Source organism: Crinia signifera, chromosome 8 (genome assembly GCF_055691185.1).
Source record: "Crinia signifera chromosome 8, ASM5569118v1, whole genome shotgun sequence".
Lineage (NCBI taxonomy): Eukaryota > Metazoa > Chordata > Amphibia > Anura > Myobatrachidae > Crinia > Crinia signifera.
In genome coordinates, this window is record NC_139224.1 from 156,100,520 (window position 1) to 156,161,467 (window position 60,948).

A 60,948-nucleotide genomic window follows, 5' to 3' on the forward strand; every position below is an offset into this window, starting at 1 on the left:
TGCATCGGGTGTTTCTACCAGAGGCAAAGGCCAGGGATCTGGCTGCCTTGGTACAGGAGATCCTCGGGTCTCAGAGCACATCAGTATGGAGGTGCCTCAAACTGCTGGGGAAGGTGGTGGCGTCTTTCGAGACGTTACAGTTCGCCAGGTTCCACTCTCGAGTGTTCCAGTGGAACATTTTGACAGACTTGTCAGGGAATACTCAGACCATGATGTCAGAACAAACAGTGTTGTTTTTCAGAAACTCGATCCCTCCTTAAATGATGGATGGAGGTGGATTCCCTTCAGTGGGGTCGGTCCCTGCAGTCCTGGAGCTGGCTGGTAGTCACTACCGACGCCAGTCTTAGAGGCTGGGGGGCAGTAGTCGTGGACCTGCGTCTGCAAGGCTTGTGGTCTTCAGAGGAGTCTGCCTTACCGATCAACAAGTGGAACTGAGGGCTGTGTGGAAGATGTTTTCTCTGGCGGGAGAAAGATTACAAGAGCTCCCTTTAAGGATTCAGACCGACAACGCCACAGCTGTGGTGTATCTGAACCACCAGGGAGGCACACGCAGCAATCTGGCTATGTGGGAGGTGTCCCGAATCTTCTTGTGGGCGGAACAGAATGTTCCAGCATTATCAGCAATATTCATAACAGGAGGGGAGAATATAGAGGCTGACTTCCTAAGCAGGGAGGAGCTGATGGAAGGGAAATGGAACCTGAACCCACAAGTATTCCACCAGATTACACTGAGGTGGGGAACCCTGGATGGGGACCTGATGGCATCCAGATTCAACCATCAGGTACCCAGGTTTTATGCCAGGACATGGGATCCACTGGCAGAAGCAGTGGAGGCCATGACTATCCCCTGGGAGGGGAATCCTCTTTATGTTTTTCCGCCAGTTCAGAGGCTGGCAAGAGTGTTGAAAAAGATACAGGCCCTGACAATTCCAGTAATTTTAGTGGCCCAGATTGGCCAAGGAGGTCCTGGTACTAGAGGCTTCAGAAATTCTCTGTGGACTCATGGCGTCTACCTCTGAGGTCAGACTGTCTAAAACAAGGACCGTTTAACCATCTGGATTCAGCTCGATTAATTTTGACGGCCTGGCTGTTGAAACCGCCATTTGGAGGAATATAGGATTCTCAGAGGCGGTGTTAACACAATGATTAAAGCCAGAGAGTCAGTGTCTTCTGTAAATTATTATAGGGTCTGGAAGACCTATATTCGATGGTGTGAAAGGCAGAAGTCACACACATCACGTTTTAAATTGGCAAAATTGTTGGAATTTTTGCAGGATGGCTTTTCCTCCAGGTTAAGCCTTCAGTCACTCAAGGTACAGATCTCGGCCTTGTCTATTTACTTCCAGAGAAGGATTGCTTTAATACAGGAAGTACAGACCTTCCTGCAGGGGGTGTCCCGATGGAAACCTCCCTACAAACAACCAGTAGCACCATGGGATTTATCTCTGGTTTTGGAATGCCTTCAGAAGGCACCTTTTGAACCATTAAGGTCAGCTGACCTTAAATTCCTTACATGGAAACTGGTATTTTTGTTGGCAGTGGCGTCAGCAAAAAGAGTATCGGAGTGGGGGGCATTGTCATGCAAGTCTCCCTTCCTTATATGTCATGATGATAGGGCTGTTCTTCGGACAGTACCCCAATTTTTACCGAAAGTAGTCTCTGCTTTTTCATCTAAATCAGGAGAGAGTTCTGCCTGTGTTTCAACCCCAGAGGGTTCAAGGAAAAGGGACAAATTGAGGAATTTGGATGTTGTGCGCGCCTTGCGCGTTTATGTGGACAGAGTTAAGAGTGTCAGAGACTGACACCTTGTTAGTTTTGTATGACATACACATACGCTTCTAAGCAGACCATTGCTAGGTGATTGCGCTCTGTTATAGAGTTTGCATATACTAAATTTGGTAGGCCTGTGCCAGCCAGGATTAATGCGCATACCACCAGATCAGTCGCCACCTCTTGGGCGGTTCGACAGGGGGCAACAGCTGAGCAGGTTTGCAGGGCCGCCACTTGGTCATCTGTTCATACTTTTGCCAAATTCGATAGCTTCCATGAGTTCGCGTCGGTGGACGCATCATTCGGGTGAGCAGTAATGAGAGCTGCAGACCTGAGCGTACCCACCCAAAGGACCGGCTCTGGAACGTCCTAATGTGAAGCTGTGTCACCAGGACCATTGAAAGAGAAAAAGGTATTTTTGTAAGAACTTACCGTTCGAATCCCTTTCTCTGATATGGTCCTGGTGACACAGCGATCCCTCCCTTACGCTCAGTAACTATGCCAGTGTTCATGATGTTTCATGTTATAATTGGTCGAAAAGTTAAATTTAAAATTGTGCATATAATATGTGCAGGCGTTGTACTGAGTTAATGTATTCCAGTGGCTTTGAAAGATTGAACTGAGGAATCTGGGATGCAGTAGGGGAGGAGCCTACCCTCCAAAAGCTTTAGGATAGGTGCCTGGCTCCTGCGAACCCTCCTACATCCCAATGTGAAGCTGTGTCACCAGGACCATATCAGAGAAAGGGATTCGAATGGTAAGTTCTTACAAAAATCCCTTTGAGCTTTGTGCAGTTTGGAAGACTCTTCAGCAGGCCGAGGATGGTTTGAAAGGCCTTCCAATCCGAGTACAGTCGGACAATGCCATGGCTGTGGCTTACCTGAATCATCAGGGCGGGACTCGCAGCAGGATGGCAATGCAGGAAGTCTCACGGATCCTTACCTGGGCAGAAAACAACACTCCGGTTCTGTCTGCTGTCTTCATTCCGGGGATCCGGAATGTAGAGGCGGATTTCTTCAGCAGGGAGGATCTTCTGTAGGGGGAATGGTGCTTGCATCCGGAGGTATTCCAGGAAATTGTGAGTCACTGGGGGCTCCCAGAGGTGGACCTAATGGCATCCAGGAACAACTGTCAGGTTCCGAAGTTCTGTTCCAGGACCAGGGACCCAACCGCCTGGCAGTTTCACCTGGTATATATCTTCCCTCCATTCCCAATGATACCGAGGGTGTTGAAACGAGTGAGGTCTCAGCAGGTGCAAGCTATTCTGATAGCACCAAAATGGCCCAAGAGGTCGTGGTACTCGGACATTCTGAGGTTATCAGTGGAGTCTTGGCCTCTTCCTCTTCGTCAGGACCTGCTGAGACAAGGGTCGTTTCTTCACCAGGACCATGCTCGGCTCAGTTTGACGGCCTGGCTTATGAGACCACCTTATTGAAAAAGAAGGGTCTCTCTGATGCGGTGATTCAGACTATGCTTAGGGCTCGTAAGCCAGTCTCAGCTGCAAATTATCACAGAGTATGGAAGATTTACATCAGGTGGTGTAAGCGTCACACCTCCAGATTCAAGGTATCCAGATTATTGGAGTTCCTACAGTATGGTTTCTCATCGGACTGGGTTTACAGTCTCTAAAAGTACAGCTTTCTGCTTTATCCATCTTCTTCCAGAAAAGGATAGCTTTTCTGCCTGAGGTTCAGCCGTGGGACTTATCCTTGGTTCTGTCCGTACTTCAGAGTCCTCCTTTTGAACCATTAATGTCAGCTGACCTTAAATATGTGTCTTGGAAACTTACGTTTTTGTTATCCATTGCTTTCGGAGTTAGGAGCGTTGTCCTGTAAATCTCCGGATTTAATTTTTCATGAGGATAGGGCTGTGCTTCGAACAGTACCTACGTTTTTGCCGAAAGTAGTTTCCTCCTTTCATCTGAACCAGGAGATTGTGCTCCCGGTATTTTCCCCTTCTGAAGGGGCCAAAAATAGGGCCAAATTAAGAAAGTTGGACGTAGTTCGCAACTTGCGAATTTATGTGGACAGGATAAAAGATATCCGAAAAACAGATCTGTTGTTGGTTCCCTATGATGTGCATAAGAGAGGTTAGTCTGCTTCTAAGCAGACCATTGCAAAGTGGCTTAGGTCAGTGTTTGCCTTTGCTTATACCAAGGTGGGTAGACCGGTTCCTTCTCGGATTAATGCACATACCACCAGGTCAGTAGCTTCCTCTTGGGCTGTGCGTCATGGGGCTACAGCGGAGCAGTTGTGCAGGGCTGCCACTTGGTCCTCTGTTCACACCTTTACCAAATTTTACAGGTTTCATGAGTACGCGTTGGAGGACGCTTCATTTGGACGGGCAGTAATGAGAACTGGCGGTCTGAGCGTACCCTCCCATAATACCGGCTCGTGAACGTCCCAAGGTGGAGCTGTGTCACCGGCCTGGACGAAAGAGAAAAGGGGATTTTTGTAAGAACTTACCGTTTAAACCCCTTTCTCTGAGTCCAGTCCGGTGACACAGCGATCCCTCCCCTACGCTCAGTAAGTCATGCCGTGCAAGTGTGTCATGTTATGGTAAGATGATTGTGCATATAAGATGTCGGGCATTGTACTGAGTTGTGTATCCTAGTGTGCTTTTTAAGATGAACTGAAGCATGATGGGATGCAGAAGGGGAGGAGCCTGCAGCCAGAGGAAAATGTTCAGCTATAGGTGCCTTGGCTCCTGCGGACCCTCCTACATCTCAAGGTGGAGCTGTGTCACCGGACTGGACTCAGAGAAAGGGGTTTGAATGGTAAGTTCTTACAAAAAAAACCTTTTCGTTATTAAAAATAATTATTGAAGAATCGTAACAAATGATTTTACTGTAATTTGATTAAGTAGCTTTTGCCTAATCCCCGTTCAGTACATTCTTCTATATGTTGTCCCTTTCTGGGTTAGCTGTGCCTGTAGGTATTACCTGATATGGAAGTTTTACCCCACCCAGGTGGAGATATATCAAGCTTTGGAGAGAGGGAATGTGGAAATGTTGTCCAAATCCACCAATCCGCTTCTGTCAATTCTACTAAAGTCTATGAAATGCCTGAAGCTGATTGGTTATTTTGGGAAACTTCTCCACTTCATCTCTCTACAATGCTTGGTAAATCTCCCTTCCTGAGTTGAGAATTTGGGGGGAATTCAGTCTTGCACTTTATGACTGCAAGATCTCACTCAAAAGTGTTCACGATCCCATAGGGTAGAGAGCAGTTTTGGGTGAACAGGAGGGCTAAATGGGATGGCAATTGGCTTTCCCCTATGAGACCTCTAATTTCTGAGTGTCTGAAACTCACTTTCATTTCTCTCTTCTGCTACCAGCGATGGCGTCATCTGATCTGAGACAGGAGCTGAACTGTTCCATCTGCCTGAACATTTATACAGATCCGGTCACCCTGAGATGTGGACACAGCTTCTGCTGGGCCTGTGTTGATCGTCTGCTGGATACACAGGAGGGGACTACAGTATTTACCTGTCCAGAATGCAGAGCAGAGTATCTGGATCGTCCTGCACTAGAGATAAACAGAAAGCTCTGCAATATTGCAGAATGTGTACGCTCTATTCTAGAGGAGGGAACTGGGATGTTCTGCACTTATTGTGTCCACTCTCAAGTACCTGTTCTTAAAATCTGTCTGAAATGTGAAGCTGCTCTCTGTGATATACATTGGAGGACACACAACAAGTCAGCAGAACATGTCTTGGTTGATCCCACCACTTCCTTGGAGAAGAGAACATGTTCCCTCCATAAAGAGATCTTGAAGTATTTCTGCACTGAGGACAATGTCTGTATCTGTGTGTCCTGCAGTTTGGCCGGAGAGCATCGGGGACACGTGGTGGAGATGCTGGGTGAGGCCTTTAAGAAGAAGAAGGAGAAACTGAGAAATGTTCTGCAGAAATTGACAAGAAAAAGAGATGAGACTGAGAAAAGTATTCAGAGTCTGCAGAAACGCAGGAGAAAAAATCCGAAAAAAGCAGCTGGCTTAACAGAGACAGTCACTGCCCTGTTTAGAGACCTCAAGAGACAGCTGGATGACCTAGAGAAGAGAGTGCTGAATGAGATCTCTAGGCAGGAAGAGAGTGTTTCACTCTCAGTCTCCGATCTGATTCAGCAGCTGGAAATGAAGAAGGATGAGATTGCCAGGAAGATGTGTCAGATTGAGGAGCTGGGTAACATGTCTGATCCAATGACTATCTTACAGGAACCAGACACAGGTGACTTGTCTGATACAGAGGAGCCATGTTGTATGACTGATCCAATGTCTATTGGCCAAAAACAGGTGAAGGAGGAGGGAGATACTGAGAAGAATGAAGAGGCGGTCATCGAGAAGTTGAATAGAGAGGAAAGTGGAAGACCTAATGAGCATGCCAATAAAGTAGGGGACCTGGATGTGGGTCTTATATCAATGAAATTACTAATATTATCTGATATAATAACAGGAATAAATGTATGTTTCTATGTGCAGGCATCAGAAGACCTATCACTGGATGCAAACACAGCGGGTAATAATATAGTTATCTCAGAAGACATGAAAACTGTATTCACGTCTTCAATAGAACAGAATCAGCCAGAGACACCAGAGAGATTCTGGGATTATCCTCAGGTGTTAAGCACCAGGGGATTCTCCTCAGGGCGACATTATTGGGATGTGGACGTCGGTAACGCAGACACCTGGCGTGTGGGGATGTGTTATCCCAGTGCAGACAGGAGAGGGGAGCAGTCAAAAATTGGATGGAATAACAAGTCTTGGTGCTTGGATAGGACTTCTGATAAGGCGCATTCAGTGATACATGACAGTAAGACGATCCCGTTACCTGCCAGTGCTTCCTATGAGAGAGTGAGGATTTATTTGGATTATGAGGCAGGACAGATGTCCTTTTTTTCTATGACCTTTTATTCTGTGACTGACATGATCAGACACTTACACACCTACACTGCCACCTTCACTGAGCCCCTACATGCTGTATTAGGTGTATGGGAAAGGGATTCTGTACAGAAATATGAGAGGAGACTGGAGCTGGTGGGAGGGGAATCTGATTGGTCGCATTACATAATATGATGCAGTGGATACAGAAGTATATATGTATATACAGACAGTGAGTCTGGTGCAGGGAATTGGTGTATAATTGTGTGGGCACTGCAAGTTGTGTATTCAGTGTTACAGTAGTTGTGTGTCCTGTCCAATGTTATCTGTTCTATTACTGACAGGGCAAATATGTATCAGTCATACAGTCATGTGTATCAAACAGCATAATATTTATATGTAACTAAAGTAATGAGTATTCTTCAGTTATTTATTAGTGATGTAACTAATAAAGGTTCCGGAATGTTTCTGGTATCTTGCATTATTGGACTGTAGAATATAGGCTGCATTGGATGGGACTTTACCATCCTTGCTGCCATGTGCCTGCATCATCGGGGGCGGAACTGCAGGTGGGGAAGGTGTGTTGTGCAGAGCGATAAAGCTGTCTAACATTTGTGGGCTGCATGCAAAACCAGCCAGTATTTACCCTGCACAGAACAAATATAAATGTTCTTGCTCCCCCTGCAGGACAATATGGTTTCTTTCAGACACAAAGTTACTTTATGTTTTTGCTTTCTGTACACCCCTTTCACATCGCACCTCGGACCCTGGTAATTACTGGGTTGATGACGTGACGACTCGGGTCGAGGTGTGGCGCTAGAGCTTACTACCCAGGTCATCCTTTTTATAATGGGCGGACCTGAGTTTAACGTGAAAGCATCGGCCCGGGTTGGTTCTGGTATGGACCCGACATCAAGATCCCAGGTCCGACCCAGCATTGCCATGTGAAAGGGGTATCACAAACATGAATCAGGCCCTTACTGTCATATGGTGGCTGGAGAGATGCAGGGGAAGCAGTATACACACAGGAGATATAGGCCCTTATTCTGATCGGTGCGGCCGGAGCCGAATATGCGGCCAGGACCGTGCGTCCTAAACCCCGCCTTTCGTACGGATCGCTCACTCCGTCCGAATGCGGTAATCCGCTGACCGCACGGAGCACGAGTGTATTTCTTACGGATACACCTCCTCCATCTCTTGGAACCTCCCCCATCATTCGATGGTCGCAGAACATCGAATGCAGGACCGAGTGATCCGCCAGCTCCCGTAACCTCAGACCACACGGGCATTTCTCCGTGCAAAAGCAGGGATCTGGGCGGGCAGCTGACATCCGGCAATGTCATATGTCCGCCCCCTACACGTGCGTCACGGCCGCATTACCATACGGACGCCCAGCGTTTTCATGGGAACGCCCATGAAACGCGGGGTGTAAACATATGGTAATGAGCCCAAACAACCCTTCACGCCCCTCTCCACCCCCTGTTCGTAGTGTACACATTTCATGCGGAATTTGGCCGTGCGTCCCGCTCGCACATGCGCAGAGACACCTCTGCACATGCGCAGACACAAAACATCGGCGGCACGAACGCACGCGGACATTACCGCACCATGATTGGGAGGTCGACACAAGTATTAGTTCGACGTGAGCTTTTCATTGCTTTTTGAGCTGGTAGGCGATATTTCATGCCTACCCAGTGGTGTAGCGAGGTGCCACGGCGCCTGGAGCAAGGGCATGTTCCCCCCCCCCCCCCCCATTTGTAGTAGGTGAGGCTCCTGCTCCGTGAAAAGTGGGCATGGCCCAACATTATACCACACACGTAATGCCCAATGCACATCTTAGCAAACTTTGTAATTCCAATTACACATAAGCCACAGCCATACTAACACACTATTGGGGACATATGTATATCTGGCACTATTGCGGTTATATGTGTATCTAGTGCTGCACAATTGGGGGCATATGTGTATCACACCCCCATTTTCATTGGCCACACCCCATGTGACATGGGGCTACACCCATTTTTTGGTCGCACACAGTACCACTGAGTATTTTTTTAGACTTGCACCACTGGCTGGGGGGCATTGTTCATCTGGCACTTCATCCACGACCCCCATAGAGGGAGAAAAGAATAGGTGCTACCGTGCCCGCAAGGTGGCGAGCGCTCACCATGCTGTCTGAGTATGGGCAGTCGGGTTCCCGACTGTCGGAGTCCCATACCACACCCATTTGCAAAGTGATTTGTCACTCCATAACACTCGTGGTCTTGTTGACGCCAGCTCCCTGCAACACAAGACTCCTTACCACTTCACCATCCTCAGTTCAAAGACTGCTTGTCTCATATCCCCACTGGCCCTCCCTATCACTAATTGTTCTTGTATGTTTTACGTCACCCAATATTATAAAATAAAATATTTGATTTTTTACATCACTGTTTCAGCCACTACATGTTTTTTTTTTTTTTTGGTAAACAATTTTTTTATTTGAAAATACAAAATAAACAAAATATACATTTTACAATACTGATGTGTATACTGTAAACATCGTGTATATTCAAGAAATAACAACATTAAATATGTCTCTATAAGGCTCCGTGTATCCATTTTACTCGTATTCATTATTTCACCTGCCTCTGATGTTTTTGTGTACTTTTCTTCTGACTAATCCTAATGGCATTATTAATTGCAGGTAGACTTATTCTAGATTAAAATAAACTCAAAGGATAACGAGCCTGCTATTATTTCTATTACAAAGTACATGTCTGAAAGTCTATTTTACATCGTCTCTTCCACTATATCTCGCCGGGCCCATGTTGTTAATTCAAGGTCACTAAGTTGCGGCAGGAAGAATATATTTCTACGATTAATTATTATAATGGCGGATGCCAATGACTATATTTCTACCTTTAACATCAATCAACATTTAGCTCTTATTTTTATACATATACTCATCTATATAAACAACAGGGGGTAAAAAGGGGGGGGAGGGAAGAGTTAGGGGGGGGGGAATCCTTCCAAAATCAATTTTCAGGTTTCGTACCTCAGTGTCTTACAATTTATCACTTTCCCTTTTTTTTTTTTTTTTTTTTCTCTATTCTCCTGCTATTCGCCGTAGGAGATACCAGGAGGTAGATTCAAAGAGTTTCTGTATGCGTTCCTGTATAGTCTGATCTAAACTCCTAATATATAGCTCCCATTTCTTATAAAACCGAGGGGCACCCTTTTCTAAGTCTGATAAAGTGCTCTGTCTTTCATAAAACAATATATTGAGGATAGCTTTTTTTAATTCTAATATAGAGGGGGCTCTTCCATGGATCCAATGTAGTAGTATTAATTTTTTTGCTAGAGTTAATATAATCGTAAGGATTGGTATTATCTGCGTTTTTTTAGGGCCTAATTCCCATGTGTGGTATTGCAAGAACAGACAAGCCAGTGGATTTTTCTGTAGTTTCAGAGTATACGTTCGGTTAACAAAATCCACCAGTTTATCCCAAAAATTTCTGACCTTACGGCACTCCCAAAAGTTATGATAATACGTGGCTTTTGTTTTTTGACACTTATAGCATTCCCCCGTGTCCTCAGAGATAAAATGGGCTCTTTGGACTGGGGCAATATATGCTCTATTGATGAATTTGATATGTGTTTCCTGTAAGGAAATGGATTGTAGATATTTCATCGTATATGAGAGTTCGTTGAACAACTTGGGAGGAGCCGCAAGATCAGGAATATCTATTAGCCACTTTTCATGTAATTGCTTATGGTGGCGTTCCACATCAGCTGTGATCAATAAGGAATAAAGGTAACGTATCTTATATCCCATCACGAATTCTGGTCTAAGTAGTGTGTCTATGGGGTCAGCAATTTCTCTTTTATCCATGGGGTGTACCTGAGTTTGAACAAAGTGTCTGGTTTGCAAGTACATGTAAAATTGCCTGTTTTGGATGCCATATTTTTCTGATAGCTTTGCAAATGGCATTAGTGAGCCGCCTGGATCAAAGAGTTTACGGATATTGGTAATTCCTTTATCTCTCCAACCCTTAAACTCCATATTGTCCACGCCGGGGACGAACAACGGGTTTCCCCATAGCGAGGTGTAGGAGGAGGAAGTAGGGTTTCTATGCAGTATCTTATTTATTTTCTTCCACGATCTGTACGTGTCCCCAAACAATACTGACTCCCTGATCTGCCTGGGAATCATTCTGACCGGAGCATGAAGAAGTGCTGCCGGAGAATATGGTTGAAATAACTGTTCTTCCAGAGTGGGGATCGTATATTCAGCCCTGCCCACAAACCAATCTGTTATGTATCTGAAATGTGATGCTAGTGAGAAGGCCTGTATGTCTGGCATAGCAAGACCACCGTCTTGCTTTGTAAGGCGAAGACGGTCAAAAGGGATGCGAGGCTTTTTGCCCGCCCAGGTGAATTTAATAAATAGCGTCTTAAACTTTTGGAGATCTGGTTTTTTCAACTGGAGGGGCAACATCTGTAGTAGGTAGGAAAGTTTAGGGAAGGCTACTGACTTTATTACTGTTATTCTACCCGCGAGTGATAGAGGGAGTGTCATCCAACCCATTAGCTGTTTTTCTACTGTTAAATATGTGTGGGGAAAGTTAGCTGTGTAAAGGTCTTCTAGTTTGTTAGGAATCTGGACTCCTAAATACTTTAGAGTAGGGTGGCATATCGTAAATTGTGAGGTGAATGAGGGGGAGGAGAAAAAATCTTGGGAGGAGTGGAAGGGTAGTAGGCGAGATTTGTCATAGTTTACTTTAAATCCTGAAAACTGAGAGAAATGTAATATTATGTCTTGTATTGCAGGGATGGAAGTATTGGGGTCAGATATAAACAATAAGATGTCATCTGCGAAGAGGCTTATCTTGACCTCCGATGTATGTATCATTATACCTCGAAAGTCTTGGGATGTCCTCAGGGCCACTGCCAGGGGTTCTATCGCCAGAGCAAAAAGCAATGGCGAGAGGGGGCATCCTTGTCTTGTCCCTCTTGATATGGAGAGGGAGGCTGATAAGTAATTATTGGTTAATATTTGGGAAGTAGAGTTATTATATAATAATTGGATTGTACGGATGAAGTCGGTCGGGAGTCCAAATCGTCTCATGGTATTAAATAGGTGGTCCCAATCAACTAGGTCAAACGCCTTTTCCGCGTCCAACGAAAGCAGGGCGTGTGGACTCGTGGTCCCAACCGACTCCACCCACTGCATTGCTGTGAGGGCCTTCCGCACATTAAGTACTGCGTGGCGTCCCCACACAAATCCTGTTTGGTCAGGGTGGACCAGTGAAGGTAGTTTAAGTTTGAGTCTATCTGCTAAGAGCTTTGTGAATATTTTATAGTCGGTGTTTAGAAGGGAAATAGGCCTATAGGAGCTCGGGAGGAGAGGGTCTCGACCTGGTTTGTGTATGATTTTTAGGATAGCTGAGTTGAAGTATAGTGGAGGGGGCGCACCCCGTAGTATTGTATTATAAAGAGAGCATAGGGGCTTGACTAGTTTAGGGGCTAAAAGCTTGTAGTATTCATTGGTTAGTCCATCGGGGCCTGGAGATTTTCCTGACTTAAGGGCTTTAATGGTGGCTAGTACTTCTTCTTCTGTTATTGGGGCTGTCAGTGTGTGTGCGGAGTCTACACTTAGTGTCGGATGTGTTAAAGTGTCCCAAAATTTTTCTTTTTCCTGTAGGTCTGTTTGGGGCTGGGAGTATAGTTTTCCATAAAAGGAATGCAAAGTTTCTGCTATTTGTGCACCAGAGTGTACTACTGTGCCATCTGTTTTCTTAAGTGCTTGTATAGTGGTAGGAGGGTGTTGGCCTCGCAATAGGTTTGACATAAGTCTACTCGCTCTATTGCCATGTTTGTGGAATCTGGCCTGGGAGAGAAATGTGAGTTTAGACTCCATTTTAGACAGTAAAATATCGAAGAGAGATTTTTGCTCCTCATATTGAGCTTTGTTTGTCCTTGTGGGGTATTTTTGGAATATCTGGTATGACTCAGTTAACTTAGCTTGAGATTCTAAATATAGCTTCTGGGATTCCTTTTTATGTTTGGAGGTGTATGATATTATTGAGCCTCTGAGGACCGGCTTAGAAGCCTGCCAGAATAGGAGTGGAGTGTCTTCTTCTGCCTGTGTGTTAGAATGTTTGTAATCCATCCAGGTTGCCTCAAGCATATTACGGAAATTTTCTGAATCAATTAGTTGAGATGGGAAGCGCCATTGTCGTACAGGGCCTCTATCGATGTATGTCGCGAGCGCCACCCAGCTGATCCCATGGTCTGATAATGTTATAGGTTCCAGTGCTGAGTCCTGGACCCTTGGGAATAGGGTCGAAGACATCAGCACATAATCTATCCTGGATAGGGAGCCATGTGCCGCCGAGAGACATGTGTACTCCCGATCAACCGGGTGACACGCCCTCCACACATCTACTAGATGTAATTGGGTTAACAGATACTGGATACCGTATTTGGATACTTGGCGTCTAGTGGGTATAGTGGTATTCCTGTCAAGTATGTCAGAACTCGTCAAATTAAAATCTCCTGCTAGGACTATTTGCTGGTGTGCATAGGGTAGTAATCTTTTTACCATATCTATGTTAAACTGGCTCTGGTTGGTGTTAGGGGCGTAGATATTGGCAAGAATATATCGAGTGGAATGTATGGTCACATCAGTTATTGTGTATCTACCCTCTGGATCGGACCGAGAAGAATGAATCTCAGTCGGTATTGATTTCTTTATTAAGGTGACCACTCCCCTAGCCTTGGAATTATAAGGAGCCGACGACAGTACCTGCCATCCTAAGGTATTCAATTTAAGTATCTCCTTTGGGACTAAATGTGTTTCTTGTAAGAACGCTATCTCAGTCCCCACTCTGGAAAGGTACAGCAGGATCTTTTTCCTTTTAGCGGGGGAGTGGAAGCCCCCCACATTAAGTGTTCCAAGTTTCAGGGACGTCATTATTTAGTCAGGGGACAAGGTAACTCACAGATTCGCGGACGGTTGACCAGGATAAGCATATGGGGACGGCCTCTGGACATCTGTGGTCGACAGGGTGTAGCTGAAGTGTATCTGAGAGAACGAAACCATGTTAGATATCTTTTGGGATTTTGGGGGAAAAACATGAGGGAAGGAGGGGGGACATACAACATAATCCACAAAAACAGTAGCAGTAATACAAACCAGGTGCTTCTGGTGCACCTAACCTTCTTATTTTCCATTATCAACTTCCGGTTGGTAACGAATGAGGTGAGTATAGGCCTGTGCCTAAGGGGCTGAACCAGCAGACCCTGGCTCCCTCAGCCTTACCAAGCGGGTATTAACAGACACCTTAGTGGTGTGAACTTATGGGCTACCAACTTATAATACCTTCCTGCTTAAAGCAGCAAGGAGCAGAGATTATCATAAATTATAATCTTAACCTCGCTGGTCCTCTCTACTTAGTATAGTCATTCTGGGTTCTCCCAGCTTGGAGTTCCCATAAAGTGTGAAGTAGCCAAGTGCCATACCAGGGGACCAAAAGTTAGGAGAGTTTTCTTCAATACTGGTTACTTTCCCCAGTATAGACTCCTGGCGGGTATAGCAGGGAGGAAGAGGGGGGAAGGGGGGGGGGGGAGAGGTGAGAGTGATTCTTCATCTGTTAGGATAAGTATAGTTTTTGAGTCTTTGATTGGAATGCCCTTTCTGATAGGAGTCTCATTTTTGGGCTCTTTTCCAGTGGTTATACCGGGGAGAAATATCTAAGAAGCATCAAGGTGGGTGGGTGGGTGGGAGGGAGTATTAGGTTCGATATTTGCAGGGGGTAGCTGTGGCAGGAGGACTCAGTCACTCTTGTTGATCTTGGGTGAAGAGGGGTTGTGAGACTAGTGATGCTGATGTCTCTTTGGATGTTTCTTCTGCAAGGAAGGCCTCACAATCTGATGGTGAAGAGAAGTCTTTGAAGGTGGATCCTATAAATATGCGGAGGCGTGCCGGGTAGAGTAAAGCAAACTTCCTGTTATTCTTGGCGAGACGGGAGCAGAGAGGAGTGAACTCCTTTCGTGCTCTTGCTACTTCTGCAGAGTAGTCTTGGAAGAGTATAAGTTTGGAGCCATTCCAGGATATGTCTCGTTTCCTTCTCGAAGCCGACCACAGCGCCTCCTTGTGGATGTAATTAAGACAACGAAAGATAACTGGTCTGGGGCGTGCATCCGTTGAAGGTCGCTGGGGGCCTATTCTGTGGGCACGTTCAATTATCATTCCCGTGCATTCCCCAGTGACTGATAGGATTTCCGGGAGAGTAGTCTGTATGAAAGTAAGGAGGGCCTGTCCCTTTACATCTTCGGGTAGACCCACCACCCTGAGGTTGTTCCTTCTGGAACGGTTCTCCAGGTCATCTATTTTTGCCTGCATTTGGTATTGTGACTTCTGCATGGCTTCATGTTGGGCTTTGAGAGTGGCGACGTCTTGAAATGTCTCGCCGGCTAGGTGTTCTGTGTGGGCCACCCTTTTAGTAATTTGCTTAAATTGTGACTTCATGTCTTGGACTGCTTGTGTCACTTTCCCAGCGTGGGCCTCCATAATAGGGCCAATAGTGTCTTGGATGGCCTGCACAATGTCTGCATAAGTAACTGGTCCTTCATGTGATTTTGAAGTTTGAGTTAGTTGTCGCCTCAGAATAGGTGATGATGACGGTGAGTTATCCGCCTGGTCAGTTGGTGACTCATCTGTAGAGGTCCATAGCGGGGTAGGCTCAGTGGTTTCCGACTGTGTGGGAGCAATTGGGGTGTCCTGGGGTTCCCCTCCCTTTCTACCTCTGGTTGCAGTGTTCTGGGGTTTGGGGTGGGTAGTGGGTGCCCCCGCGGACGCCATTTTGTCTCTGGCCTGACGGCTGGACGAGCGGTGTCGTGGGGTTTCTTCAACTGCGGGTGCTTGCTGCCCTTTATTCATGGTAGGGGTGGGTGTCCGAGGGTCAGCCAGGGCTCGGAGGCTGGGGTGGTTATTCACCTCCTGAGGTGTCTCTGGTGGGAGGTTATGCTGTGCAGAGGATGTCTGTGTGACCAAATCTTGCTGCTTAGGGTGGGTAAGGGATGCTGTGTGTCTGTTGCAGCAGGGTTATACACTGCCAGCAGATTTATTTTGTGGGTGAGGAGCCTGTGTTATTTGGGTGCAGGAGTCAGGGGGGTTATGGGCTTACCTCCACCTGTATTTCCTGTGACAGGGATGGTGCTCCGTTTATGCTGCTTCTGTGTGGCCTTGCTGGTGGCAGGGGTCTTGCAGCGCTGCTTATGCTGGTGGGACTGATTTGTGCCTGGGGCTTCTGGAGTCCCCATACAGTCTGATGCCTTGTGGAGGGTGTGGGTGAGGTCCAGGGCAGCCCGCTAGTGGTTAACAGCCGGGGAGGGAAGTGCCGGCGTCTCTCAGAGTGAGAGCGCGTCTCCTGCCTCGTGCTGCTGCGGCTGTGATGTCACGCGGCAGCGGGGTCCGTGGTGCTGCGATCCCGGCGGCGGACGGCGCTATTGATAGCGGCAGACTGCCCCTGTCTCCTCGGGTAGGTTAGGAGGGGGGACCAGCGGGGTCTTCTATGGTCGGCAGCGGTGTTAGGCTGGGGAGCGCAGGGAGCCCTATTCGGGAGCTGCTGCTTCCTCCAGCGCCGGAACCGGAAGCCTCAGCCACTACATGTTAACCAGTACTGCCACCTAGTGTTATAGACAGTATCAAACTGATTTTAGCATCACAGTCTAACTTTATTACAACATTCATCATTCAGGTACTCCCTTAAGTGAGCGCAGGGCCAACATTTTTGGTTATAGACTCCATAACACTCGCTGCCATTGGTCCACTATCCCCCCCCCCCCCCCCTCACCACTTCACCCCTGCTCCATTGCTGCCCGCTGGGACCAGCATTTCCTCCTGTCTGCAGTCCCGGCACTCCTCCTGCTAGAATATCACTTGCAAAATGGCCACCACCTTAAAGCAGACCGTTATTTAGGATGCAAGAGGAGGTCGCCGCCTCCTCTAGCATCCTTAATAACCGTCTGCTGTGAGGGGGCGGCCATTTTTTATGTGAAATTCTAACAGGAGGCGCTGTGCAATTCCCTGCGGGCAGCAGTGGACTGGGCGGCAGCGGTGAGGAGGAGAGAAGGAGGGAGAGTGCTCCCTGGCAGCAGCGACAGATGTAGCCGCGGCCCCATTAACCCCCGGCAATAGCTTCCACAGACCCCCAGTGCCCAAACTGACCTAGCGTTTCCAAGCCACCGTGGGGTCTGTGGAGCTATTGTTACGCCACTGGCTGCATTCTTCTTTGTGAATGGAGGTTTATAAGCAGCTGCTCACCCATAATATCCAAGTACATGGGCCTCCCTACAAAGTGTTCCTGTCAAAACCAACACATTAGTGGCCATTTGGAAGTTGTATGCATGTGGTAACCCCTGGTTAGCACTCTGGTCCATGGGTTGCAGTTGCGGTTGGCTGAAGTCTTCCAGGGCGAAGTGCATTCCGGCAATGACCGCTCCTCTTACACGTATTAATCACGAAAGCAGAGTGGATTAAGGGACCTTCATAACATCCACAATACTTCTCACACACATGCCTCCGATCAGCCATCCTACATTAATCCCCTTTCAAACTCATTTAGCTCATTCCGGAAAGCCATTCCATTAGCAGTTGATCTTATCGGAGCCCCGCTACCAGTTTATAAGTTTACGAAAATGTGAAGATAGCTTTCATTTCCCAATATTCTAAATAGATCCATATAATCCACAAATGTTTAATAGACCAAACCATTTTTCTCTTTCGTCCAGTCCGGTGACACAGCTCCACCTTGGGATGTAGGAGGGTCCGCAGGAGCCAAGGCACCTATAGCTGAAACTTTTCCTCTGGCTGCAGGCTCCTCCCCTTCTGCAGCCCATCATGCTTCAGTTCGTTTTAGGTGCATACAGGAGTGGGTGCTTGGCTGATCGGCTGCTGTGGCAGCCGTCTTTTTTATTCTGGCTTTTCACTAAAATAGTTAGATTTTTCTTATTTTATTAACAATAGTGTTAGTGCAGGTTTTTAACGCCAGTGTGTTGCTTCTAATAGATGCAAATCACACTGAGAGTGCAGCAGAGGCTGACAGAAGCGCGTCCTGTCAGCGCTCTGTGTGCAGGGGTGTCTGTCTGCACCCGCTGCACAGCGCTTAACCCCAGGGTTTGGCTGGGCCCTGGGAGCGCTCCGGATCCGGCTCCTTGCAGAAGGGGAAGGACCTCCCGTGATGGCGGACGCCATATTCGAAGGGATTACAGCCTGAAATCCCTCCGGGGAAGTGAAGGCTGTCACAGGTGTCTGGTGGTGCCGGACGACTCCAAGTGATCCCGGCAGAGGGGAGGCACAAGGAGGTGAGGAGTCTTGATTGTGGGAGCGGCTAATGGGGGAAAAGGGCGCCCATTCAGGCTTCCTACCCCGTTGAAGCAGGGACTTGGTCCCTTCCCACTTGTGTGCGGGCGCCATTTTCTCTCTCCGCAGTGTAAGCTGAAGCTGGCTGAACTTGTTGCTGCGCACAAGTTTGGAGTCTCCTGGAAGCGCTACCCCCGCTGACGCTGAGAAGTACAGAACAGCAAGCAGACCGCTAAGTACAACAGGATATTCTGTCTTGTACATTGCCTGACATTTTGCACTGTGGGTTAATCATGACTGACACAGGTGATGATGCTGCTGCTGTAGAGGGGGGGGGGGGGGCGGAGGACATGTCTTTAAACTGCAGTTTTTGCGGGGTTAAATATTCATGTGCACAGATGAACCAAGGGGAACCTTGCCCTGCTTGTAAGTCTGTGCCTGGCAATACACATGCCCAGGGGTCTGAGCAAGAGCCAGCGTGGGCTGCATCATTGGGGTGGTCTATGAATGCCCTTGTTGAGGCACAAAATAGACAGAGGGACAATTTAATCAGGTCTCCTGGCCCCAGTTTTTCCTCCCGAAATTCTATGGGGTCCATTTCTCCCGCGCAAGGGGACCCCATATTATTGCAGGTCATTCAGGAAACTGCGCAGGGGGTGCATAAAATGAATGCACTCATGGAAAAGTTTGCAAAAAAAACCCTGATAGTCCTTCCCAACCTTTTTTTCTCTCCCTTACCCCTTGATTAGGCTTTTCATTGATAAGTACCCCCTCTCATTTTGAAATATGGACAGTACTTAGTGGTATGCGGATCCTTATGCATGTCCTTATATTAAGGAAGAGCGGAGGAGTAGTATACAGCAAGGAATCATGCCCATCTGTGTCTAGACACTGGTTGTGTATTATCTCCAGGATTCCCACTAACACCAGTAGGATTAATGCCGCTGCTTCCTCTACCTTTTGTCAGTGCTGAGCAGTTAACTGCTGATGTCTGAGGGCAGCATGGGAAGCTCCCAGTGGATTGCTGGTCAGGCATATGACACAACATGGTTTGTCTCCATGGCAATGGGTCTTCAGCCATCAAAAGACCTTTTCATTGTCCGCCATTACCAATATTATTTTCAAGTACCCCCAGCTGGTCTGCAGAGTACCCCAGGTTGGGAACCACTGCTCTAGACGGCCTTCAGTTGCACCTCCTCTGCTAGTGTGCAGATGATTTGTCTGGTGACCATAGGGAAGAGGCTGAGGCATCAATCTCGGGCATTGAGGATCTTATCCTGGCTGTTAGATAGGCTTTGGACTTAGAGGAAGATAGGATTCAGGCTCAGTGCATTTTTAAGAGAATGCACAGAGAAGCTTTTACTTTCCCTTCAGACCCTGGTATGGTCGCATTGTTAGTGGAGGCTTGGAAAGTACCTGACAAAAAGGTGTCTATGTCCAAGAGATATGCAAATATGTATCCCATGCCCGAAGAGCATGTAAAAATGTGAGAGAGTCCCATTGGTGGATGCACCGGTGGCTAGACTGTCCAAGGCCACAGCATTACCAGTCCAAGGTAGTGCAGCCTTTAAAGATCCGGTGGATAAGAAAGTGGAAGGATGCCTAAAAGCTGTTGAGTTTGATTTACACTCCGCCTCATTATTGCCTCAGATTGGGTAGCGAAGGCTATGATTAAGTGGGCTGAGGCTTTGGCTGATCAGCTGCGGCCTGTTTCTGAGGCATTTTTCCTGGCAGAGAAACTCAGGTGTGCTGCAGAGTACATCACTGAGGCTGGGGAGGAAGGTACCAAGATGGCATCCAAGGTTTCCGCCACTTCTGTGTCAGCAAGGCGAGCCCTTTGGCTGAAGTCCTGGGACGCTGACAGTGAATCTAAGAAAGCTCTGGAAACTCTAGAGTTTAAAGGGGAATTGCTTTTTGGCACTGAACTGGAAGCCATTATTAAACAGGCCACGGGGGGTAAAAGTACCTTCTTGCCTACCACCGCTAAGGCCTCAGGTTCTAAGTTTGGAGCATTTAAACCTACTTTTCGCTCCTCCTTTTTGTGGCGGTGCTTCCAACAGAGGACAGGCGGGAAGAGGTAGATTCCCGGCAGGTAAAGGTAGGGCTGCCAAATCCAGATTTGGGGCCTTCAGTAAGAAGCAAGGATCAAAAGGAGAGGATAAATCCTCCGCATGACGGGGTACAGGCTCACCGTTCTGGTCTCAGTGTGGGGGGTCGCCTCCTGCAGTATCGGGACAAGTGGAACCTTCCAACAACCGACCATTGGGTTCTGTCCATTGTCTCAACAGGTTATTGGATAAATCTCAGGGGGAATCATCCAAAGAGATTTCTGCCAACCCCTTTACCATGAGACGCCAGGGCACGCACGGTTCTTTTGGAAGCGGCCTCGGCTCTCAGGGAGAAAGACGTTCTGGCCCCGGTCCCTCAGGAGGAACACAAGAAGGGTTTTTATTCGATACTCTTCTTGGTACCCAAACCAGATGGGTCAGTCAGACCCATTTTAAATCTGAAATCCCTAAATCAACACCTATGGGTGGATCATTTCAGAATGGAGTCTCCATATGCTTGGCAGCATAGAGCCAGGGGAATTTTTTAGCATCCGTGGACATCCAGGATACATATCTACATATACTAATATGCAACGAACATCAGTCTCTTCTTGGCTTCGCGATAGGAGAGACTCATTTACAGTTCCAGGCCCTACCCTTTGGTCTGGCCACAGCGCCAAGGGTATTCACACAGGTGATGGCAGCAATGGAACATTCTATCTTGCTGGCCAGGAAATGCAAAGACCATGAAACAGGAAAGTTTGCTTCTCTCTCAGGAAACAAAGGAGTCCTTACTTTGGTGGATGGACATAGAGACGTTGCAGCTGGGGCGGTCGCTTCGCTCTTGGGACAGGGTGGTGATAACGACCGACGCCAGTCTCAGGGGTTGGGGGGGAATTGCCCTTCACCATCGGTTGCAGGGTCTCTGGTCCAAGCAGGAATCCAGACTTCCAATAAATATATTTCTCTTTCAATGGTCCTGGTGACACAGCTTCACATTGGGATGTAGGAGGGTCCGCAGGAGCCAGGCACCTATCCTAAAGCTTTTGGAGGGTAGGCTCCTCCCCTACTGCATCCCAGATTCCTCAGTTCGTGTTAGGTGCCCACTGGAGTGGGTGCTATTCTAAAGGGCTGCCGGAGCAGCCGAAGGAGTAGAGTTAGTTAGGGTTTTTATTATTTTATTAACTTTTACACTAGCTAGGTAGGCACAGTGTGAGGATCCTCATTAGTGAATCCTCACACTGCTAGCGCAGCAGGAGCTGACAGAAGCGTGTCCTGTCAGCTCGCTGTGCACAGAGGAGACGCTGTCGGGCCTCCCTGTGCAGCGCTTACAGCTTCTTTTAAGAAGCTGCCTGGGCTCCGGAGCGCTCTGAAACCGGCTTCACGCTAGGTGGGGATCATGGGGGACAGGCGCTCCGTGATGGCGGCGGCCATTTTCTGCGGAGCTTACACACTGAGCTCCTGATATGAGAGGACAGCAGTGTTGTTACAGGCATGTTCCGAGTGGTCCCCAGCTGAGGGGGAGATACTGGAACTAGGAGATCCTACAATGGGAGCGGCTGTCTGGGGGTAGTTGGCGCCAAAAGTCACAGACCCCGCAGCAGCAGGGACTTGGTCCCTTCCCTCACTCTGTTTTGGCGCCATTCAGAACGCTTGCAGCGGAGCTGAGCTGGCTTACAGATCCTGACAGAGTGATTGGATTTCCTGGGCATCGCTTTCCCCATTCTGAAGACTACAGAAAGCTAAGTGAACTGAGTATATTGGTTCTGTATATAATGTCTGTACATTTAATGCTGTGACTGTGTTAATTGAGAACATCATGTCTGGCAACAGTCTGTGGTTTTGGGGGAGGGAGCCTTTAATGCATTGAGCGCTTGCAGTGGTTGTACACTGAAATTTGTCCCTGAGCAGATAAGGGGGGCTTATGTATTTATTGCGCTGCTGTGAAACCCATGGGGAGTGAACCCCAGAGGGTAGTGCATCGGAGCTTGCGTGGGCTAAGTCCCTGGGCAGGTCTGAAAATGCTTTGGTGCATTACTGGACAGGCAGAGTGATGGCTGGTAACTTCCCTAGACCATTGCCATTCTCTCGGCAGTCCTTTAGCTCCTTGCCTCGGACCCAGACAGATCCTGACTTATTACATGTCATGCAGGATACTGCTAGGGGAATCAGCAGGTTTAAATTACTTGTTGGACAAGTTTTGTGGTTATTCTGTGGGGACCCCTAAAAGGCCTTATTCAGTGCCATTGTTAGCTGCGGATGAGGAAGGAGAGTACACAGACATACCCTGGAATCAGGGTGATGTTTCTGAAGAGTCCTCAGCCTCAGGGGTGGAGGATTTAATTACTGCTGTTAAACAGGCATTGAATTTGTCTGTGAAGTAAAAACTCCTGCAAAGGTTGTTTTTAAGAGACAGCGTGAGGAAAATGATATCTCCCTGCAGACGAGGGTTTACAAGATTTATTGGAAAACCCCTGATAAAAGGCTTTAGATGCCTAAAAGATGTTTAAGCCTGTATCCCATGCCTGAGGATCATGCAGACCTCTGGGAGAAGGTTCCAGTGGTAGATGCTTCTGTGGCATGCTTGTCAAAAGCCACTGTGCTACCAGTGCAGGGGGAACAGCCTTCAAGCAGGGCAATGGTTAAAAGGGTGGACTACACTCCGCCCTCTGATTGCTTCAGTCTGGGTCTCTAAGGCCAGGATTGGTGGGTCAGTGACCTGTGCTCTAGTTGACATACTGTTCCTTGTGTGTTGTTACTTGCGGAGAAGCCTAAAGCTGCTGCATAGTATGTGATTCAGGCTGAGCAGGAAGCTCTCAAAATGGCTGCCAGAGTTTCCTCAGTGTCTGTCAATCCCAGTAGAGTGCTCTGGCTTATAGCTTGGGAGGCAGATAACGAGTCTAAGAAGGCTTAGAGACATTAGCTTTTAAAAGGAAAGCTGTTATTTGGTTCAGAACTGGAAGAGATTATTAAGCAGGCCACAGGTGGAAAAAAGCACTTTCCTGCCTACTCCTGCAGCCAAGCAGACATCAAGGTTTTCTGCTTTCAGGCCGTCCTGTCGGCCCTCCCCTAGAGGAGGTGCGTCCTTTCGAAGACAGTCTTTTAAGGGATGGTCTCAGTCCTCCAGGGGCAAGGCCCCAAAGTCAAAATTTGGTTCCTTTCATAAGAAACCAAAGGAGAGGACAAACCCTCCGCATGACTGCCAGGGGTTTTGCCCGGCAGGTGATTAAGGTGGGGGGACGTCTGTCACTGTTCAAAGATGCATGGCCACTGTTAGACCGGGACTCTTGGGTGTTAGAAATTATAACCCAGGGTTACACCACTACCAGAGGAGGCTCGGCTCCGTACAGCTCTCTTGGGAGCGGCTCATTCTCTTTTAGAGAAGGGTGTGGTAGTCCCGGTCCACAGAGCGGAGTGGAAAAAAGAAGGCTTTTATTCCACTCTGTGTTTGGTGCCCAAACCAGACGGGTCTTTCAGCTGATCCTAAACTCCTAAAATATCCATTTGTGGGTAGACCATTTCAGAATGGAGTCTCCGGTCTGTGCTGCTAAGCCTGGACCAGGGAGAATTTTTAGCGTCCATGGATGTCCAGGACGCATACTTGCATGTTCCTATCCACCCAGAACATCAGGCTCTATTGAGGTGTGCAATAGGAGACCTACTCTTGCAATTCCAGGCGTTGCCCTTCGGTCTGGCCACAGCGTCAAGGGTATTCACCAAAATAATGTCAGTAATGGCGGCTGTGCTTCGACTGAGGGAAATCATGGTGATTCCATTTTTGGACGACCTGCGGTTTAAGACGGAGTCAGCAGACAAGTTGAAGAGTCACTTGACAGAAACCATCAGGTTTTTGTAGATTCATGGCTGGCTTTTAAATTTACAAAAGTCTCAGTCACAGAGACTCCAATTCTTGGAGATTGTTTTGGATACCCAGTTGCATCGGGTGTTTCTACCAGAGGCAAAGGCCAGGGATCTGGCTGCCTTGGTACAGGAGATCCTCGGGTCTCAGAGCACATCAGTATGGAGGTGCCTCAAACTGCTGGGGAAGGTGGTGGCGTCTTTCGAGACGTTACAGTTCGCCAGGTTCCACTCTCGAGTGTTCCAGTGGAACATTTTGACAGACTTGTCAGGGAATACTCAGACCATGATGTCAGAACAAACAGTGTTGTTTTTCAGAAACTCGATCCCTCCTTAAATGATGGATGGAGGTGGATTCCCTTCAGTGGGGTCGGTCCCTGCAGTCCTGGAGCTGGCTGGTAGTCACTACCGACGCCAGTCTTAGAGGCTGGGGGGCAGTAGTCGTGGACCTGCGTCTGCAAGGCTTGTGGTCTTCAGAGGAGTCTGCCTTACCGATCAACAAGTGGAACTGAGGGCTGTGTGGAAGATGTTTTCTCTGGCGGGAGAAAGATTACAAGAGCTCCCTTTAAGGATTCAGACCGACAACGCCACAGCTGTGGTGTATCTGAACCACCAGGGAGGCACACGCAGCAATCTGGCTATGTGGGAGGTGTCCCGAATCTTCTTGTGGGCGGAACAGAATGTTCCAGCATTATCAGCAATATTCATACCAGGAGGGGAGAATATAGAGGCCGACTTCCTAAGCAGGGAGGAGCTGATGGAAGGGAAATGGAACCTGAACCCACAAGTATTCCACCAGATTACACTGAGGTGGGGAACCCTGGATGGGGACCTGATGGCATCCAGATTCAACCATCAGGTACCCAGGTTTTATGCCAGGACATGGGATCCACTGGCAGAAGCAGTGGAGGCCATGACTATCCCCTGGGAGGGGAATCCTCTTTATGTTTTTCCGCCAGTTCAGAGGCTGGCAAGAGTGTTGAAAAAGATACAGGCCCTGACAATTCCAGTAATTTTAGTGGCCCAGATTGGCCAAGGAGGTCCTGGTACTAGAGGCTTCAGAGATTCTCTGTGGACTCATGGCGTCTACCTCTGAGGTCAGACTGTCTAAAACAAGGACCGTTTAACCATCTGGATTCAGCTCGATTAATTTTGACGGCCTGGCTGTTGAAACCGCCATTTGGAGGAATATAGGATTCTCAGAGGCGGTGTTAACACAATGATTAAAGCCAGAGAGTCAGTGTCTTCTGTAAATTATTATAGGGTCTGGAAGACCTATATTCGATGGTGTGAAAGGCAGAAGTCACACACATCACGTTTTAAATTGGCAAAATTGTTGGAATTTTTGCAGGATGGCTTTTCCTCCAGGTTAAGCCTTCAGTCACTCAAGGTACAGATCTCGGCCTTGTCTATTTACTTCCAGAGAAGGATTGCTTTAATACAGGAAGTACAGACCTTCCTGCAGGGGGTGTCCCGATGGAAACCTCCCTACAAACAACCAGTAGCACCATGGGATTTATCTCTGGTTTTGGAATGCCTTCAGAAGGCACCTTTTGAACCATTAAGGTCAGCTGACCTTAAATTCCTTACATGGAAACTGGTATTTTTGTTGGCAGTGGCGTCAGCAAAAAGAGTATCGGAGTGGGGGGCATTGTCATGCAAGTCTCCCTTCCTTATATGTCATGATGATAGGGCTGTTCTTCGGACAGTACCCCAATTTTTACCGAAAGTAGTCTCTGCTTTTTCATCTAAATCAGGAGAGAGTTCTGCCTGTGTTTCAACCCCAGAGGGTTCAAGGAAAAGGGACAAATTGAGGAATTTGGATGTTGTGCGCGCCTTGCGCGTTTATGTGGACAGAGTTAAGAGTGTCAGAGACTGACACCTTGTTAGTTTTGTATGACATACACATACGCTTCTAAGCAGACCATTGCTAGGTGATTGCGCTCTGTTATAGAGTTTGCATATACTAAAGTTGGTAGGCCTGTGCCAGCCAGGATTAATGCGCATACCACCAGATCAGTCGCCACCTCTTGGGCGGTTCGACAGGGGGCAACAGCTGAGCAGGTTTGCAGGGCTGCCACTTGGTCATCTGTTCATACTTTTGCCAAATTCGATAGCTTCCATGAGTTCGCGTCGGTGGACGCATCATTCGGGTGAGCAGTAATGAGAACTGCAGACCTGAGCGTACCCACCCAAAGGACCGGCTCTGGAACGTCCCAATATGAAGCTGTGTCACCAGGACCATTGAAAGAGAAAAAGGTATTTTTGTAAGAACTTACCGTTCGAATCCCTTTCTCTGATATGGTCCTGGTGACACAGCGATCCCTCCCTTACGCTCAGTAAGTATGCCAGTGTTCATGATGTTTCATGTTATAATTGGTCGAAAAGTTAAATTTAAAATTGTGCATATAATATGTGCAGGCGTTGTACTGAGTTAATGTATTCCAGTGGCTTTGAAAGATTGAACTGAGGAATCGGGGATGCAGTAGGGGACGAGCCTACCCTCCAAAAGCTTTAGGATAGGTGCCTGGCTCCTGCGGACCCTCCTACATCCCAATGTGAAGCTGTGTCACCAGGACCATATCAGAGAAAGGGATTCGAATGGTAAGTTCTTACAAAAATCCCTTTTTGAGCTTTGTGCAGTTTGGAAGACTCTTCAGCAGGCCGAGGATGGTTTGAAAGGCCTTCCAATCTGAGTACAGTTGCACAATGCCACGGCAGTGGCTTACCTGAATCATCAGGGCGGGACTCGCAGCAGGATGGCAATGCAGGAAGTCTCACAAATCTTTACCTGGGCAGAAAACAACACTCCGGTTCTGTCTGCTGTCTTCATTCCGGGGATCCGGAATGTAGAGGCGGATTTCTTCAGCAGGGAGGATCTGCTGGAGGGGGAATGGTTCTTGCATCCGGAGGTATTCCAGGAAATTGTGAGTCACTGGGGGCTCCCAGAGGTGGACCTAATGGCATCCAGGAACAACGGTCAGGTTCCGAAGTTCTGTTCCAGGACCAGGGACCCAACCGCCTGGCAGTTTCACCTGGTATATATCTTCCCTCCGTTCCCAATGATACCGAGGGTGTTGAAACGAGTGAGGTCTCAGCAGGTGCAAGCTATTCTGATAGCACCAAAATGGCCCAAGAGGTCGTGGTACTCGGACATTCTGAGGTTATCAGTGGAGTCTTGGCCTCTTCCTCTTCGTCAGGACCTGCTGAGACAAGGGTCGTTTCTTCACCAGGACCTTGCTCGGCTCAATTTGACGGCCTGGCTTATGAGACCACCTTATTGAAAAAGAAGGGTCTCTCTGATGCGGTGATTCAGACTATGCTTAGGGCTCGTAAGCCAGTCTCAGCTGCAAATTATCACAGAGTATGGAAGATTTACATCAGGTGGTGTAAGCGTCACACCTCCAGATTCAAGGTATCCAGATTATTGGAGTTCCTACAGTATGGTTTCTCATCGGAATGGGTTTACAGTCTCTGAAAGTACAGCTTTCTGCTTTATCCATCTTTTTCCAGAAAAGGATAGCTTTTCTGCCTGAGGGACTTATCCTTGGTTCTGTCTGTACTTCAGAGTCCTCCTTTTGAACCATTAATGTCAGCTGACCTTAAATATGTGTCTTGGAAACTTACGTTTTTGTTATCCATTGCTTTCGGAGTTAGGAGCGTTGTCCTGTAAATCTCTGCATTTAATTTTTCATGAGGATAGGGCTGTGCTTCGAACAGTACCTACGTTTTTGCCGAAAGTAGTTTCCTCCTTTCATCTGAACCAGGAGATTGTGCTCCCGGTATTTTCCCCTTCTGAAGGGGCCAAAAATAGGGCCAAATTAAGAAAGTTGGACGTAGTTCGCAACTTGCGAATTTATGTGGACAGTATAAAAGATATCCGAAAAACAGATCTGTTGTTGGTTCCCTATGATGTGCATAAGAGAGGTTAGTCTGCTTCTAAGCAGACCATTGCAAGGTGGCTTAGGTCAGTGATTGCCTTTGCTTATACCAAGGTGGGTAGACCGGTTCCTTCTCGGATTAATGCACATGCCACCAGGTCAGTAGCTTCCTCTTGGGCTGTGCGTCATGGGGCTACAGCGGAGCAGTTGTGCAGGGCTGCCACTTGGTCCTCTGTTCACACCTTTACCAAATTTTACAGGTTTCATGAGTACGCGTTGGAGGACGCTTCATTTGGACGGGCAGTAATGAGAACTGGCGGTCTGAGCGTACCCTCCCATAATACCGGCTCGTGAACGTCCCAAGGTGGAGCTGTGTCACCGGCCTGGACGAAAAAGAAAAGGGGATTTTTGTAAGAACTTACCGTTTAAACCCCTTTCTCTGAGTCCAGTCCGGTGACACAGCGATCCCTCCCCTACGCTCAGTAAGTCATGCGGTGCATGTGTGTCATGTTATGGTAAGATGATTGTGCATATAAGATGTCGGGCATTGTACTGAGTTGTGTATCCTAGTGTGCTTTTTAAGATGAACTGAAGCATGATGGGATGCAGAAGGGGAGGAGCCTGCAGCCAGAGGAAAATGTTCAGCTATAGGTGCCTTGGCTCCTGCGGACCCTCCTACATCTCAAGGTGGAGCTGTGTCACCGGACTGGACTTAGAGAAAGGGGTTTGAATGGTAAGTTCTTACAAAAAAAACCTTTTAGTTATTAAAAATAATTATTGAAGAATCGTAACAAATGATTCTACTGTAATTTGATTAAGTAGCTTTTGCCTAATCCCCGTTCAGTACATTCTTCTATATGTTGTCCCTTTCTGGGTTAGCTGTGCCTGTAGGTATTACCTGATATGGAAGTTTTACCCCACCCAGGTGGAGATATATCAAGGTTTGGAGAGAGGGAATGTGGAAATGTTGTCCAAATCCACCAATCCGCTTCTGTCAATTCTACTAAAGTCTATGAAATGCCTGAAGCTGATTGGTTATTTTGGGAAACTTCTCCACTTCATCTCTCTACAATGCTTGGTAAATCTCCCTTCCTGAGTTGAGAATTTGGGGGGAATTCAGTCTTGCACTTTATGACTGCAAGATCTCACTCAAAAGTATTCACGATCCCATAGGGTAGAGAGCAGTTTTGGGTGAACAGGAGGGCTAAATGGGATGGCAATTGGCTTTCCCCTATGAGACCTCTAATTTCTGAAACTCACTTTCATTTCTCTCTTCTGCTACCAGCGATGGCGTCATCTGATCTGAGACAGGAGCTGAACTGTTCCATCTGCCTGAACATTTATACAGATCCTGTCACCCTGAGATGTGGACACAGCTTCTGCTGGGCCTGTGTTGATCATCTGCTGGATACACAGGAGGGGACTACAGTATTTACCTGTCCAGAATGCAGAGCAGAGTATCTGGATCGTCCTGCACTAGAGATAAACAGAAAGCTCTGCAATATTGCAGAATGTGTACGCTCTATTCTAGAGGAGGGAACTGGGATGTTCTGCACTTATTGTGTCCATTCTCAAGTACCTGTTCTTAAAGTCTGTCTGAAATGTGAAGCTTCTCTCTGTGAAATACATTGGAGGACACACAACAAGTCAGCAGAACATGTCTTGGTTGATCCCACCACTTCCTTGGAGAAGAGAACATGTTCCCTCCATAAAGAGATCTTGAAGTATTTCTGCACTGAGGACAATGTCTGTATCTGTGTGTCCTGCAGTTTGGCCGGAGAGCATCGGGGACACGTGGTGGAGATGCTGGGTGAGGCCTTTAAGAAGAAGGAGAAACTGAGAAATGTTCTGCAGAAATTGACCAGAAAAAGAGACGAGACTGAGAAAAGTATCCAGAGTCTGCAGAAACGCAGGAGAAAAAATCCGAAAAAAGCAGCTGGCTAGAGACAGTCACTGCCCTGTTTAGAGACCTCAAGAGACAGCTGGATGACCTAGAGAAGAGAGTGCTGAATGAGATCTCTAGGCAGGAAGAGAGTGTTTCACTCTCAGTCTCCGATCTGATTCAGCAGCTGGAAATGAAGAAGGATGAGATTGCCAGGAAGATGTGTCAGATTAAGGAGCTGGGTAACATGTCTGATCCAATGACTATCTTACAGGAACCAGACACAGGTGACTTGTCTGATACAGAGGAGCCATGTTGTATGACTGATCCAATGGCTATTGGCCAAAAACAGGTGGAGGAAGAGGGGGGCACTAAGAAGGAGGAGGGAGATACTGAGAAGAATGAAGAGGCGGTCATTGAGAAGTTGAATAGAGAGGAAAGTGGAAGACCTAATGAGCATGCCAATAAAGTAGGGGACCTGGATGTTAGTCTTATATCAATGAAATTACTAATATTATCTGATATAATAACAGGAATAAATGTATGTTTCTATGTGCAGGCATCAGAAGACCTATCACTGGATGCAAACACCGCGGGTAATAATATAGTTATCTCAGAAGACATGAAAACTGTATTCACGTCTTCAATAGAACAGAATCAGCCAGAGACACCAGAGAGATTCTGGGATTATCCTCAGGTGTTAAGCACCTGGCGTGTGGGGATGTGTTATCCCAGTGCAGACAGGAGAGGGGAGCAGTCAACAATTGGATGGAATAACAAGTCTTAGTGCTTGGATAGGACTTCTGATAAGGCGCATTCAGTGATACATGACGGTGAGACGATCCCGTTACCTGCCAGTGCTTCCTATGATAGAGTGAGGATTTATTTGGATTATGAGGCAAGACAGATGTCCTTTTTTTCTATGGCCTTTTATTCTGTGAGTGACCTGATCAGACACTTACACACCTACACTGCCACCTTCACTGAGCCCCTTCATGCTGTATTAGGTGTATGGGAAAGGGAATCTGTACAGAAATATGTGAGGAGACTGGAGCTGGTGGGAGGGGAATCTGATTGGTCGCATTACATAGTATGATGCAGTGGATATATGTTTATACAGACAGTGAGTCTGGTGCAGGGAATTGGTGTATAATTGTGTGGGCACTGCAAGTTGTGTATTCAGTGTTACAGTAGTTGTGTGTCATGTCCAATGTTATCTGTTCTATTACTGACAGGGCAAATATGTATCAGTCATACAGTCATATGTATCAAACAGCATAATATTTATATGTAACTGTAAAGTTATGAGTATTCTTCAGTTAATAAATGAGTGTTCTTCAGTTATTTATTAGTGATGTAACTAATAAAGGTTCTGAAATGTTTCTGGTAACTTGCATTATTGGACTGGAGAATATAGGCTGTATTGGATGGGACTTTACCATCCTTGCTGCCATGTGCCTGCATCATCGGGGGCGGCACTGCAGGTGGGGAAGGTGTGTTGTGCAGAGCGATAAAGCTGTCTAACATTTGTGGGCTGCATGCAAAACCAGCCAGTATTTACCCTGCACTGTCAAATATAAATGTTCTTGCTCCCCCTGCAGGGCAACATGGTTTCTTCCAGACACAAAGTTACTTTATGTTTTTGCTTTCTGTACACCCCTTTCACATCGCACCTCGGACCCTGGTAATTACTGGATTGATGATGTGACGACTCGGGTCGAGGTGTGGCGCTAGAGCTTACTACCCAGGTCGTCCTTTTTATAATGGGCGGACCTGGGTTTAACGTGAAAGCATCGGCCCGGGTTGGTTCTGGGATGGACCCGACATCAAGATCCCAGGTCCGACCCGGCATTGCCATGTGAAAGGGGTATCACAAACATGAATCAGGCCCTTACTGTTATATGGTAGGTGGAGAGATGCAGGGGAAGCAGTATACACACAGGAGATACAGGCCCTTATTCTGATCGGTGCGGCCGGAGCCGAATATGCGGCCAGGACCGTGCGTCCTAAACCCCGCCTTTCGTACGGATCGCTCACTCCGTCCGAATGCGGTAATCCGCTGACCGCACGGAGAACGAGTGTATTTCTTACGGATACACCTCCTCCATCTCTTGGAACCTCCCCCATCATTCGATGGTCGCAGTCCATCAAATGCAGGACTGAGTGGCCAGGCAGCTCCCGCAACCTCAGACCACACGGGCATTTCTCCGTGCTAAAGCAGGGATCTGGGCGGGCAGCTGACATCCGGCAATGTCATATGTCCGCCCCCTACACGTGCGTCACGGCTGCATTACCATACGGACGCCCAGCGTTTTCATGGGAACGCCCATGAAACGCGGGGTGTAAACATATGGTAATGAGCCCAAATAGCCCTTCACGCCCCTCTCCACCCCCTGTTCGTAGTGTACACATTTCATGCGGAATTTGGCCGTGTGTCCCGCTCGCACATGCGCAGACACAAAACATCGGCGGCACGAACGCACGCGGATATTACCGCACCAACCAGAATAAGGGCCATAGGGAGAGGCCCTATACTGCACTCCCTATGTAATGAGAGGTGCTGCCTTGCTGAGACTTATAGTGCCACACACTGGATTTACTAAACTAAAAATGCGGTTAAAACCCCATTATTGGGGTTTTTACCGCATTTTCATAGGCATTAGAGCCCCACCGCCGGGGCTTCGCCAGCTCTAGCCGGTACCTTGTACCCGGTAATTAGCTGCGATGTGAAAGGGGGGTAACTCACCGCGGGGGTGATTCTCGTTCATTCATCATCGATGTTTTGGGGACTGCGCATGGTCTATTATGCGCATGTGCAGCCCCCCCTTTGCAAATGGCTTAACATTTCTTAAAGCTTCTAAAAATGAAAAAAAGGTGATGTTGCCCATAGCAACCAGTAAGATTGTGTCTATCATTTCTCTATTGCATCTTAGAAAATGACTTAATCTGATTGGTTGCTATGGGCAACATCAACTATTTATCTTTTTTGAAGCTTTAGTAAATTTACCCCCAAGGTTGACCTGCATTGGGTCGACCACTGAAGGTCGACATGGCTTAGGTCGACACATGAAATAGGTTGACATGATTGGGAGGTCGGCACAAGTATTAGGTCGACATGAGCTTTTCATTGCTTTTTGAGCTGGTAGGCGATATTTCATGCCTACCCAGCGGTGTAGCTCGGTGCCACGGCGCCTGGAGCAAGGGCATGTTTCCCCCCCCCCCCCCCCCATTTGTAGTAGGTGAGGCTCCTGCTCCGTGAAAAGTGGGCACGGCCCAACATTATACCACACACCGTAATGCCCATTGCACATAAGGCCACACATGATGCCCATTACATACTATATAACACACCGCAATGCTCATCACATACTAACACACCGCAACGCCAATCACATACTAACACACCGCAACGCCAATCACATACTAACACACCGCAACGCCCATCGCACACTATTTAACAAACCGTAATGCCCATTACACATTTAACACATAAGTGCCACTTACCTACATGCTCAATGCCAGGGGCTTCATGCTCGATGCCAAGGGGGACTGAAATTTGCTCACAGGGAGGTAAGGTGTGAGTAAATGATAGTGCAGAGGAGGGAGGGAAGGTGGGAGTGATAGTGCAGAGCAGGGAGGGTGGGTGAGGATAGTGCACAGCAGGGTGGGTGAGTGAGGATAGTGCACATCTCCCGCTGGACCGCGCTAGCCAATAGGCGCTCGCGGTCCAGCAGCCAATCAACTGGTGGCTGCTGGACCGCGAGCGCGGTCCAGCGGGAGATGTGAGTGACTTTTAAATATACCACGTCTCCTGGGGGGAGCCGCACTGAGTTGGGCACCTGAGCGGGCGAGATGGCGGTGCTTGCACGGCTGCGGCGCCATGATTGCTTCCTGCGCCTGGAGCTGGTGCTCCACCGGCACGGCCCTCGCTACGCCTCTGTGTCTACCCATCCACTGGGGTGTGGAAGGAGACTAGCGAGGCATGCAGGGGGACACTGTACACTTTAACGGTGTCCATGTCGACTATGTCGACATTCGGGCCAAAAATAATGTGAAAGACTCATCTTGACCTTTTGACTGTCGACTAGCCATTGTCCACCTAATGCTTGTATCAATCTTCCAACCCTGCCGACCTTAGCTGTGTCGATCTTCAGTGGTCGACCCCTTGCATGTGTCGACCCATACCCATTTGCCTCTTGGGGCCGCATTTATCAAGCAATATTTGCGGTTAAATCCCCGAAAACGGATTACCGCAAATATTTAGTATCCCCAAATCTCCCATCCCTGCTGCGATCCCCCCCTTCACCGCCGCCGGCCGCATCCCCCATAGGTTTCTATGGGGGATGCGAAGCTGCCCGATTGTATCAACATCGGGCAGCCCGGCATCGCACCCCTGGGCTATCGTCATTCTGATATGGCGATAGCCCATTGTAGCCTATGGCTGGGGTCAGCACATAACCGCGCATGCGCTGACCTCCCGGCTTCCGCGTCAGGGCTTCACAGGGACGGGCTCCTTTCGGAGCCCTGTCCCTACACCCTCAATTTGATAAATCCTGGCGGTATCAGATGATACCGCAATGCGATGGCCGGCGGTGTCATCACGCCGGCATCGCTTTATAATGATAAATGCGCCCCTTAGTCTGGTGAGGCCGGGTGTAGCACCCTTCCATATTTCCATTGGCTGATAGATCTTCCACTACAGCGGTCGGGAATAATTAGTTAAAATGAACTTCACCTATAATTACTCCATTAGATCTCAGAGCTCAGTCATTAATGTAGTAAAAACAATGCTTAATCATGTTGCTGGATATGATATAACAATTGGGTAATTAAGCGTTTTATCTAATATAAGGGTCATTAACTGTTTCCTGTCCAAGACAAGAAACTTTATTAACAGTTTCATATATAGCGCAGCATATTCCGTTGCGCTTTACAAAAGGCGACAGTGATACAACAAACAGGGTATTTACAGACAGTCAAAAGGTAGGAGGGCCCTGCTCGCAAGCTTACAATCTATGTGGTCTAACATGATACTGCTGTATGAAAGTGATTTGGATTCGGACAGATAACGGGTCTGCTGAAACAAACAATTGAAGCAATGGATTTGTAATAAAACTTCTATAGATTGAATACATTGGGGTAAAAACATGAAGTGCACTAATGTATCCAGTAGATGAGTCACCAGTCTGCAAATGGCTACAGATTGCAGGGGACCGTTACTACACACCCAGGTACCTCGCAGGCAACTCTACATTCACAATCTCTAGTTAGACAATGCTGAAGAGAACGTTGAGCTATGTCTACCTCCTTGGAAGGGGAATTTTGTCACTGTCAGTAAATAATATTTGAACGACTCAATAAAGATAGTATATAGCTGCGCAGTTTGTTTCCAGGCGATCCACAGGTTTCCTATCTCTACTAGAGGTTTAATGACCACTGTAGACATCTCTCTTTACTCTTCCGTCTGGTCTGGATCCAAGTTCTCCTCAGAAGGTTCCTCAACAGTGATTAGAATAAGAGGGACCTTGGGCTGCTCCATCTTCTTCTGCTTCTCAGAGGCCTCAAGCCTTCGAGGAATCCTGGGCATGACTTGAGGGGTTGGTGGCTCACTGGCCCTACTCTCATCCTCTGTGTTCTCCTCCTCATCAATGCGTCCATCTGGGTCAAGATCGCTGTAACGGGCATTTGGATTGGGAGACGGGAACCCATCCCCTCTGAAGCGGACAAGGTGGTGGTTCCGCGCACCCCGGCCCATGAAGTTTTTCATGCTCACTGCAGGGGAAGCGGCGGAGGACAGAAAGCGGCTGAGCATAGGAGTGCGAGCTCGGGGGAGGTTGGGAGTGGCTGACACTTGCTGACTCTGCTCGGAGTCCCCAACAATGCTGAAAAGAAAGGACACACATTCAATGAAAACTTAATCTCGGTACAAATGTGACTTTTTCAATATATATATATGCATGACTGAAAATTTGCAAAGCAGATTTTATTAGTAATATATGAAGGAGATAATGGGGGGTATTCAATGCCGTGGACGAGCGGCGTCAGCGAGCAGGCTTCCTGCTCGCTGTCACCACTCACCCTGTCAGTATTCAACGCACCCCTCCTCATACGCCAATTCCCCCTCGCTCCATTTTTTGAGCGAGGGGGAACCGGCGTATGCGGCTCCAGAAGCAGCGAGACTCGTGGCTAAATACAGCGGGTTCGCTGCATTAGCCGCGGGTCTCGCTGTTTGTGGGAATCCTCGCCGTCCTGTGACGATGAGGATTTCCCCAGAAGGTTGAATAGGGCGAGTGGCCGGCGAGGGGGTTAAACAGCGAGGATCGCTGGTTTTCTGCAATCCTCGCTGTTTAACCCCCTCGCCGGCCGCATTGAATACCTGCCAATGTAGGTACTGATACGGTGTGTGCAATGAATGAAATAGTGGCCCTTCCATGAATGAAATAGTGGCCCTTCCAGTAATTGCACATGAACCCTTTGCATTCTTAGTTTTGCCCAGTTTATTAATTCCCTGTTGCTACAGTATCAGCCTCCGACCTACAGAGGGTGCTCTCTCAGGCTGTATCCTGTATTAGAAGGTTAGGGTCGCCCCTCGCCTAGACCAGGCTGAATCTACAACTGTTTCTGTTACTGACCTTAATACTAAGTGGCCAAGATATTTATCGGTAGTTCCTGAAAGACTACAATCCCTATCATACCATATTTTATTATAATCTCCTGATATTATTGTAAGAAGAGCGGCCACAAGGAGGGGCTGATGACTAGACCTCTAGGGAAGTGGTCCCAGAAGAGCCTCGTGGTGGAAATGGGCCTATGGGAGTTCTGGATTAAAGAGACTCCCCTAACTTTGGGGAAGGAGGAACTAAAAACCCAAGCCCCACTATTGGGTCACCTTTTCATTTTTGGGAAAGACCCAAAGTATCAATCACAGATGAGCTAGGATTTGACTATACAGCACGCCTCCGTTTTTTATAAGAAAATTAAGTTATAAAGTAATATAAAAATGGATGCCCAAAAGTTTTTGAAAGATGCAGCAAACTCTAATTTATAACATAGCCCTATTCTGCATGTTCATCATTATATCCAATCACTATTCAGACTTCATATTATTATGTGGATCATTAACCAGTACTCATTGCCTTTTACTAATTGGCCCTTATTCTGGTTCACTCGCAATGGCAAATTCCTACTCAAATGGAAAAAACCATGTGCACTGCAGGAGGGGCAGATGTAACTTGTGCAGAGATAATTATTTATTTACAGTTTATTATATGGCGCAGCATATTCCGTTGCGCTTTACAATTGGAATTAGATTTGGGTGGGGTTTTACTTCAAAGTGAGATCTATATTGCAGTGTAAAAATAAAGCAGTCAGTATTTTCCCTGCACAGAAACAAAATAACTCACCCAAATCTAACTCTACACATGTTACATCTGCCCCACCTGCAGTGCACATGGTTTTGTCCATTTGAAAAGGAATTTGTCTTTGCGAGTTAACCAGAATAAGGGCCATTGTCTTCTCCATTCTACCTAATACCCCTTTTACACCAAAACGCCGGGTGCGACCCGGCGTTTAGTGCAATTTACACCGGGCGGACGGCCCGCACCCGCGCCCCCGCCCCCGGTGTTTGGAGATGACAGGATGATGTCATCTCCAAGCGCCAATCACCGCCCAACGCTGCTGGGGGCATCCCAGCACTAAGGTAAGCTGCTGGGCTGCCCCCAGTCCCCGCGCGCACCCCCCCCCGCTGTCGCACAGGAGGTGAATGGATGCCGCACACAGGCATCCGCTCACCTCCCTCCCCCGCCGCCGCTGCTGTCTGCAGGGTATAGCAGACAGCAGCGCCGGCTGTCAGTGTCAGGCTGACAACCCGTCCAACCTGCGGACGCTGTGGTCCGCAGGTTGGACGTTCCCCATTCATGTACCCAGGTCCTAGCCGTGTTCTACCCAGGTCAGGACTTGGGTAGAAGTCCCGTGTAAAGGGACACGGCGTTAGGGATTTACACCGCCGAAGATCCGGGTCTGACCCGCTGCTGACCCGGATTTTTCGGCGGTGTAAAAGGGGTATAATATACAGATACAGAGTGAGTCCATACCGCATGTCGAAGGTGGAGCCCATGAAGGATGGTTTCAGGGTTTCGGATGCTGTTGCCACGGTATAGGGAGGTAGTGCACTCTGCTCGTCCCAGTACTTGTCTTTTACCATTGGTGGCAGGTTTTGGTACATGTCATCCACAGATAAGAGAGAGACCTATTGGAAGAGAACAAAGGATGAAACCTGCCCTCTGAACAGTACAGGTTTTCTGGATGTTCTGAGGGAAGCATGGATTTAACTAGTATGTTTGCCCTTTTAGTCCAATTAATTAGCTGTAGATATATTTTAGCACACCTTGGGGTTAATAATGGTTTGCGTACTGTACCCCATGAATGTGTGCTGCTGCATTCACATAAGACCTTATACAAATCAATGCTGATAACATCTGGTTTAGTTCCTTGCAGCATGGATGGTGTAATGGTTATTACTTTATTACACATTCTTGAGGTCTTGGGTTTGATTCCCACAAGGCCCTAATTGTGTGGAGTTTGTATGTTCTCCCTGTGTTTGTGTGGATTTCTTTCCCAAAAAATTAATGATGTATCTATTGTATTCCAATAGTACACTAACCTCCTGTTACAGTAACCATATCCCCTCACTTTCAGGATGCATGTAATACAGACAGTCTCAATCAGAGCCGTCTTATCAGCATTGTAGACTCTGGGCAAAGATATGTACTGGGGTCTCTACAAACGTATTCATGGAAATACGTAAAACACCATAAATTACCCCTCCTGCAGTCCTGCACCTTCTCTCCTAATGCTTCCATACAGTGACTGGCTGTCAGCACCGTGATAGCTCCAGCCATCCACCAATCAGCATGCTGATAGCCTCTCACTGTCTGGCAGCAGGATGAGAGGCAGGTAGAGAATGCTGCACTCTGATTGGTAGATAGTGCTAGCCATCCACCAATCAGCATGCTGACAGCCATTTACTGTCTGGCAGCAGAGTGAGAGGTTCTGAGTATGTGCAATTCACACTCACAATGGTTGGACAGCATTCTCTACCAGCCTCCCAAAAGAGGTTCTGGATACACAAGGTCACCCCTGCTCAAGTAAGGCCCCTAAAATCGGGGGGCCGTTGGCAGCTGCCCAGTGTGCCTATACATTATCGTTCCTGGTCTCAGCATCCCCTCTCTAATTACACATGTGCTACAGACTATCTAGATGTCCACTCATTATCATTACTTGTAATACAGACAGTCCCAGTGTCCACTCATTCCAGGAACACATGTAATATGGACAGTCCTACTGCCCCCACTCTCAGGACACAGGTCACATCATTAGGCCCCACCCCAGTGCTTGAAATGGAAATTTAGAAGTGGGGGTATGCAAAAAATAAGGATGTAATTATGCGTGCGCCGAAGGTGCAGGTGCGCTCGGGGCAAGGTTGGGTGGTCACCTATAAAGGGGCATGGCCACTCAAAAAGGGGCTTGTCCTGTAGTGTATAAGGCATAAGGGGCAGAGCCATGAGAATGTGGACATCACAGGCCGCTGTGCCGAGCTGCCACTTCTTTGGTGCTTACGGCTGCTAAAACACAGCTGAAGTTACCACCAGGGCGTAACTAGAACATGGGCTCCGTAGCAAAATACTTAAAGTGCCCCACCCAGGGACAATGTCGGGGAGCTAAAGAAGGAGAGACAGCATCAGGAAGAGAAAGAAGGAGGGATAGGGAGAGAGGGAGGTCCAGCAATGGGGAAGGTGAGAGCGGTGGGAAGAGATAGGAGGGACAGCAATGGGGTGAGGTGACAGCAATGGGGAGAGAGAATGACGGACAATGATGGGGAGAGAGGGAGACAGCGATGGGGAGAGAGTCAAAGAGGGACAGCGATGGAGAGCGAGAGAGGAGGGACAGCGACAAGGAGAATGAGAAAAGGAGGGACAGCGCCAGGGAGAGCATACATCATGCAGCATACAGCCACTGCTGTGGTCATGCGGGTATCAGACTAATATATACTGTCCCTGGGAGACTGGTGGTATCAGGACCTCCCCTAGTAGTACACAGGTACCTAAGTAATAGGGTCCGGTGGAAGGCCCAAAATGGCGGCTCACTGAGCTTGTTGTGGACAGCACTGTCCTGGGAGAGCAGCAGCGGGTGTTGTGTCTTGTTCAGACGCTGCAGCGGGGTCAGGAGAGCCAGATCCGGTGCGCCGTGTGGTCCGGGCCTTTGGGAGGACGGGAGCGGAGCCTGACAGGCAGACGGAGGGTGCGATGTTGGCTGCTACTGCATGCCGGTCTTGGCCACACCCCCCACGACGCTACATATAGTAATAGCAGTGTGCAGACACTAGTCTGCACACTGCTATTACTTTAAAAAAAAAAAGTCTCACAGTGGAGAAGTGCCGGTATACCATACCGTTGTATACCGGCCCACTTTGACCACTGCCTCACCCCCATAATTGGAAATACAACTATCCATGGGTCCAGGGGCAGGAGATGGGGCTGACATGGTGCAGTTTGTACATTTATACCCACCCGCCTCAGGTGACTACCTCCCCATCCTGCCAGCTGCAGCAGTATGGAATATGGAGTGGGCCGGCGCTGGAGAAGTCAGTACCGTCTCCACGGTAACCCACTTCCTGAATAGAACAAATTAGTAAGAAGCCCTGTGTTCAGTTACTCGTGGTTACTTACGGCTTCATGAATAGTCCCCCCCCCCCCCCACCCACAGATACTCTGGGGCACATTTACTAAGATGAGAGATTTTAGAAGTGAGAGATGTTGCAACCAATAGATACTTACCATGTATCCAGCGCCTTTTGGATAATATCTAGAATCTGATTGGTTGCTAGGGGCAACATCTCACTTCTAAAAACTCTCACCTTAGTAAATTTACCCCTCCTGGTTTCCTGTCACATTTTTGCGATTCATTAATGTTCTTACTTGCAGATTCCTATCAATCAGTCTGTTGGTTTCAAAGTCATCATCGTCTTCTCCAAAGGGATTAATGAGCTGTTCTGCCACCTGCGACAGAGGGTCACGTGTCACGTGCAGTTTTATTATTATTATTATTGTTATATTATTGCATTACATTTAAAAAAAAGGCATTCATTTTTTAAATTTATTATTATTAATACATTTTTGGAAATTAAAAAACAGGCGTCCCCATGAAAACAAAAGGTGTTCCCCTGGGGATGCAGGCGGACCATTGCCTGCTGGGGGCAGGCGGCTGATATCACATGACGTTAGCGCCCGCCCCCTCTTCATCGGACTCCGTCGGAAATAAAAGTCAGTTTAGACTGACCTATTTCTGATGGAGAGAGAAATCATTCGATGATCGGTGACCATCGAATGATTTTTCTCCCCTTTGGCTGCATGAGAGGGGATGTGGTCGCATACTGTACATCCCCAGGTATGTTACCGCGGGGATTCAGTGGCAGGGGGGGGGGGGGTCAGTTTGGGCATTCGGACGTGCGACGGGTTGGGTTAAGCTGCTTGCTAAGCGGTACTGAATCAGGCCCACAATACTATAAAGATACAGCATTTACAAAAACAGTAGACGCCTGGTACAGAGAACATAAGTAATAAAAACTTTTTTAAAGGCAAACAGACAAAAACCCAGCTAAAGGTCCCTTGGTGACACAAAAACCACAGGGCCACCTGGTCTCATATATTGAAAAATAATAAAAATAAAAAAGTAAAAAAATAAGGAAATACTAACAGGCCGGGGGGAGGGGTGGGGGATTGAGAACCATATGTTGTGAGAAGTATTCACAGCGTTATTTTGCAGTCAGGAGATGTAATCATGTAATCCATGGAGGCCACACACGATACGAGCATGCAGGACATTCAGTGAAGGAGCCACCAAACATTTCCAATTTTTGTCAATCAAAGATTTGTCTGCATTGCATACATGGACTATAAACTTACTAACAGATATACAGTAACCGGGGCACAAAGTATCGCCACAGAAGTATCACTGGACAGAGGCAGGCCTACCTAGTATACTAGACAACATTGCACTGACCTAGCTCCAAAACACTTTTATAGTTGGACAAGGCCATAGAGTGTGTAGGAATGAACCTTCCCCATCACAATTACTTCAACAGTAGCTGGAGATGTTGGGAATATGGGACCTTATTCTGGTTGACTTGCAAAGCTGCGAATTTCTCAGCTTTGCAAGACATTTAAATGCCGTCTGCATCTGCTGACATCAGCTGCCCGCCCCCGGCACCCCCATCATTTCCATGGGAATGCGACACCACCAAGTACCATCTTCAATATAGCTCGTAGTAGGACGTCTCTCTTATGACCATGCTTATACAAGCTTTAACAAATCTTGACCTAATGATGGACCTTCCCTCTTCATCAATATGTGTTGAAAGATCTGTGAGATTAGTATTAACTTGTGTATTACCGTGAGGTATTTGTGTTGTAGTAGCTCTCCTGTGGGGCTACCTGGAAGCTGGGTCAACGATCATCAGTTGTCCTTTCATGGACAACGTTTGGTAGGCACTAACCGCTGCATACCAGGAACACCCCATCATTTGGAGCATGTGAGAGTCGCCAATTTACATCTACTATACAGAGGCGTAGCGAGCCCGGAGCCGGCGGAGCACACGCTCCGGGCGCAGGAAGCTAGCCTGGCGCCGGAGCTGTGCCGGCACTGCCAGCTCGCCCGCCCGCTCCCCCGCGAGAGACGTGCTGCTGTGGCGGCTATGTAAAATTCACAACACGTCTCCCGCACGCTGGACCGCTAGCCAATGGGCGCTTGCGGTCCAAAAGCCAATCAACTGGTGGCTGCTGGACCGCGAGCGCCTATTGGCTAGCGGTCCAGCGAGAGATATGAATTTTACATAGCAGCAGTGCGCGTCTCTCTCCCGGACACAGCGGGGAGCCAGGAGGAGGGGAGGGAGGGGTGGACGCGACGCAGCACAGCAGGGGGAGGGGTGAGGTAAGGTGCACCCTCCCACCCTGCTGCATCCACCCTGCATCACCCGCGCACCCACCCACCCTGCTGCACAAACCCACCCACCCTGCTGCAACCAAACACCCACCCAGCTGCACAAACCCACCCTGCTGCACAAACCCACTCACCCTGCTGCAAGCAGCCACCCACCCACCCTGCTGCACAAACCCAAATGCTGCACAAACCCACCCACCCTGCTGCAACCACCCACCCTGCTGCAAAACTCACCCATCCTGCTGCAAGCAGACACCCACCCACCCTGCTGCACAAACCCACCCACCCTGCTGCAAGTACACACCCACCCACCCTGCTGCACCCACCCACCAACCGTCCCACCCTGCTGCACCCACCCACCCTGCGGCACCAACCCGCCCACCCTGCTGCACCCACCCACCCTGCTGCACTAACCCACCCACCCTGCTGCAAGCACACACCCACCCACCCTGCTGCACCCACCAACCATCCCACCCTGCTGCACCCACTCACCCTGCGGCACCAACCAACCCTCCCAGCCTGCTGCACCCACCCACAGACCCTACTACCCTGCTGCACCCATCCTCCCACCTTGCTGCACAGCGGCCGGGAGCGGGCTGCTGCACAGTTCTGCACCCTTGGGCAACGAGCAAATTCAGTCCCCCTTGGCATCGAGCATGAAGCCCCTTGGCATTGAGCATGAAGCCCCTGGCATTGAGCATCTAGGTAAGTGGCACTTATGTGTCAAATGTGTAATGGGCATTGCGGAGTGTTATATAGTATGCAATGGGCATTGCGGAGTGTTATATAGTATGTCATGGGCATTGCAGAGTGTTATATAGTATGTCATGGGCATTGCGGAGTGTTATATAGTATGTCATGGGCATTGCGGAGTGTTATATAGTATGTCATGGGCATTGCGGAGTGTTTTATAGTATGTCATGGGCATTGCGGAGTGTTATCTAGTATGTCATGGGCATTGCGGTGTGTTATATAGTATGTCATGGGCATTACGTAGTGTTATATAGTATGTCATGGGCATTGCGGTGTGTTATATAGTATGTCATGGGCATTGCGGAGTGTTATATAGTATGCCATGGGCATTGCGGAGTGTTATATAGTATGTCATGGGCATTGCAGAGTGTTATATAGTATGTCATGGGCATTGCGGTGTGTTATATAGTATGTCATGGGCATTGCGGTGTGTTATATAGTATGTCATGGGCATTGCGGAGTGTTATATAGTATGTCATGGGCATTGCAGAGTGTTATATAGTATGTCATGGGCATTGCGTAGTGTTATATAGTATGTCATGGGCATTGCGGTGTGTTATATAGTATGTCATGGGCATTGCGGAGTGTTATATAGTATGTCATGGGCATTGCGGAGTGTTATATAGTATGTCATGGGCATTGCGGAGTGTTATATAGTATGTCATGGGCATTGCGGAGTGTTATATAGTATGTCATGGGCATTGCGGAGTGTTATATAGTATGTCATGGGCATTGCGGAGTGTTATATAGTATGTCATGGGCATTGCGGAGTGTTATATAGTATGTCATGGGCATTGCGTAGTGTTATATAGTATGTCATGGGCATTGCGGTGTGTTATATAGTATGTCATGGGCATTGCGGAGTGTTATATAGTATGTCATGGGCATTGCGGAGTGTTATATAGTATGTCATGGGCATTGCGGAGTGTTATATAGTATGTCATGGGCATTGCGGAGTGTTATATAGTATGTCATGGGCATTGCGGTGTGTTATATAGTATGTCATGGGCATTGCGGAGTGTTATATAGTATGTCATGGGCATTGCGGAGTGTTATATAGTATGTCATGGGCATTGCGGAGTGTTATATAGTATGTCATGGGCATCATGTGTGGGCTTATGTGTAATTGGAATTACAAAGTTCACTAAAATGTGCAATGGGCTTTACGGTGTGTGGTATAATGTTGGTCTGTGCCAACTTTTCACTGCGCAGGAGCCTCACCTATGACATATTGGGGGGGAGGGGGGGCGCAAAACATGCCCTTGCTCCGGGCGCCATGGCACCTAACTACACCACTGCTACCATACAGAATTCTCTTGACGGCACCACACTGGCTGTCATCTCAGTTGTTTTCGGAGTATTATTTATTTATTACCAGTGTTTTCTATAGTGCACACATATTCTGCAGTGCTTGTTGAGAACCAATTGGCCTACCAGTATATTTTTGGATTGTGGGAGGTAACCCCCTTACAAAAACTCTGTGTTTGCCCCTACTTTCTGTTGGGAGACTTGCACCTAACCTACAGTGCTGATGCTAGGTGGCAAGCCTCCCAACAAACAAATATATTTTAGCATGTTGTTCCTTTATGGATTAGCTGTGTCCATAATACTGTCTTGTACCTATGAGTATTAGCTGAAATTAGGGATGGCCATCGAGCATCGATGATTCAAAATCATTGATGGTTCATGCCCGATGTCGAATACTTTTGCCATCGATGGGGGAGAACCAGATGGTTTCCCTCCATCGATGGAACAGCAAAACGATGTTTTGCTTTTTTTTTTTTCAAAGTGCCGGGACACAGAGCATAGCTTCGCCCCCCGACACCCCCGAAGCCCCGCCCCTGTGTTTTGATTGGCCCACTGGGCAAGCAATCAAACACAATGGCTGACCATCAATATGTAAAAATATCGATGGTCAGCCATTGCATAGTTTAGCATTATAGATTGCCAGTTGCAGAATTGCCATCGATGGCATCCATCGATGGCAATTGCAACGATGGCCATCCCTAGCTGAAATATAAGCTCAGCCCCACCCTGTGTGGAGAATATGAGTCCAGCCCACTGATATCTGAGAGTCAGAAACTTTCACTTTCATTTCTCTCTTCTGCTACCAGCTATGGCGTCTGCTGATCTGAGACGGGAGCTGGACTGTTCCATCTGCCTGAACATTTATACAGATCCTGTCACCCTGAGATGTGGACACAACTTCTGCCGGGCCTGTATTGATCATGTGCTGGATACACAGGAGAGGACTACAGTTTTTACCTGTCCAGAATGCAGAGCAGAGTATCTGGATCGTCCTGCACTAGAGATAAACAGAAAGCTCTGCAATATAGCAGAACGTGTACGCTCTATTCCAGAGGAGGGAACTGGGATGTTCTGCACTTATTGTGTTCACTCTCAAGTACCTGTTCTTAAAACCTGTCTGAAGTGTGAAGCTTCTCTCTGTGATATACATTGGAGGACACACAACAAGTCAGCAGAACATGTCTTGGTTGATCCCACCACTTCCTTGGAGAAGAGAACATGTTCCCTCCATAAAGAGATCTTGAAGTATTTCTGCACTGAGGACAATGTCTGTATCTGTGTGTCCTGCAGTTTGGCTGGAGAGCATCGGGGGCACATGGTGGAGATGCTGGGTGAGGCCTCTGAGAAGAAGAAGGAGAAACTGAGAAATGTTCTGCAGAAACTGACCACAAATAGAGACGAGACTGAGAAAAGTATCCACAGTCTGCAGAAACGCAGGTGTGAAGATCAGAAAAAAGCAGCTGGTTCAACAGAGACAATCGTTACCATGTTTAGAGACATCAGGAGACAGCTGGAGGACCTAGAGAAGAGAGTGCTGAATGAGATCTCTAGGCAGGAACAGAGTGCTTCACTCTCAGTCTCCGATCTGATTCAGCAGCTGGAAATGAAGAAGGATGAGATTGCCGGGAAGATGTGTCAGATTGAGGAGCTGGGTAACATGTCTGACCCAATGACTGTCTTACAGGAACCAGATACAGGTGTATTGTCTGATACAGAGGAGCCATGTTGTATGACTGATCCAATTGCTATTGTCCAAAAACAGGCTACTGAAGAGAAAGAGGAGGAGATGGTGGTGGAGGGAGGCATAGAGGAGAACAGCGAGAAGGAGGGCATTGAGAAGGGGGATTTAGAGGAGGCTGAGCATGGCCAAGTAGGAGACCTGGATGTAGGCCTTATCTCAGGGATTTACAAACATTATCTGATATAATAACAGGAATAAATGTATGTTTCTATGTGCAGACACCAGCAGACATATCACATATCACACAGCGGGTAAAAATATAATTGGTACTTGTTTCCTAGCACGGCCACAATCGCGGGCATCGGGTGTCATTATTAGTGGTATACGACGCGACCGACGCGATGCCCCCGATTTTCCCATTGAAATGCATTGAAAAAAGTCAAAATCGCGTCGGTCGCGTTGTATGTGGATAAAAAAGGCTTAAATGGTCCAGACGCGATGCCCACGATTTCCCCATAGGAAACAATGTTAAATGGCTCAATGTACCCGCGATGCCCCCGATTTGTCACAGGGAACAATGTTAAATACCTCAATTTCACCAAATCATCATAGGGAACAATGGTAAATGGGCCAGAAAGCCCCAAAAACACCCCAGAACAGTGAAATGTCCCCCTAAAAGTACTTTACGCCACCCCACGATCAACGCGAACCCGAAGCGTGGCGAGCGCAGCGAGCCCGCGAGGGGCGGCGGTACGCGTCCTCCGACCTTTTCATACCCCCACTATCCATGTCGGCGTGGAGTTGAGAATAGAATAGTGTGGCGAGCGCAGCGAGCCACCGAGCCCGAAGCGTGGCGAGCGCAGCGATCCCCGCGAGGGGACGCGGATACCTTCACAGGTAAACGCGTCCCTTCGCGGGCTTCACAGGTATCCGTGTCCCCTCGCAGGGCTCGCCGCGCTTCGGGCTCGGTGGCTCGCTGCGCTCGCCACACTATTCTATTCTCAACTCCACGCCGGCGTGGATAGTGGGGGTATGAAAAGGTCGGAGGACGCGTACCACCGCCCCTCGCGGGCTCGCTGCGCTCGCCACGCTTCGGGTTCGCGTTGATCGTGGGGTGGCGTAAAGTACTTTTGAGGGGACATTTCTCTGTTCAGGGGTGTTTTGGGGGGTTTATGGCCCATTTAACATTGTTCCCTATGATGATTTGGGTAAATTGACCCATTTAACATTGTTTCCTATGGGAAATCGGGGGCATCGTGGCTAAATTGAGGCATTTAACATTGTTCCCTATGGGGAAATCGCGGGCATCGCGTCGCGGCCATCGCACCCGATTTTTTAGTGCTTGCGATGGCCGCGATGCCCACGATTTTTCCTCACGATGCCCACGATCATGATCGTTGTGGCCGTGCTAGGAAACAAGTACCATATAATTATGGGCCTTATTCTGGTTGGAGCGGCCAAACGTGCGTACGTTCGCTATTAACGTACGCTAGCCGCATGCGGCCGTTGGGGTTAAGTCCACCCACAACTCAGCCGCATACGTACGGGCATAAACAACGTAGAAGGGGAGTGGCGTACAAATGAGCGTACGCCAACGTACACGGACGGGCCAGCCCTTACACTCCGACAACTGGCGTACAACTGAGCGTACGCCGCCGTTTACGGACGTCTCTCGTCCGTCTTCCCACCGCCTTCTTGCGGAGATCTGAGCGTACGCCAGCTTGCACGGACGGGTCCCTATTGTTTTCAATAGAAAAGTCAGCTTATGTCACCGCTCGTGAGAGTGAGCGTATGTCCGTGTACGCTGACATACCCTTCATATATATGGACCTGCAAATCTTGCCTTTCAACTATAATTATGAAAATTAATTAATTGATTGAATTAATTAATGTGCAAAATAGTGGTCAGGGGCTTAAAACATTGCTGAAACATCCTTTGTAGGTGTTAGATGTGTTTTATGTTATTGTATCCTAAATACAAAACCTATGTTTGTATTAGAGTGAACACGTTGACACATGTCGACTTGTGTAGATTGAGTGTGCTACTGTGTAAAGTCTATGAAAGCACGTAGTGAATGTGTCTAACTGTTTAGCAAATACCTACCTTAGCATATATAAGCAGGTCTTAAAAATATTCTTACCTTAAATTAAACAAACCTTTAAATGTAGAGAAGTATAGAAAGATAAGCTTCCAATGTGTTTGAGTGCTGTGTGTGGCTTGCAGGCAGTGAAATCATGGTTTGGACTTAATAGACTGCAGCATTGCTTATTACATTCAGGTGTATGTGTTTGAGTAGGAATCAGCGTTAATTAGCCAACTCAGGCGCACGCTGGCATGCGGTATCTGTAGGGGTGGTTTGAGGTGGCGGTTGGCGGACGCCTGTTTTGTGTCCGAAATGAACGGTGCCTTAGTCGATCGTGCGGTAGTAGCACCGCTCATTTTTGGTACACACCCCCGTGTACGCCCATATTTACGCCCATTTTCCCTCATTATTTCGGCCGCTCCCCTCTTCACGCCCCTATGCCGCCCCCAATACCCGTACACTCGCGTACAGGTTTTTTCGCACGTAGAGACCCGTCCGTAAGCGTTGTTGAGTGGTCGCGCCTGCGCATTAGCGAATGTACGCATGCGCAGATCATAAAAAAACCCGGGACGTACGCGTACGGCCCGGCCGCTCCAACCAGAATAAGGCCCACGATCAGATGACATGAAAACTGCAGCCAGGTCTTTAATAAAACAGAGTCAGCCAGAGACAGCAGAGAGATTCCAGGATGAGCCTCAGGTGTTAAGCACCAGGGGATTCTCCTCAGGGCGACATTACTGGGATGTGGATGACAGTAAGTCAGACACCTGGTGTGTGGGGATGTGTTATTCTAGTATAGACAGGAGAGGGGAGCAGTCACTAATTGGATATAATAACACATCTTGGTGCGTGGATAGGACTTATCATGAGTATTCAGTGGTATATGACAGTGAGATGATCCCATTACCTGGCAGTATTCCCTATGATAGAGTGAGGGTGTATCTGGATTATGAGGCAGGACAGCTGTCCTTTTATTCTGTGTGTGACCTGATCAGACGGAATGGGATCATTCGTCAGACTGCATTTAGGTCTACAGTCATTAGGTCGACCCCACTAGGTCGACTGGCAGGAAGGTCGACCTGACTTAAGGTCGACATGGGCCAAGGTCGACATGACTTAAGGTCGAATTTGCATAAAGGTCGACATGAGGAAGGTCGACTGGTCATAAGGTCGACATGGGTTTTTCACTGTTTTTTTATCCGAATGTCGACACAGTCGACATGGACACAGTTGGCAATGAGAATCGGACCCTCGCATCGCTCGCTTCGCTCGCAATGCTTCGGGCACGGTGCCTCGCTGCGCTCGGCACACTATTTTATTCTCCCACCACGCCCTAGTGGATGGTAGGGCATGAAATACCGCCTGTCGGCACATGTCGGCTCAAAAAACAGTGAAAAACCCATGTCGACCTTATGACCAGTCGACCTTCCTCATGTCGACCTTTATGCAAATTCGACCTTAAGTCATGTCGACCTTGGCCCATGTCGACCTTAAGTCAGGTCGACCTTCCTGCCAGTCGACCTAGTGGGGTTGACCTAATGACTGTAGACCTAAGTTCATTCTAATAGATGACCGCATCCCGATCAGACACTTACACACCTACACTGCCACCTTCACTGAGCCCCTGTATGCTGTATCAGGTGTATGGGAAGGGGATTATGTACATTTTTTTGTGTGGATAGCCTGGAGCAGTCAGGGAGAGGAATCTGATTGGTGGAACACTAGAATGATGTAGTGGATACAGAAGTTTTTATGTATATTTATACAGACAATGATGGTGCAGGGAATTGGTGTATACTGTAATTGTGTGGGCACTGCAAGTTGTGTATTCAGTGTTTCAGCATCTGTGTGTCATGTCTAACGTTATCTGTTGTTCTATTCCTGACAGGGCAAATATATATCTTTCATAAAGTAATTTGTACCAATTAGCATAATATTTCTATGTAACTCTAAAGTTATGAGTATTCTTCAGTTAATAAATTAGTGTTCTTCAGTTATTTATCAGTGATGTAACTAATAAAGGTTCCGGAATGTTTCTGGTATCTTGCATTATTGTCTCAGTAGCTGTTGTGGTGCGACAGTCCTGGTTTTTCTGTATGAAGACATAAAACATCTCTATGGTAAAGCGGTCACCTAGAGAAGACCTACCCCACTTCTGTCAGGGATCGACATGTGTTGTGGGCACAGGACCGGGGAACCAATGACATGCTGGTAACGGGTGTGGCTCAAAGGGTCTACAGTATCTAGGACAACAGTCAAATTACTGTGGAAATATTGACTGTTGACCTATCATCCGTATCCCCTGGTAACAGACTGAAATAAAGTGAGACTGGAGTATATAGGAGTAAATAGGCTGCATTGGAATGGGACGTTACCATCCTTGCTGCCATGTGCCTGCATCACATGTTACATCTGCCCCACCTGCAGTGCACATGGTTTTGTCCATTTTCAGAAAAATTTGTATATCAGATCTGAATAGTGTGTATGAGACTTATGGGCCTGATTCATGTTTGTTAGCAAGCAACTGGGCAAACCCATGATGCACTGCAGGTGGGGAAGGTGTGTTGTGCAGAGAGATAAAGCTGTCTAACATTTCTGTGCTGCATGCAAAACTAGCCAGTATTTACCCTGCACAGAACAAATATAAATGTACTTGCTCCCCCTGCAGGGCAGCATGGTTTCTTCCAGACACAGAGTTACTTTATGTTTTTGCTTTCTGTACACCCCTTTCACATCGCACCTTGGACCCGGGTAATTACTGGTTTAACGAAGTGATGACCCAGACTGAGGTGTGGTGTAAGAGCACCAAAGTTTACAACCAGGGTCGCCCATTTTATAATGGGTGGACCTGGCTTTAATGTGAAAGCATTGGACCCGGGTTGGTTGTGGGTTGGACCAGAGATCAAGATCCCAGGTCCGACCCGGCACTGTGATCTGAAAGGGGTATCACAAACATGAATCAGGCCCTTACTGTTATATGGTGGCTGGAGAGATGCAGGGGAAGCAGGATACACACAGGAGATATAGGGAGAGGCCCTATACTGCACTCCCTATGTAATGTGTGGTGCTGCCTTGCTGAGACTTATAGTACCACACACTGGATGTACTAAACTGGAAATACAGTGAAAACCCTGTTATTTTGATATGCAATAAAGACCCCCTGCGAGCAGGGCCGGTGCAAGGCACCGGAGCGCCCCAGGCGAGTCGGGCTGGGGGCGCCCCGGTGCCGGGGGGGGGGGGGGGGGGGGGGGTGGGTGGTGTGTGTGAGGTGTGGGGTGGTACCTGTCCTACCGGCGCTGTCTATTTCAATCTGGCGGCGGAGGCAGCGGGGGTCCCTGCAGTCTATTAAAAATCACGAGCGCTATCCGCCGGGCTATGCGGAAGCGCTTCTAGTGTGAAAACTCTGGCAGCACGCTGATTGGCTGAGATCAGCGTGCGCCGTGCTGCCAGAGTTTTCACACTAGAAGCGCTTCCGCATAGCCCGGCGGATAGCGCTCGTGATTTTTAATAGACTGCAGGGACCCCCGCTGCCTCCGCCGCCAGATTGAAATAGACAGCGCCGGTAGGACAGGTACCCGGGCGGCATTTTCCGCCCTCCAGTGGCCGGCGCCCTAGGCAAATGCCTAGGTTTGCCTAGTGGTGGCGCCGGCCCTGCCTGCGAGGGCTTCACCACGGGGAGTTATGCCAGCTCTAGTCGCAATAACCGCATAGAAGCCTTTGGCCGGTTTCACACACTCCGGCTCCTGCTGGACGGTCAAATCCCGCACAGGCCAGGAAGCCGTGCCGCACACAGTAGTTGTGAATGGACACTATTGTGTCCATTCACACTGGACGGTCACGGCCCGGCCGCACGGCTGCAGCTGGATCCCGCCACTGGAAGGGACGGCTGCCGGGCTGTGGCCATCCCCTCCATGATAAACTACTGTGTGCGGCACGGCTCCCTGGCCGTGCGGGATTTCACCGTCCGGCAGGAGCCGGAGTGTGTGAAACCGGCCTTTTGGTTTCTTAACGCGTCCCACGTTCCCTGCGGGCATTTGGAACGGCCAGAAAATGCTTATGTACCCTGGCCGTCGAGAGGGAGGGCAGCTAATGTCATCAGTGGATTCCTTCTTCCCGCAGCCTTTGCAGTCCTGGCTCACTCAGTGCTACGAACAGGCGAAAATAATTTGATGGTGAATGATGTCCCCCCTGTGTGCTCGACTGCATATGCATTCGCACCCGTGCACAGTGGCGGGGAAGTGCAGGGAGCGTGTGTTTGTCAGGGAGAGCGGCTACCTGCTCGCTGGGCTGCGAGTGTTTATAGCAGGTCTGAATCAGGCCCATTATTCAGATTTTGAGGATATCCATGCTTGAGCACAGGTGACATAATTAGTACCTTGGTCAATTTGATTTAATCATCTGGACTCATGCATCGATATCCTTAAAACCTGGACTGTAATTTAGGAAACTGCTGTAACTGCATTCACTGCCAGGGAAGAACAAAGCGGGAGCTAGGACCCAGGGAGAGTCAGCTCTTCCAAGTTCCCAGTGATCAGGAACACATGATATGATTGGATAAATCAGATACAACCACTGCACACTGATTGGTGCTGCCAGATAGAGCACTGCAGAGTACTGAGCAGCTGTCCAGGTAAGAGCATACTGGTTTAATGTCAGACTAATGGTGGAAGCAGGAATGGAGAAGCAGGTGGGAGAATTGGCTCATGGAGGTCAGGGTGACTGGTGCTGGCTTACAGAAATAAGTGGGGTGACTTGGGGAACAGGGGTCACATGAGAGCGGTGATTAGGGGGGAGGGGTTCCCTGTAATCTGAGGGTGCCATATAAATAATATGTAACACAAGTACAGATTGGTGTCTTTATTTATGGAGGTCACTTGCACCAAAGGTTAAAGAAAACAGGGACAGGAGTAACCTGGGGGTGGGTTTGGTGTGTACGCTGCAATGTGGGAGCCTCCACACTGCTGCTGTGCTGTACAGTTACCTCAGTGTTTCCTACCTGACCCTCTCCATGAGGGAGATAATACTCTGTTCCTGGTCTTCCCTGGTAATGTATGATTGCCAGTACCTGTGGGGAGCTAGGTCATTGATAAGAAAGGTGTTTCACCACAGGTGCTGGTAATCATATATTACCAGGGAAGACCAGGAACAGAGTATTTTCTACCTCATGGAGAGGGTCAGGTAGGCAACCCTGAGGTAACTGTAGTGCCCAATGGAAACCAACACAAACACAGGGATAACATACAAACTTGTCACCAATAGACCAAGGAATTAAACTCATGACCTTACTGCTAATACTAAGCACTATTGCTGCCCATACGTGCATTTTGGACTAGATCTCAAAAGCATACCCCCAACATGACCCTCTCCAGGAGGGACACAATGCTCTGTTTCTGGACTTCCATCTAAATGTATGATTACCATCACCTGCGTGGGGATACGGTCGTATTGTCGACACACATACCTCCCAACATGACCCTCTCCTGGAGGGACACAATGCTCTGCTCCTGCACTTTCTTCTTAATGTAGGATTACCGCCATCTGTGTTGAACAGGTTAATTGATAAGAAAGGTGCTTTAACACAGGTGATGGCAATCATACATTAGGAGGGAAGTGCAGGAGCAGAGCAATGTGTCCCTACTGGAGAAGGAAATGTTGGGGGGGGGGGGTATGGACACATAGTTAGGTCGGAAGGTCAACATGGTTATTTGTACTGTTTTTGAGCCGACATGTGCCGACAGGCCGTTTTTCATGCCCTACCATCCACTAGGGCAGGGCTGGGCAACACCGGCCCTCCAGATGTTAGTGAACTACACATCCCAGGATGCTTTGCATTAGTTTGGCTATGTGGCCGTGCTGAAACTGATGCAAGGCATGCTGGGATGTGTAGTTCATCAACATCTGGAGGGCCGGTGTTGCCCAGCCCTGCACTAGGGCGTGGTTGGAGAATAAAATAGTGTGCCCAAAGCATCGCTAGCGTAGTGAGCGGCTGCGGTTGACTTCCAACTGTGTCCATGTCGACATTCAGGTAAAAAAAAAATCAGTAAAAAAAAAACCATGTCGACCTAGACACATGTCAACCTAATGACTGTTGCCCTAAGTGCTGTCGACAGTACGATCCGCATCCACCTGGTGATGTCAATCAAACATTCCGAGGGAAGCCCAGGAGCAGAGCATTGTGTCCCTCCTGGCATGGATCATGTTGGTATGATAACAGTACCTGCTGCACATACTTTTTGTACCTTGCGATATGATGTACATGGGAGCCACATCACAAGGTAAAATAGCACCGTGTGCGAACAGGACAGCCAACTGGCAGTTCACCATGCCCGCTCGCACCAAGTGTCTGCACATGCGCAGATGCTCAACATTGCTCAACCGTGCGAACACACGGGGGATCGCACAGACCAGAATGAGGGCCACTGTGTAGACAAAATTATTGGACATTGAAGGTAAATAGATGAATGTATTTTGCAGGTCCTCCAGGTGCAGCCACCACTGCAGACTCCCTTCTTTGCACACGGCCTACAAGTTCCTGGACAACAGCCGGTGGTAGGTTTTGCCGTTTTGTCTTTTAGTACAGCTGCTAACTGTGACATTGAAGAAGGTCGAGTCGGCCTAGAACGCACCTGTCTCTTTAATTCAAACTCATGGGTCGATCCTATTAGGTCCGAAGGGTGCGAGGTGCCATTCTGGTGCCATTTTCATGTGTGTAAATGTCGGCAACGGCACCCGATTCAGCCCGATCTCACACTCTTCGCTGGGCCGAATTCGCTTACCATTGCTTATAACCCGATGGAGGTACGAGCACTTTTAAGCGAATTCAGCCCGCTGTATAGTACGCCCAGTGTCGTGATGATTCGCACTCGCGAATCATCCGCACCAAATAGGATCGACCCCACAGTGGGGTTAAAATCTGGATTCTGAGCTGGCCAGTTCTTTGCGAGTTATCGCATTTTCTGTATATGAGTCCAGCGTCACCATGGAAACTTTAAAGGTGGCATTGTCGTAGAACTACCGCAATGTAGGGAGCACAGAGTTATAGAGAACATCTCTATACTACTTAGAGGTAATGTGACCAGGGATATTTGTGGGCCAGAAAGCCCCGGAACACCAATACTGAAGCTCTTTTCAAAATGACATCATCAGTAACGGCTTCTGGGACCTCTGCAAAGTGCCCTGCTGTCTGTCTCCTCTGCCGGGCGAAGTGACGGCTGCCGCTTCCCTTTTGAGGGAATGGGAGGAGAGCACACTGTGTCCTTGTGACTGGGCCATCAGTCAATCAGAGCTCACGGGCTGGCAGCAAAGCAGGAGCCAGCCCGCGAACTTTGATTGGCTGACGGTCCAGTCACAGGGACACAGTGAGGGGAAGGACAGACGTGTGATGCGGCGGAGGAGACAGACAGCAGGGGGTCCACTCCCCAACAGCAGCGGTGAGTTGCACTGCTGCTGGGAAATTCTTACACATTGGGGGCATATGTGTTTCTGGCACTGTGGGGGCATACATGGCACCGTGGGAGCATATGTGTATCTGGCACTATTGGGGGCATATGTGTATAATACCCCCATTTTCATTGGCCGCACCCCATGTGGCTACACCCATTTTTTGTTTGCACACAGCACCGCTGAGGTTTTTTATTTTTTAGACTTGCACCAGTGGCTTGGGGGGGGGGGCATTGTTCTTCTGGCACTGCTGGGGGCATTACGTTTCTGGCATTACTGCGGGTATTGGGGCATTGTGTAACTGGCACTACAGGTGTCATGTGTATATATGGCATTACTTGTGGCATAATGTGTATATATGGCACTGCTGAGGGCATTATGTTTAAAAAATAAATAAAGTAGTTTATGCAACAGTTGATGCCCTGCCTTGGTAGCTCTGCCCACTTCTGCCCCACCCACAGTTCCTGAACCTACTTTCTTACAAAAATAGCACTGAATGTGACCATGCAGTATAACTAGTAGACCTATGCCCCACAGCATAACCCCACCACCTCCATTCTATACTGTACACTCTTCTGGTAATCGTCAAACACCTCCTCCTGATCTTCAACTCGCTGCCATTGGTCCACTATCCAGTGTTTGCACTCTTTACACCATCTGCATTCTTCTTTGTGAATAGAGGTTTATAAGCAGCTGCTCACCCATAATATCCAAGTACATGGCCTCCCTACAAAATGTTCTTGTCGAAACCAACACATTAGTGGCCATTTGGAACTTGTATGCATGTGGTAACCCCTGCTTAGCACTCTATGGTCCATGGGTTGCGGTTGGCTGAGGTCTTCCAGGGCGAAGTGCATTCCGGCAATGACCGCTCCTCTTACACATATTAATCACAAAAGCCCCAGTGGATTAAGGGACCTTCATAACATCCACAATACATCTCACACACATGCCTCCGATCAGCCATCCTACATTGATCCCCTTTCAAACTCATTTACTGTAGCTTCTTCCAGAAATCCATTCCGTTAGCAGTTGATCTAATCGGAGCCCAGCTACCCATTTATAACTTTACGAAAATGTGACGATAGCTGTCATTTTCACAATATTTTTAAACTCCTAAATAGGTCCATATAATCCATAAATGTTTAATTATTAAAAATAATTATTGAAGAATGATTTTACTGTAATTTGGTTAAGAAGCTTTTGCATAATCCCCCTAAAGTACATGTTTCTATATGTTGTCCCTTTATGGATTAGCTGTGCCTAGTGTTACCACCTTTGTGTTGAGAGATTCCCGGACACTGCCCCGCCCCTTCACCCACCTTATGTGTTTTTTGTTTTTTGTTTTTTTTTTACCTTTTGTGAAATCATTCTTGTTTGTGCACAGCATAATGCCAGTTACATGTTACATCACACACAGTAATGCCCATTACACGTTCTGCCACACACCGTGATGCCCATTACATGTTACGCCATACACCGCAGTGGCTATTACACATTAAGTTTTTTGTAAATGAAGGACCCAGGTGGAGATATATTAAGCTTTGGAGAGAGGGAATGTGGAAATGTTGTCCAAATCCACCAATCCGCTTCTGTCAATTCTAGTACAGTCTATGAAATGCCTGAAGCTGATTGGTTATTTTAGGAAACTTCTACACTTTATCTCTCTACAATGCTTGGTACATCTCCCTCCCTGTGTTGAGAATATGGGGGGAATTCAATCTTTCACTTTATGACGGCAGGATCTCGCTCAAAGGTGTTCACTTCCCCATAGGGTAGAGAGCACTTTTGGGTGAACAGGGAGGCAAAATGGAATGGCAATTGGCTTTCGCCTATGAGATTTCTGAGTGTCTTGGGGCGGGATGTATTAATATACATCTCCGCCCAGCCACTGCAATGCTACCGCATATGTACTAACATATGTGGCTAGCATCGGAGTGTGGTGACTGAGACCCCCGCGATACCTGTAATGTGGTTTGCGGGGGTCTCCGTCACATCCCGGTGGCTGTCAGTGTCCCCGGCGTCTCCTCCTCCCCCTGCAGTCGGCTGTGACACCTGCCGGGGTAGGAGATCGATGGAGGACGGGAGGGGGGCTCGCGCCGATGGCGGGCGGTCACAGAAGCCCATAGGCTTCTATAGGGTATCGCCACCCAAAGGTGGCGATACCCTGCCCGGCGGAGACGGGGCGGACGGGTAATGGTACATAGGAAAATGCAATAAAACTCCAGGTTTACCGCATTTTCCCTTTAGTACATCCCACCCTTAGACTTTAATTTTCATTTCTCTCTTCTGCTACCAGCGATGGCGTCTGCTGATCTGAGACGGGAGCTGGACTGTTCCATCTGCCTGAACATTTATACAGATCCTGTCACCCTGAGATGTGGACACAACTTCTGCCGGGCCTGTATTGATCGTGTGCTGGATACACAGGAAGGGACTATAGTATTTACCTGTCCAGAATGCAGAGCAGAGTATCTGAATCGTCCTGCACTAGACATAAACAGAAAGCTCTGCAATATAGCAGAACGTGTACGCTCTATTCCACAGGAAGGAACTGGGATGTTCTGCTCTTATTGTGTCCACTCTCAAGTACCTGTTCTTAAAGTCTGTCTGAAGTGTGAAGCTTCTCTCTGTGATATACATTGGAGGACACACAACAAGTCAGCAGAACATGTCTTGGTTGATCCCACCACCTCCTTGGAGAAGAGAACATGTTCCCTCCATAAAGAGATCTTGAAGTATTTCTGCACTGAGGACAATGTCTGTATCTGTGTGTCCTGCAGTTTGGCCGGAGAGCATCGGGGGCACGTGGTGGAGATGCTGGGTGAGGCCTCTGAGAAGAAGAAGGAGAAACTGAGAAATGTTCTGCAGAAACTGACCAGAAAAAGAAAAGGGACTGATCTGAGTATCCAGAGTCTGCAGAAACGCAGGAGAGAATATCCGAAAAGAGCAGCTGGTTCAAAAAAGACAGTCACTGCTCTGTTTAGAGACATCAGGAGACAACTGGTGGACCTAGAGAAGAGAGTGCTGAATGAGATCTCTAGGCAGGAAGAGAGTGTTTCACTCTCAGTCTCCGATCTGATTCAGCAGCTGGAAATGAAGAAGGATGAGATTGACAGGAAGATGTGTCAGATTGAGGAGCTGGGTAACATGTCTGATCCAATGACTGTCTTACAGGAACCAGACACAGATGACTTGTCTGATACAGAGGAGCCTTGTTGTATGACTGATCCAATGACTATTAACCAAAAACAGGATAGTGAAGAGAGCGAGGAGGAGAAGGTGGTGGAGGGAGGCACAGAGGAAAACAACAAGGAGGGCATTGAGAAGGGGGATATAGAGGAGGCTGAAAGATATGATGAGCATGACCATAAAGTGGGAGATCTGGATGTGGGTCTCCTCTCAGGGAAATTACAAACATTATCTGATATGATAACAGGAATAAATGTATGCTTCTATGTGCAGGCACCAGCAGACATATCACTGGATGCAAACACAGCGTATGAATATATACTTATATCAGGTGACCTGAAAACTGTATTCACATCTTCAATGCAAGATCAGCCAGAGACACCAGAGAGATTTGAGGATTATCCTCAGGTACTAAGCACCAGGGGATTCTCCTCAGGGCGACATTACTGGGATGTGGATGTCAGTAATGCAGACATGTGGTATGTGGGGATGTGTTATCCCAGTATAGACAGGGAAGGGGAGGAGTCACGAATTGGATCTAATGACGTGTCTTGGTGCTTGGAGAAAATCGAAGATCACTATTCAGTGATACATGATGATGATGAGATCAAGTTACCTGGCAGTATTCCCTATGATAGAGTGAGGGTGTATCTGGATTATGAGGCAGGACAGCTGTCCTTTTATTCTGTGTGTGACATGATCAGACACTTACACACCTACACTGCCACCTTCACTGAGCCCCTTCATGCTATATTAGGTGTATGGGAAGGGGATTCTGTACAGATATGTGTGGATAGCCTGGAGCAGTCAGGGAGAGGAATCTGATTGGTGGGACATTAGTGCAAAGAATGATGCAGTGGATACAGATGTTTATATGTATATACAGACAGTGAGTCTGGTGCAGGGAATTGGTGTATAATTGTGTGGGCACTGCAAGTTGTGTATTCAGTGTTACAGTAGTTGTGTGTCATGTCCAACATTATCTGTTCTATTCCTGACAGGGCAAATATGTATCCTTCATAGTCATTTGTACCAATTAGCATAATATTTCTATGTAACTCTAAAGTTATGAGTGTTCTTCAGTTAATAAATGAGTGTTCTTCAGTTATTTATTAGTGATGTAACTAATAAAGGTTCCGGAATGTTTCTGGTATCTTGCATTATTGTCTCAGTAGCTGTTGTGGTGCGACAGTCCTGGTTTTTCTGTATGAAGATATCAAACATCTCTATGGTAAAGCGGTCACCTAGAGAAGACCTACCCCGCTTCTGTCAGGGATCAGCATGTGTTGTGGGCACAGGACCGGGGAACCAATGACCTGCTGTAACGGGTGTGGTTGAAAGGGTCAACCGTATCTAGAGCGACAGTCAATAGACAGTCAAATTACAGTTGACCCGGATTTAACGTGGAAGCGTCGGATCCGGGATCAAGATCCCAGGCCCGAGCCGGCATTGCGATCTGAAAGGGGTATCACAAACATGAATCAGGCTCTTAATGTGATATGGTAGCTGGAGAGATACAGCTGATATAATTGGCAGGGGGTGCAGTATACACACAGGAGTTAGGGAGGGGCCCTATACTGCACACCCTATGTAATGAGTGGTGCTGCCTTGCTGAGACTAATAGTGCCACACACTAAAGGTGCCCATACACGTACCAATTACCCGGTACTTTTTGTGCTAAAATAGCATCGTTGTGCATATGTTGTGCATGGGATGTGATGCTATTTTAGCACAAAAAGTACCGGGTAATTGGTACGTGTATGGGCACCTTTAGAGGGGAAAAAGAGGCAGATGCACTATTCAAAGGATGGGGCAGATGTATTATAGC

General features: G+C 48.1%; 3 protein-coding genes across 3 annotated transcripts; 2 read left to right on the forward strand and 1 right to left on the reverse strand.

Moving 5' to 3' along the window:
* The first annotated feature begins 4,927 nt into the window (after positions 1 to 4,927).
* Positions 4,928 to 9,564, forward strand: LOC146026650 (E3 ubiquitin-protein ligase TRIM39-like). The gene has a single exon (XM_083157482.1). The coding sequence runs from the start codon at positions 5,109 to 5,111 to the stop codon at positions 6,840 to 6,842; it is 1,734 nt and encodes a 577-aa protein (XP_083013608.1). The 5' UTR covers positions 4,928 to 5,108; the 3' UTR covers positions 6,843 to 9,564.
* A 25,356-nt stretch (positions 9,565 to 34,920) lies between these two features.
* LOC146027146 (bestrophin-4-like) lies at positions 34,921 to 37,879 on the reverse strand. Its single transcript, XM_083158106.1, has 2 exons — positions 37,760 to 37,879; positions 34,921 to 35,548 (listed from the first exon to the last, which is right to left on the reverse strand). Exons 1-2 carry the CDS (start codon positions 37,867 to 37,869, stop codon positions 35,119 to 35,121), a joined length of 540 nt encoding a protein of 179 aa, XP_083014232.1. The 5' UTR covers positions 37,870 to 37,879; the 3' UTR covers positions 34,921 to 35,118.
* Positions 37,880 to 58,229: 20,350 nt separating this feature from the next.
* On the forward strand, positions 58,230 to 60,190 carry LOC146027147 (E3 ubiquitin-protein ligase TRIM39-like). Its single transcript, XM_083158108.1, has one exon. It carries the CDS (start codon positions 58,230 to 58,232, stop codon positions 59,943 to 59,945), a length of 1,716 nt encoding a protein of 571 aa, XP_083014234.1. The 3' UTR covers positions 59,946 to 60,190.
* The last annotated feature ends 758 nt before the right edge of the window (positions 60,191 to 60,948 follow it).

Excerpts from the sequence above, each read along its gene's own strand:
- LOC146026650 (XM_083157482.1), top strand. The coding sequence starts at position 5,109 with ATGGCGTCATCTGATCTGAGACAGGAGCTGAACTGTTCCATCTGCCTG.
- LOC146027146 (XM_083158106.1), bottom strand. The coding sequence starts at position 37,869 with ATGGTAAAAGACAAGTACTGGGACGAGCAGAGTGCACTACCTCCCTAT. Across the intron at positions 35,549-37,759 it reads GGCTCCACCTTCGACATGCG|CATTGTTGGGGACTCCGAGC; the intron begins GTATGGACTCAC and ends CTTTCTTTTCAG.
- LOC146027147 (XM_083158108.1), top strand. The coding sequence starts at position 58,230 with ATGGCGTCTGCTGATCTGAGACGGGAGCTGGACTGTTCCATCTGCCTG.